This window comes from Xenopus laevis, chromosome 1S, assembly GCF_017654675.1.
Source record: "Xenopus laevis strain J_2021 chromosome 1S, Xenopus_laevis_v10.1, whole genome shotgun sequence".
Lineage (NCBI taxonomy): Eukaryota > Metazoa > Chordata > Amphibia > Anura > Pipidae > Xenopus > Xenopus laevis.
In genome coordinates, this window is record NC_054372.1 from 154,796,472 (window position 1) to 154,868,560 (window position 72,089).

Here is a 72,089-nt window from a genome sequence, read left to right on the forward strand (position 1 = left end):
AAGAAAGCTTCACACCATTCATCACAATAATCTCTGTTTTATTAGGGTACAGGTATAGGATCCCTTATCCGGAAACCCGATATCCAGAATGCTCCGAATTATGGCATGGCTGTCTCCCATAGACTCCATTTTATCCAAATAATCCAAATTTTTAAAAATGATTTCCTTTTTCTCTGTAATAATAAAACAGTAGCTTGTACTTGATCCCAACTAAGATAGAATTAATCTTTATTGGAAGCAAAACCAGCCTATTGGGTTTATTTAATGTTTAAATGAATTTATAGTAGACGTAAGGCATGAAGACCCAAATTCCGGAAAACCCCAGGTCCCTAGCATTCTGGATAAAAGGTCCCATACCTGTACTATGATAAGTACTATGATGAGTATTATCGTATGAGATGAAGAAAATAAATAAATCATGTTTAGAGTAAATACTTAATTTTTGTAACAACATTTTTTAAAACATTTCTATAAAAGCAAAATGTAAACACTACTTATAAATAGCATAAGTTTCCCTTTCCATGGGTCTATTACATCTCATATGCTGTAGATGTACCATTGCATGCAATTCTAATAACACTGCTGCAGAATGCATGGAATCACAGCTGTACGTGACTGCAGCTTTCACTCTAATTGAATGATCACAATGCAGCATAGTATAACTGATAAAAGTATAACTAATAAAACCGTCCTAATCTCCCTCTCTTGCTGATTAGAAGCTAGAGGTAGAAACGTGATCATTCATTTTTTTTATAAAGTGTGGCTGTCAAAAAGGTTCCATCCCACCAGAGTTACAGTTCAGTCATCCAAGGGATTTCTTATGTTGGAAGTGTAACCGGCCCAGGCTATTGACTCTAAGGTTCAGGCATGGGAGGGGACAGAGGGGTTGACAATTCTTGCTGCGCTTGCATCCTCACTTACTTCATCAATACTGCATGCAGCTGTAGGGAGCTGGCTGTGTTCCCTACTGCAAACCGAGGACAAGCATTTTCTCTGATACCAGCTCCACTTAGCCTTTTCTAAATACTCCTAACCCCTCTTTCCTACTGTTTCAAATACTCCAAGTGGAATACAATGTTAAGAATTTTCAGGTCATTCACTATTAGTCTTTGTGAGCAGTCTGCAGGATCCAGGCACTTCTCCCGGTAACATATTTGCTCTTTTCCAAGGTAAGCTGCTTCATAAAAGAAAAAAATATCCTGTCATTTCATAACTGTTGTCGACTTGCCAATTAAGAGAGAGAGTATCGCACGCGGACATATACAGGCAAGGTAGTCTATTTATTGACCTGTACTTGTCTTAATGCAGGCTTTGAGCGTGACAAAGTACAGGTGTTTGCAATATCCCAAATGGTACAGTGCTGGCTATAGTATTGTATGTAGTTTAGTGTCCATGTGATATATATATATATATATATATATATATATATATATATATATATATATATATATATATATATATATATATATATGTACTACAATTTTATACATAGATTAGCAACTCTTTGCTTCTGTCTTGATGCATTTACTCCAGTCCTGTGAATCAGTGCATGATTTATAATATATCATAAAGCTATCCTTCTCTTCCTTGTAAAATCAAAATCCAGTTTGGATTGCTAGCCTGTAATACTAGAATGTAGATAAAAACATCCCACATTTAGCTGCAGATTATGGAAAAATAGGTTGGTTTGGTTGTGATAAGAAACTCTTGATTTGCATGAACTGCTAGTTGTGTGGTCATAAATGTAAAAATGAGTATATTAACTTTTTATGGATATGTATATCAGTGCCTTGAGTTGTATCTAATTCTAGCACAGACATGAATCTGCCAGCAATACTGCATGTATTATATTATGTCCTGCAAAAGTTTTGGGGTTCTTCTTTGTGTCCAATGGGCCATCCTATGTGCAGTATTTTAGAGCTGTGTAAATTCCGCAAAAGGCAATTAACTGCACATATCTTAAGGCAAGAGTTAAGGCATGAGGTGCCCAAATGGTAAGTTGCAGATCCCAGCAGTCACAGAGTCCTATAAGATCATCCTTCTGAGAATTTTCTGGTTTAAAATAAAATGGCTGAGGAAATACAAAAATATTTTCTAATTTAGCAACAAGCAATGTTACACTTTTCATGGTATTCTAACACTATTTAGATCCTGCTGCTAGAAGGTCACAGCTTAGACTGGCAGTAAACTTGCCTGTGAAACGGCATATGTGCTTAAACTTCTCCACAGTGTGAAACAAAATACCTGAAGATACCTTTGTACTGGTTCTAGTGTGAATTGCCAGCGGCAAAACATTTGAACTGGGTAAATACAGGAAATTCTGTGTTTTCCAGCAGTTACATAATTAATATGTTTTACCACCAGTGTTTTGCATTGGATGTTTTGTCACATGAGCTGGAGCAGGCAACAAAATGCCCCATGTGCCATAACCCTAGTGAACACTGCCGAAAGGGCAAGTCTGAGTTTTCAGTTAATATATGCAGCACATCTGGTAGGAGTGGGTTTAGAGAATTGCAGGATGCATCTCTAACCTAGTCCTGCAACCATGTTATTTGTTTCCTATTTATTTCAATAGCTCTATGAGAGAGAACAATGTGGTTTTCAGTTTTTTTCAAGTTTAAAATCTTTCTTAAATCACAGTGGAAGCCCTAAACAGTCCTTTCTTTAAAAAAAAAAAAAAAAAGTCTGTGGTGCAGTCTTTTTGAAGACTCTGCTAAGGGCTAAAATCAGGACTAACCAGTTGTAAACAAGCTGAGCAAGACTCAATGATCAAGAAAATCCTGCTGCTTCTAGTAAGGTCTTATCCCCAAATTCAATCTTCTGGTTGATCTTTGACCCTGTTGTTATGACCCAGACTTTTTCTGAAACACAAATCTTTTCTGAAGAGGGTGATTCTTCTTGTAACTGTTCAGATTGAAAGAACCAGAAACAAACCAGGTCATGGTATATCTAGTATAGGTAAATCTAAAAACAACTGGACTTGCTGAGTAATCATTGAAGACATTTCACTACTCATCCGAGCAGCTTCTTCAATTCAACTGATGGTGTGTGAAGTTCTCGGCATATAAATTCTTCCACTAATCCAATCACAATGGCACATTGTAACTCTTCAAAGAGGTGACATCTGAAGAAATTCACAGAGGTGTTGATTCTGTGTAGCTACTGTGATAGAATTATCCAATGTTCGTAGAAACAGTGTGAACGCACTCACTAGCCCTTCTCTGTTAGATTACCTGGTGCACAGTCCTCTAGGAAGACGGCCCCCCCGAAATCCAACGGAAAGAAACAAAAGGAGGAACCGGCACACAGGAGCATGAGCAAACGGGGTTAACCTTAACCTTACGTGTTTATTAACATCAAATGTTGCTCAACGTTTCAGGGACACGCCATGATGTTAATAAACACATATTTGTATGCCATATCTGTATGTATATATTGAAGCCATGGATGCCCATGAAACCTAAAAATAGTAACGCTAAATACGTTGTTTCCATGGCAACCGTAGAACTAAACAATGTTAATAGGCAGTACTAGAGAGTACCATTTATCCTTCTAATTGTGTCCGAGATTTCTCTCTTCATAAAAAAGTTTTTATGTTATGGTTTAAGGAAAACAAAAAGAATTAAAAATCCCCCAAACTTTATGCTAATTTCGTGTTACACTAAAGCGGCGGGTTGCCATGGAGACGCGTGCGTTCCATGAGAGGGGAGAGGTGCGCATGCGCATCCATGGCCAGGACCCGTCCACAAAAGGCGCACTTGCGCAGTAGAAAGTTGTAAGACTTGAGGAAGTCGCATAGACGAAACGCGTCGGCTGAGCAGTGACGTCATCAGGGGGAGACTAGGAGCGCGTGTCCCACTAACAACGCCAGGCAATTAAACATCCAGAGTGGAACGCAGGACCGGAGAACCCCAAGACGAACTGTGTTATGCTTATTTTAAGCGCACATATGTGAGTGCAATCTGTATTTTTATCTTTTTATTATATTAAAGAAGTTTTTACACGATTTTAGCATATCTTTTTAGAGGTCTAAAGATAACCAGGATTGGGACAAAGAATCACATTACATGCTAGTGGCAAAACTAGACGTTTGTAAGTACCCATTACCCCACACAGGAGGTGGCCACGTATATTAGTAAAAAGGCACGGATAAAGGGCATTTAAATCCCTTGGTGGAATATATCAGATCACACCATATAGCAGCTGAACAAAGAGGTGCAAACCTTATTTGAAAATACTACACTATATTTTATTTTTTGTTTTTGGTGTCTATCCCTAAGCTTACAGCGCTGGTATATTCTTTGTACGAAGGAAAGGTTTTTTACATTGTGGTTGGTCTGAGGGAGAACAGATCCTTTACCGGCAAAGGGAGTGAACTGCAGAACCTTTGGATTCTATTTATTTCTCACATAAAGGATTATCCAATGTGTCATTGTAAGGTACCTGTAGCTGCAGCTTGTCCTCGTTCTGAGTATTTCCGGCGTCTGCCGCCCGCGTTCATTCGGACGCGCACGCGTCGCGATGGATGCGGGCGCGTTGACGCTGCGTCGTTACGTTTTGGCGCCAAACTTGTCCCTGTACCTGACCGACCCTCTGCCTGATTATCGATACGACTATCTTCTGCCTGCCTCTGACCTCGGCCTGTCCCTGACTATGTATTACTTGCTGCCTGCCTACTGACCCTCTGCCTGATATTCGACCACGCTTTCTGCAACTTGCACTCGTCTCATCGTGTCAAGTCCTGCGAGTTGTACACTAACAGCAGTTCTAACTGCTCTTCCTACTTGAGTCTCCAAAAGAGCCTGACAGTCATGCAACTCGTAGAAACAGGTGTTACTTGTGAGAGTTGCATGAATGGATGTGTGAAGGGTGTCATTAGAACTGCACCACAGGGCGGAATGTGTGGAAAATGATACAGAGTCCAAAGACAAAGAGCAAAAACACCTCAGAGGAGCTTTGAAAGCGTAGTAGGCGAAACATAGTCATCCCATATGTAGTTGGAGTGTCTGAGAAACTCAGGAGGATTTTCAACAAACACCACATCCCTGTGTTTTTCAAACCTAGCAACACACTGAGACAAAAACTGGTACACCCAAAGGATCCAACACCAAAAGAAAAACAAAAGCAATGTGGTATACGGAGTCCAGTGTAGCGAGGAGTGCACAGATCTATACATTGGGGAGACAAAACAACTGCTCACCAAGCGAATGGCTCAGCATAGGAGGGCGAACTCTACAGAGCAAAACTCAGCTGTCTTTCTACACCTAAAAGACAAGGGACACTCTTTTGAAGACAGCAAGGTCCAAATCTTGGATAAAGAAGACCACTGGTTTGAACAAGGCGTGAAAGAGACGATTCATGTCAAGGTGGAGAAACCATCCCTGAACAGAGGCGGGGGCCTTCGACACCACCTGTCTGCTACATACAATGCTGTTCTAAAATCTGTACCCTGGCGGATTCAGAACACTTCACACATCCATTCATGCAACTCTCACAAGTAACACCTCTTTCTAGGAGTTGCATGACACATTGGATAATCCTATCACAGTAACTACACAGAATCAACACCTCTGTGAGTTTCTTCAGATGTCACCTCTTTGAAGAGTTAGAATGTGCCATTGTGATTGGATTAGTGAAAGAGTTTATATGCCGAGAATTTCCCATACCAGTCAGTTGAACTGAAGAAGCTGCTCGGATGAGTAGTGAAACGTACCTTAGACTGAGGGATTACTCCCGAAATGCGTTAGGTTTCTACAGCAGTAACTCCAATAAACCCTATCCCAGAAGTGCCGTCTGCCTGTTGAGTTTTGTAATTTCCAGATTGCACTCTTTTTGCAATGTTCATGGCTGTTTAATAACACCATTAGTGCTAATTGGCAATACAAAAATAAAGATCTGAAGTGTAGGTAAGATTTGAATTGGGCAGCAGCCCAAAGCAATTGCTTGTATAAAATGCAAATGAGTTTGGGAACCTGAAGCTCATACTTTTGATTCAATGCAATTTTATTGAGTTTTCCATGTTTTCTTGTCACAATGTTTAATCTTATAAACAAACCTTCTTGGTATATAAAACAGTAAAATAGATAAATTGCATGGAAGGATGATTAAATTCTGATGTTGTTAAAAGTCTGAATAAAAAAGTACTCTTAACTCAGACCTGCTGAAAACATGTAAAAGAACATATAAAAGTCAATGGCAGATGAACCTTTAACAACTGGAAGATTTTGTGTGTTGCGCTCCAGAAAAATTGTAGCTTTCCGGAGATTTTACGAAAATATCATATTTTTGGGGTGCAAAATCTGAATGGATTTGGGTTTTTTAAGATTTTATTGTGACTTTTTCCACACAAGAAAAAATTGTGAAAATGAATTGTTAAATAGGGGGGAAAGTCAGTGCGGGTTTGGTCAGACTAGTTTTCACAGAATGGTGAGAACTTTTCGGATTTTGTTAAATAACTTCCTAAGTAATAACACAAGTAAAAGGGAAAACACAAACAGAAATTAAAGCATACATACAAGTAAATAATTTCTTCTCTAAAATACTTTTTTTAACAACATTTAACTTGGTGATCCCAAGGTTATGAAATTGTTATGATAAGTGTTATCATTAGAGCTTCACTATAGGGTCAGTAAATGTCTGGGGAGAATACCCTAAAAACTATATTCCACCCATGGATGCCAAATTTGCTGAAAGATAAGATGTTTATCCCTTCAGATACTGGTTAGTTTATCATTATAGAAGATCCAGTCCATTTTGGTTTTCACTAACTCAAAGTTAGTAAAAGGTGATTTTGCAAGCAAATAATATACATCGTGTCTCTAATATACATCATGTTTAGTGCAGAACTCACATCTTGTTTCAGATCTGTTACCCAAATTCATGCCTGATATAAACCATTCAGTGCTCTGACAGCAGTATATCCTTAATTACTTCTATTCCTTCTAACATTACCTCCTCTCTTGGGTAACTGTATAGTCTTACTCTAAGGAGCTTTCGCTTCACTTTTGACATTAGACAATTTAGTTATATAATTTGTGGGTCTTATATTTACATAAACACTTGTGAAGCTGGTACATATGAGGTTTCACTTCTCTTTTTCACTGGATGTAACTAAGGGCAGAGACACACACTCAGATTTCGGGAGATTAGTCGCCGAGTGACAAATCTCCTCTTCTTCAGGTACGACTAATCTCCCTGAACTGCCTTCCCGCCGGCTAGTATGTAAATCAGCGGCGGGATGGCGCTCGTTGCGCTTTGGAAAACGAAGTGCTCCGAGTGCCATCCAGCTGGCGATTTACAATTTTTATGCGCTTGCCAATTTTGAAGCGCAAAATTTTTTTTGACATAGTGGATTTTTTGTTGCCGAATTGTCGCCGCATGCGTGAAATTCGAAAATTCGGCGCAAATTATAAATTTATTTGCTAATCACTAGTCTTCATGTGTAAACCTTTCATTTACATTAGGGAATGTGCTGCTCCTCAATACAGCCACGCTCAGCATAAATATTGAAATTGCATAGTATTTCTGACCCAATATCTAATTATAGCAATGCCATACATCACTGAGCGGAATGGTTTAACATTCAAAATATGCTCACTTAAAGGTCTTCCATTTATTAGTATTTTTACTCATCATGAATACAAATCTACTGCATGCTGCAATACACAAGATGCCAACAGACTTTTTTTTCATTCACTTACCTACTACTTCCTGGTGGTCATGGCTTTGAAAATAGCAAAGCAAGTCACAGGTAAGCTGAGTATACATTATTATACAATATGTGTTATTATACATTATAATATGTTATACTTTTTTGGCTTTATTGCAGCCCCATTTAGCACAAGGCATATCACGACACCCACTGCTTGCATTGGTAAAAATGTACAATTTTAATGATATTGGTATTCTAGCCTCATGGTGAGTCAGAAAAATCTCACACTGTGATACACCACTGCTTACATTGGTAAAAAAGTAAATGTTAAATATATATTAATGGTACAGAAAAATCTGAGACTGTGATACCCTACCTTTTGCATTGGTAAAAAAAAAGTACATTTTAATGCACATCGGTGTATTTCCACTGAACTGCATAAAAAAACTGCATGTTTATTATTTATTCTTCTTCGATGTTTGATGTTTAATCATTGGGTCAGTACTTTAGTTTTATCAGCTTAATCTAATCTTTACTTAGCTATTGAACTATTAGGGGCTGCGTAGCTATGGAGAATCAAAGAGGATTAATATGCAAAAACAATGTACTTTTTAAAATGGATATTGATACATATGGTCAGTTATATAAAATACTCCTGAACATGCAGTAATAAAGAAAGGATTACATTTTAATTGTTAAAACTTGCAAGCCAACAGCCAAGTATCTTAATACTCTGATTCACTAGTTCATAGTACATAAATCATCAGGAAAGGGGACGATGCGCAACCTACTTTAACAATGCATGTTGATTTCCTAGTTTCTTGCCATTGTATTTCTGGAGACTGAGAATGTTCTCCCTTGCCCATCATTTCTAACATTCCCGTTTCCTTCATTTGTTGCTACACAATTTTAGGCTATTGTTAAACAATGCTCAGTAGCAGCTTATCTACACTGGTGTGGTTTATCTAATTTTGTTACAAGCAAACAATGGTAAGGAGAGAGAGAAATATCAGTAGGCCACATCTATGGTGATTTAATTGTCTTAGTAGATTTTTTTGTCTGCTGTAAAAACCTTGAAACTGTCCAGAAAATAACGGTTCTGAAGTGTAACACAGGGTGATGAAAGGTTTAACTACGAAATGTCTTTCCAGTATCTTTTTTATTTTATATATGTTTTTGTAAACTGTTTTTATATTACATATTTGCTTAAAAGATAACTAGAAGAGTACTGTAAGGGCAGAGACACACATGGAGATTTGGGGATATTTAGTCGCCCGGACGACTTCGGAAAAAAACAAAGTGCTCCGAGTGCCATCCCACCAGTGATTTAAATTCTAGCCGGCAGGGAGGCAGTTCGGGGAGATTAGCCGCCTGAAGAAGAGGTGATTTGTCGATGGGCGAATAATCTCCCCGAATCTCCACGTGTCTCTGCCCTTATAGTACTCTTCTAGTTATCTTTTAAGCAAATATGCAATAAAACAACACTTTACAAAAACATATATAAAATGAAAAAGATACTGGAAAGACATCACACTGTGTTACACTTTAGAACCATGGTGATGTCACCAAACAAGCGGATCTCTCCCCGATATGACCACATTGAAGTGGGCGATATCGGGCTGATCCAATCGTGGGCCCTAGGGCCCAACAATCATCATAATGCATGCGGTCGATCGCATCACGGGGCCGCATACACGCACAGATGTGGCCGCGATTCGCCAGGATTTTTTAACCTATCTGATAGAGATCTGCCTGACTTTCGGCCAGATATCGATCGGGAAAGCCCGTCGGATGGTCCCACACATGGGCCAATAAGCTGCCGACTCGGTTTTCCGGAGCTTTTATCATGTATGGGGGGCCTTAAAAGACTATCTTGAAAATTCACTGCAGAACTGGATCAGACTCTTTACTATCCAAACACTGTTTAAAATGTTTTGATTTCCAAAATATACCCAGTCACATTTGGGAGTTCAGTTAGCCCCACACTGCATACACCTCTTGTCACCTATCCAATTAAAATATCTTATTCATAAAATTTGCCCGGTCGTGAAGCAGTCTAGATTACAGAAGTGAAAACATTACTGCTAACAATCTGTGCAAAAGGATAAATCAAATCTTGTACACAGTGCTAACAATCAAATTCACAGTTTGTATACAAGGTACCTAACTTACTGTACATAACCACTATTAGGTATGGCTGCAACATACAAGCAATAAAGTTGGTTGTTTCCGTTAAGTACTTGGTAGGAATTGAAGGTCCTATTTTCTCTTGATATATCCTTTCTAAATATGATAGAAATCATATAATAAGTCGTAGTACCTATTTTATAAATGTGTTTTTTCTTTTTGTAAACTCAAGGCAGATTATTTATCAAAGTCCGAATTTATATCATGTTCCGCCAAAAACTCATATTACATCCGCACGTGCTTTTTACGCTTATTTATTATTAGATTTTCCCAAAAATGTGGTTTGCAGGAAAAAATCAGAATTTCACGATTTTGCTTGGATTTTTCAATTTTCCACCCAAAAAGATTTTGTATGCTTTTTTCCTGAAAACTCCGAAATCTTCGGGGTATTGCACGAAACACAGAACACATCAAAAAATCATTGGGACTTCTCCCATTGACTTACTGTATATGCAACCTCGACAGGTCCCGAGATGCCGTTTTTTCTGATTCTGACTTTTCCATCCTCAGGGGTATGATAAATTCAGAAAAATTCGTGATTTTTATAAAAGTCCGATTTTATGCTAAAAAAAATCACAAATTTTTCAGGATTTTTGCATTCGGAGTTTAATAAATAACCCCCTAGGTGTTGGACCAGCGCTCCTGTACTTAACAACATGGGCTCCTTCATAAATTACTGGTGAAAGTAAGCAAATAATTTAATATTTGCTGGGCAAGCTACTTACAGTAAGTAGTTTGCAGCCAATGTTCAAACACTGGGCCAGATTCAGTTCAGTGAGAAAATGTTTTCCAGCTGAATTGAACCTCGCCCATTGTGTGTACGCTCTTAAGTGAGTTATGAACCAGTAAACGCAAATAATTGTGGAAAGTAAAAACATTGTTACACATACAAAAAGTACAATTTGCTTGGCCCTAAGCTGAAAATGAAAAAGCGGAAAATTGTAGGTTGCATTTGGCTGCTCAATGTATGGCAATGGTACATCTGAAAATCACAATCACATCTATAACTGACCCAATCTGTATATGGAATAATTTGTTATGTAATTGTCATCTCTTTGATAGGCACAGACGACTGCTTCAAAACTCACGGCCATTTCAATGCAGCAGCTACCTGAATTATTATAATGTTGTTTTGATTTATGCTTCTATGCACTGCTAGATCTTGGGCAATATAATTCTAATCATCTATCAATTGGTTGCTTGCCAGCACTTATTGTGGGTTCTGTCTATATAGGGAATAAAGAAAGCTTGCGCAATGACAACAGTGACTCTTTCACTCACGTTGATGTCTCAGATTTCCTGCAATCAATATGATCTTTTATAATCTCTGCTCAATTAAAATATGGCTTAGCATCCCCCATGAGATCCATGTGTGGGGGATCTTTGGTTTTTCTGGATTTCCTAGTTTCATGCGTTTAACTCAACATGGGAGGATGCTTCTCCAAGCCCAAACCAGGTGAGTTACTGTAATCACTAGAGCCACAAATGCCACGTCTCACTGCTGTACATAAAGAATGAGGTCAGACATGGAAACTCTGGGTTGACTGCTGGAAGGAATTTTAATTCCAAACTCTCGCAGAGAGGATTAAAAAGTGCGATAAATTACAATTAATCCTGGAAAAATTATGCTTTTCTTTCTTGTACAGTATATTCTGCTGCAAAGAACACAGAAGCTCCTATAATAATAAGCTTTGACAGATATTTTCTGTACTAGGCAAGGCCATGCAATAATTTAAAATCTTATCACTCTTGGGTGCACTTGACTAGGAGGTATTTCTAGATCCGCTTTGTTTTGGCAGCTGAGTCAAAGCAATGAGTGTACTGAAATCATTTTAATTGGGCTAATTCTTAAGAACTTTTTGCTACTTGGCAGTTCAAAGACTTATAGAAAAAGCTGATTTTGTAAAGACTCTCAATTGATTTTCCACAGGCAAAGCCTTCAGGGCTCATATTTAAAACCCTCAAAATATTATGTTTCCAGTTTTAATATTGTATTAAAGTGCTTAACCATTTTAATTGGGATTAAGGCTCATTCATGTGTTTAGCTCTAGAGGGATCCCCAACCTTTTGAAGTCGTGAGCAACATTCAGAAGTAAAAGGATTTGGAAAGCAACACTAGCGTGAAAAATGTTCTTGGGGTGCCAAATAAGTGCTGTGATTGGCCATTTGGTAGCACCCATATGGATTGTCAACCTACATTGAGACTCTGTTTGGCAGTACACATGGTTTTTATACAACCTATACTTGCCTCCAAGCCTAGAATTCAAAAATAAGCACCTGCTTTGAAGCCACTGGGAGCAACATCCAAGGAGTTGGAGAGCAACATGTTGCTCACGAGCTACTGGTTGGGGATCACTGCATCTAGCTCAATCAGATTAAAATGGTATTCATTCCTAAGGGTGATAAAAGTAAAAACATAAATGTATTTAATAAGCAGAACATTTGTTATTTTTCTGCAGCAATTAAATAGTAGTACAAAATGACCAAATCTTAGAGAAAACCCAAAAGGATATTATGGCTGGTTTCAATAGAGATGACTCTAGTTCAAGGCAGTTCTAGGGGAGTCTGAAAAAAATATAGTGATCTAGAGTTGAGGCTCGTTGTTTGGTTCTCATGGGGTGATTCATACAGGTGCTTACTTACCTTTGCTTTCTTTCTAACATTCTTTGAAATCTCCTCTATGATTCTGGATCATATTATTTCCCAAACAATTCTTAACTGTGTTCTGCACATTATTTAATTCTCCTTTTTGCCTGTACTACAAACTTAGCAGTATGTTCCCCAGGGGAGTTTGCCAATCCAGTTATCTTAAAGTACAGAACCCAAGTACCAGAGGCTTGAACGCAAATGGAAAGATAGCTGTTCTGCGTATTTTATGAAGAGGGAGAGGGCAATGAAGAGGATGAGGAGAGTAATGAGAGAATACAGACAGAAATTGTGAGGAAAAGAGTGCGCAGGGATGTAGAAGAGACAATACAGAATTATAAATGGAGAAAATATAAAGAATATAACAGAAGATAAAGAGGGAAGGTTAGTGCATAGAAAGTCTGTAATGTCTAGACATGGGTACAATATTTAGCACTAGTCTCTTCTTATATTGTTTTTTATAGACAGTCATTTGGCAATCTGAATCCATTTAACTTCCCCATACCACTTGTCATTAAAGGAACAGTAACACCAAAAAATAAAGTCTTTTGAAGTAATTGCTTCAGAAACTCTACAATAGTTTAAATAAACAAGCTGCTGTGTATCTATGGGCGCAAGCTGAAAAAGGAGAGAATGCACAGTGCTTGAATGGCTGCCCCCATGGCTACATAGAAGCTTGTTTATATAAACGATAGATGTGTTTCTGAAGCAAACACACCAGTTTTACTAGTGCAGGGAAATAGTGCATAATATTGTCATTCCTTTAAGACACTTTCAGTTTTTGGTGTTACTGTTCCTTTAATGGTGCGGTGACTTTACCCCTCTAGCAGCATCTGCATCCAAGGCAAATGTTGTACTGACATTCTCCTGTTTCTAGTTCCCATTGTTAACAATAACAAAAACTCTGGAGCCCATCTCTTGACATAGTCACTATCCTCTCCTCTAAAACAATAGTTCCAATATACTGTTATTTATATTTGCCAAAATGGGGTTAAATAATAAAACTCGGTTTAAGGGTAATCACCCTTAGAAGTTACATTATTATTTAGATTAGTATAAATGTATATGCAGCTCAGATATCAAGATGTACAGTATGAAAATGGCATTATCTATCCAATCTAGAACAGATATTTATAAATATATATGATTATGCGTAATTGACACTATGCATCTCAGTTGCAGAATCCTTTGAGCTAATATATTTTTGCTGTTTCTTAAACACTTTAATTAATTTAAAATTATGATGTTATTTTAGTATTATTTTTTACACCCCTTTATAAATATGCCCCTGCTTTCTTGATGGCTACCATTGTGTTCTACCTTGTGTGTTGAACTTGTGCATTTAGCTATTTACTATTCAGCAATGCTTAGACCAAGTCATGAACCATGTACTTTTTTGCAGTTGAGGTAAAAGTTGAGGTTGTTCTGCCTGAGAAGGAAAGAGAAAAAGAAGAGATGTCTCCAAATGGCAAAGCCAGCCCTCTTGCCTACAAGGCCAATGGAACAACTAGGTTATATCACCACGAGGAGAGGCCAATAGTCCTTAATCCCTACACAAATCCAAAGGATGTCGTGGAAGCCTCAGTGTGTCATGTGAAGGACCTAGAAAATGGACAGTATGTACATAGATAGATAACGTAGAATATAGAGGGTGGGATCTGTGAAGAACTTATGCAATTTGAGAGATGTGGGGAATTCTCAAGGTTTGTTACTTAGCATGCTCCTACTATTACTCGAATAGTTACTATTACCTAAATACTTACTTAAGGAAAGGTCACTTTTGTACTTGCTGTTAACAATGATTCCAGGTAAAGGTGTTCTACCATGTTAACCAGTCAAAAAGTTGTACTATAAAACTTTTGATATGAAACATGACAAATGTCAATGTAAATGTGATACTTTTATTGGGAGTTCTGTAATGATAATCACATCACTATTTCAGAATATTTCAGTTTGTTTTTTTAAAGGTGGTTTCAGAGCTATCTAACAAGCTTTGAGAAAGGAACTGATATCTTCTAAAACGCTTGCTGTGATTATCATCTTAGTTAACCAATAAAGGTATCACATTTTGGGTAGTGCCTCAAACTCTGGGTGAGTCACATTGTAGATGGCTCGAAAGCATTTTGTCGGGGGATTAGTCGCCCGAAGAAGAGGAGATTTTTCGCTGGGCGACTAATAATGCCAGAGTGCTACATGTGCCACCACCCATATTCCACTTTTATTATGTTTCATATCAAGGGGTTAGTTATTGAAGTACACATCTAAAAAAACTATAAAAATTTGAGTTTTTTTTAGCTAGAAAATATAAGTTTTTAGTGGAAAAAAAACACTAAATTTTTAGTTTTTTATACCCCAAGGATGGAAAAAGTCAGAATCCGAAAATACTCCATTGCAGACCTGCTGAGGTTGTAAATAATCCAAAAAACTGTATGATTTGGATTTTTGTTTCATTTTAATTTTATTGAGTTTTTAACCAATCTAATGAAATCAAGCCATTGTAATAATAAATACGGTCCAATTGTGGATTTTAGTTTGGGCGGACTTTTTTTTATTTAAATACTCGGATTTTGATAAATTAGGCCCCAAATGTTTTAGCCTAGAACTAAACAATAGTCCTGGCATGAAATGGCACACTTGGACCTCAGTAATAAGAAAGTCAATGATTTTGCTTTATCAGCAACAATATTTGTATTCTGCGTTATTTTGTGTTTTTATATGTTAAAATGTGTTTTATTTCACTGTGCATTGAAGAACACTGGGAATATTGAATCTTTCTTTGTGTTTTTCCCAACAGAATGCGAGAGGTTGATCTAGGATGTGGCAAAGCTTTGCTGGTTAAACAGAATGGAGAATACTATGCAATGGGACACAAGTGCCCTCACTATGGAGCACCACTAGTGAAAGGTATGGCCTTTGTAGGACCTTCATGCTAATCACAAATCCAATGAGCAACTGGAAATGCATGTTTAAAATGTTACCATAGCCTTCCTCTAATGATAATGGAAAAGCAAATTATACAGTATGAATAACAAGAGAAGCAATCTGATTCAATACAAGTTTTAACCCTTGCAAGAGGTTTGCTTTCCTGAATCATGTCCATTCTCAGTATGATCATCCTCTCATTCAGCTCTAGCTACAGACAAATCACTTTCCATATAATGCACATGTCAGCAAGGCATGGTATAAATGTATATGTGCTTGTCTGGCTACTTATTTATGCACAATTCAGAGAGGTTAGTGTAGGGTAATATACAAATTCTAATATTCTACTCAATTGACACATCTGTTCTCCAAACGCAGTAAACCCACAATTGAATTAGCTTTTGTGCACACAGGTGTGCTCTCTAAAGGTCGAGTGCGATGCCCATGGCATGGTGCATGCTTTAATATCGCAACGGGTGACATCGAGGATTTCCCGGGATTGGATGGTCTTCCGAAATTTCAGGTACTCATCTGACTCGTGCAAAAAACTTCAGCAAACAGCAGGTTGATTTATGAAACTGTAGCTTTCATTATCTATGATGATGAACAATAGGCCTGTGCCAGATTACAGGTATAGGATCCCTTATCCAGAAAGCTCCGAATTACGGAATGGCTGTCTCCCATAGAATTTTTAAAAATGATTTCCTTTTTCTCTGTAATAATAAACCAGTAGCTTGTACTTGATCCCACCTAAGATATAATTAATCCTTATTGGAGTAAAACCAGCCTGTTGGGTTTATTTAATGTTTAAATGAATTTATAGTAGACTTAAGGCATGAAGACCCAAATTACGGAAAGATCCGTTATCTGGAAAACCCCAGGTCCCGAGCATTCTGGATAACAGGTCCCATACCTGTATTAGGATTACTGAAAGCAAAGAAGTGATACAGTATGCTAACTAATGACGTTATGAAAAGGTCAACAAACTCAATAGTATTTCCCTTTGGTGTTTACCTAATGGAAGTATTAATGTATGGATATATTTTTATGGCTTCTCACTTGTTATCTCAGACATTACCTATATCGGCCTCCAACAACCTATTTGCTTTTCCCAAATCTCTCTTACAATAAACAGACAAAACGCAAGAGCCCATTTACAAATGCAAGTGCAAACCACTAAAATGGTCATAAAACTGAGTGTGCAATTCACAAAGGTATTTATGCTTATACAAGCTCCTAGCAACACAACCATTTACATAGGAGAGACATCATGCTTAGGTGCCGGGTATATTTGCTCCTTCTGCACAGAAAGACTGTGTGGCTGGAAACCAGTCGGATTTCTTGAACATTGTAAGCAGGGCTGTCTAAGGTAGTGAACTTAACCAAACCATTTAGCTTTATAATGAAGAGAAGAAAAATGTACAATGGAAAATAGATTATTTTAAGGAATTCTAAAATTCTCTTTATGGCATGACTTTACATCACCTTTATGATACCTAAGATAAAACTTTAAGATAAACCTTGTTTATTATCAATGCTCATCAATCATTTACTTCTGTCAGATAGAAGTAACTGTATATTAATTGCACTGAGAACATTTACCTATGCATATACACATATATGGGGTGCTGTCATTTGAATTTTGCAAACCTAATAATATCCCATCCTCAATATTAAAGGGTAAATCAACCCCCAAAAATTTGCCAAATAAAAGGAAACATAATTCTAAGCAACTTTGCAGTGTACATTTGTTTAAAACTTCAGGGCTTTTAAAGTTATATGTAAAAACAATTGCTACTGAAAACAGCCCCTGCTTAACTCCTGGTTGTTACTTTTTAAGTAATATTGCAAACGTCCAGCAAAGACAGGTCTGTTATTCAGCTGCCTTGTCTTATATTGTATCAACAGTTTGAGCCTCCAGGTCAGAGAACAGAAAGGGACAGACAAACACTGGTTTAAAATAGAAAATAATAATAGAAAATAGAATAGAAAATTTGTAATAAATGTATTTTGGAAAGTTGCTTAGAATTCTCTTATTAGCAAAAACTTTTTTTTTTGGTTAACATTTCTTTAGTGTTCCCTTAGTGGTCATTAATAGATAGTGTTGCTTCTGTCATTGAATGAGGAGGATTTACTCACAAGTGCAAGGAGGTTGTAAGCAAGTACCTTTTATGAATGGATGATTTGCACCTTCACTTGCTTGAAAATGAGCCTTGCATTTCCTCATCTCTAACAAAACGGTTTTCTTTCTAATGTAGGTCAAAATTGAGAAAGAGAGAGTGTATATTCGGGCAAGTAAACAGGTAAGCGGACAATTTATTAGCTTCATCTGGAATTTCTTTTCTGTCATTGCACACAAGGCATTGGAATAAGCCTCCCTGATAGATAATTACTACAGGTATGGGACCTGTTATCCAGAATGCTTGGGACCTGGGGCTTTTCAGATAACACATCTTTCTGTAATTTGGATCCCCATACCTTAAAGGGATACTGTCATGGGAAGAAAAACGTTTTTCATAATGAATCAGTTAATAGTGCTGCTCCAGCAGAATTCTGCACTGAAATCCATTTCTCAAAAGAGCAAACAGGTTTTTTTATATTCAATTTTGAAATCTGACATGGGGCTAGACATATTGTCAATTTCCCAGCTGCCCCAAGTCATGTGACTTGTGCTCTGATAAACTTCAATCACTCTTTACTGCTGTACTGCAAATTGGAGTAATATCACCCCCTCCCCCCCCCAGCAGCCAAATAAAAGAACAATGGGAAGGTAACCAGATAGCAGCTCCCTAACACAAGATAACAGCTGCCTGGTAGATCTAAGAACAACACTAAATAGTACAAACCCATGTCTCACTGAGACACATTCAGTTACATTGAGAAGGAAAAACAGCAGCCTGCCAGAAAGCATTTCTCTCCTAAAGTGCAGGCACAAGTCACATGACCAGGGGCAGCTGGGAAATTGACAAAATGTCTAGCCCCATGTCAGATTTCAAAATTGAATATAAAAAAAATCTGTTTGCTCTTTTGAGAAATGGATTTCAGTGCAGAATTCTGCTGAAGCAGCACTATTAACTGATTCATTTGGAAAAAAACATGTTTTCCGATGACAGTATCCCTTTAAGTTTACTAGAAAATCATTTAAACATAAAATAAACCCAATAGGCTGGTTCTGCTTCCAATAATGGTTAATTATATCTTGGTTGGGATCAAGTACAAGCTACTGTTTTATAATTACAGGGAAAACATTTTTAAAAATGTAAATTATCTGTATAAAATGGAGTCTATGGGAGATGGCCTTTCTGTAATTCGGAGCTTTCGGGATAACAGGTTTTCAGACAATTGATCCCATATCTGTACGAGTTGCAAAAAATGAAAAGCTAGAGAGAGGTAGCCCTACTTTTACTCCTTAATGAATAAATATAGCAAGCTCTAAATGTTATTATGGCAGCAAATTAAAGTGGCAGCAATGCCATCATTATTCACCTGTTTTTCTACCTAAATTAATTTATTGCTGCGTCTCTTCTGGAAATAATGTCGATAATTTAGATGTAATATGTAAATGATGGTGCAAGTGCCAGATTATTTTGAATAATGATGTAATTAATTGGTTGCCTAAATGTAGACAAAAAAACCTCATGTTTATTCTGCAATCCAGTTTGTATTAATACAAGTATGGGAACTGTTATCCAGAATGTTCAGGACCTGTGGTTTTCCAGCTAAGGCGTCTTTCTGTAATTTGGATCTCCGTACCTTAAGTCTAATAAAATTCATTGAAATATTAAATAAAGCTAATTGGACTGTTTTGCCTCCAATAACAATGAATTGTATATTATTTGGAATCTAGTATAAGGTAGTGTTTCATTATTACAGAGAAAAAGGAAATCATTTTTAAAAATTAAAGTTATTTGATTATAGCGGCGTCTATGGGAGATGGACTTTGCTAAATTCAGAGGTTTCTGGATAATGGGTTTCCAGATAACGGATCCCATTCCTGTATATTGTATACTTTTAAGGGCATTATTCTGGTATTAAATGGTGATAAGATTTTTTATAGTCGTGTCTGTTTTCAGGCTCTTCAGTCACAGAGGAGGACAAAGATTATGGCTAAATGTATAGCGCTCAGCAACTACAGTACAGCAATTACCAACATTCTGATCATTGGTGCAGGTAATGATTCCATGTGGGTCTCTTCAGTCTGAGGGGCAGATTTATTATGTGGTGTAAAAATTCACCACATATCGCTAAACATTGAATTGTAGAAAATGACATAATTATCTTTCGTGCAAATTCTGCCAGAACTTACTTACAAAGGTCTGAAGTAGTGTAAAATAACCAGAGTAAATCTGGTGTTCGCATGGTGTAAAATAAAACACACCTAGATATATTCACTATTTATTTTACACTGCTATTAACACTGTTTTTAGGCTAATTTAGCATAATAAATAGGTCCCTGAGAGACACTGATAGTTTTATGTATAAAATAAACAGCTTACAACACATTGGTATGAACAGAAGAGCAGTGTCAGGTGTGCTACATTGTGCTGTAGAATCATTTCACCCTTCTGCAGGCCCTGCTGGATTAGTGTGCGCTGAAACGCTCAGGCAGGAGGGATTCTCGGACAGAATTGTTATGTGCACGTCAGAGAAAAACTTACCGTATGACCGTTCCAAATTAAGCAAGGTATGTGCCATTCTCAGGCCCGGATTTGAGGAAAGGCCACCTAGGCCCGGGCCTAGGGCGGCAGGATTTTAGGGGGGTGGCATGCTGCCCAACCAAACCCATATTGGTTCAAAAACACTGGGGATACGCTGGAGATACAATCATTTTTTAAATCCCCCATGCACGAATCCCCATTGATCATGAAAATTTGCACGAATAAAAGTGGGGAAAAGGGCGACGAACGGCAGTGGGCCTAGGGGCACCCACTATGTAAATCCGGCCCTGGCCATTCTCTATACACTTTAGGAATAAATCTTACATGAGTGTACGCTGCTTGCAATTCTATTTTTTGGACAGGTGCAGAACTTCTGAAAACAAAGAAAATAATATTCCATATAATGGAACAGAGCTTAAAAGAATAATTTGTTGCTCCTGGAAGTGTGGGCCTTGACTTGTTTGGCTAAAATAAAATTAATATTATGATTATAAAAGAAAAGAAGAGAAGTCTCTTCCTTTGTGTGACTGTGGCTCTTTTCATCTGGACCCAATCAGTAATCGATGTGGGGCAGCAGTAAAATATTCCATCTGTTAAGCCTCTAAGGGCACATTTAGGAATACATGACACTGATAAAGAGGAGTAAGGGTAGGACTACACAGACGTTTTCGGCACGATCCGGCACGCTGCGACAAAAACGCCAGCAACAAATTGCATGCGACAGAAATAAGGTAAGAGATAGAAATGTCGGATGAAGTCGCAGCGTTGATCCGACGCGACATGACAGGCGGATGCAGACACAGCGTGCAGCATCTGCATTCGACAGTCGTGCCACATCGGATCAATGCTGCAACGTCATCTGAAAATGCATTCACTTACCTTATTTCCGTTGCATGCGATTTGTCGCAGCACGTTGGATTGCGCCGAAAACGTCTGTGTAGTCCTACCCTTAAGCACAATTTTCACTGGCACAAGGGGACCCTGTAATCAATGCCAATTAATTATTGGACTCCAGAGCACATTACATCCTCTAGCACTCCTGCTTTAAATTATGTACAAGGGAGGGACATGTGAGACGGACTAGCACCTAAGTGCTGCATTTTTGTATTCACTGAATTCTGTGCAGCTTTATGGAGGTGCCGGCATGCACAACTTCTGGGGCTGGAATTCATGGTGTGGCTTTGCACCTTTCTCCCATTTAATAAATAGGCCCTAGAGTTCTGTTCTTTATTGGCATAGATCTATTAAAGAGGTAAAGATTTACTTATGGTGGTAAATCATTTGGGGTAAAAATGTACTTGTTTTGTAGCATACATATCTGCTTAAAGGGAGTTCAAAACAAACATGACTAAAATATAAAATACCAACTGAGATTATTATCCTGATGTTTACAGAACAGCTCTCAATTAGGATCTAGGGGTTAGGCTTGTTAGTACAGGTATGCGGTCTGTAATCCAAAATGCTCAGGACCTGGGGTTTTCCGGATAATGGATCTTTCCGTAATTTGGATCTTTGAACTTTAAGTCTACTAGAAAATAATGTAAATATTAAATAATCCCTATAGGATGGTCCTGCTTCCAATAATTGATTATATCTTAGTTGGGATCAAGTACAATGTACTGTTTTATTATAACAGAGAAAAAGGAAATATTTTTTTTTAAATTATTGAGATAAAATTGAGTCTAATGGAAACAACCTTTCCAAAATTTGGAGATTTTTGGACAATGGGTTTCTGGATAACTGTTCTCATATCTGTATATTTAAATATGTAAAACCATTTGTAGCTTTGTTATATAATTTAACAATTGCTGTAACAATAGCCTTTGTTGCACTTTATATTCTAATAAATTCTATGCTGCTATTGTCATGACTTATTTTAATAATAGCATCAATTATATTTTTAGTCAATGGATTCTCAAGCAGAGCAGATTTTCCTCCGGTCCAAAGAATTTTTCCACACGTATGACATTGAAGTGCTGACAGAAACCCAGGTAACCCACAATAACATGTAATAATTTGCCATCAGTTAATTTGTCCATTTAGTGGTTTTCCGCAGTTCTACCAATGCTTAATATGTTTGCAAATGCATTAGATGTCGTAGATTTAAATTGGGATTAGTGATGGGCGACACCGGCAATTATTCAGACGCCGACGCCAATTAAAGGCGCCCATTGACTTTAATGCTCGTCAAATTGTTGCCGGTGTCAGAATTGTCGTCGGCATCAAAAAAATTGACGCCAGCTGCAAAATTTGTGTTTTGCGAATTTTTCACCATTTCGTGGGAAATTCGCATATTTTTCAGCAAAGCGAAACAGGAAAAATTTTCCCATCACTAATTGGGATCCTTAATTAATGAATTGACAAAAGAATTTGAAGCTGCACAGTCCTGTGTTAATTAAATATTTAACAAGTGTATATTCGTCGGGTGATTAACAAAAAGCTTTTCTCACCCTGTAAGGGCTCTTACACACGGCCGTTCCGACCTGCGCTCCCCTGCGTTCCGTTTTTTGGCGTTCAGCCGCAGGGGAGCGCAGGAATAGACGCAAGTCATTATTTGAAATGGGGCTGTACTCACTCAGGCGCGTGTAGGCGCCGAACGCAGGAAAAATGCAGCATGTTGCGTCTGAACCTGTGTTCGGCGCCTACACGCGCCTGAGTGAGTACAGCCCCATTTCAAATAATGACTTGCGTCTATTCCTGCGCTCCCCTGCGGCTGAACGCCAAAAAACGGAACGCAGGGGAGCGCAGGTCGGAACGGCCGTGTGTAAGAGCCCTAACGAAAGTGACCTGGGTGTAAAAACCCCAAGTCCAACACTTCAACGTGAAACGCAATGTGAAACCGCTACTGAAAATGGGAAAAACACTCACCCGACGTCTCAAGTGGTCCGGGTGCATCGCCCTGAACCCGTAGCAAAGGGTGTGTTATTTCAGGTATGAAGCAGATCGGCAAGAACTCCGGAAGCCTCTTGTTGTTGGTAAAATTCAACTTTTATTTGAACACATTAAAACCATTAATGGTTTTAATGTGTTGAAATAAAAGTTGAATTTTACCAACAACAAGAGGCTTCCGGACTGCTTGCCGAGCTGCTTCATACCTTAATTGATGAAAGCTAACACTGTAATGCACAAAGAATATATATTGAAATGTTTGTAGGCATGTGTTTGTAGTCAGTAGGAACAGTGGGAACTTTTCTTCAGGGAGACAATCATTTACTTGAGATTTTTATCATCTGTGGCAAACTGGCAACTTGCACATGTAACTTTGGGGGGGCATTAGTCAATGGTGGGCAGGCAGTATAGGACAAAGGAGCAAAAAGACAGGGACAAACAGCTTCTTCAAGGAAAACATAGGTTTATTTTCCCAGTTTTAAACAAACAAGCAATTATGCACAGAAACAGGGGTGACCATTGTTACCAAACAAACAAACCATAAATATAAAATAAAACCTTGTCCACTGGGCACTAACTTCAAACTTTGAAGTAGTCCCTGACTAGACTGGGCCCCTTGTGGACGACCAGCAAACAAAGTGATATTGGCACACCCCTGAGGACTTTTCTTTTCCAGGGTAATATTCAGCCTCCCCACTTCCTCACTCTCTTTACAGTACTCTCTGTGAGAGTCACAGGCTCCCTCTGCTTCATGCAGTATCAGGCGGCACCGCCAGCTCCTCTGGGAGTTCCTCACACAGCCAGGTCTCCTACCTGCTGTGCCCTGTTGAGAGACCTAAACCATAGGAACCCAGCCTTTTTTTACATTTGCAGGTAGCTCCTCTCTCAGTTGCCACTTAATTACACTACCTGAGCTAAGCATTCCCTTGCAACACATACAATGCAGTTTAAATACACTCTTTTATGCGCCTTTTCCTCTAAAACAGTGGTGTTTCCCAAACACCCTGTCACACATCACACCACAAAACATTTGCTGGTCTGGTTAAAATTCAGGAAAATAAAACGACCGCTGTCATAGTTACAAGATTAATGATTTTCCAATAGTGCAGTTCATGTCTTTAGCCTTTAGCTGCCATTATGAAGATCAGAAATCTAGCAGCAGCATGTGTTAATATAGTGAATAGAGTACCCCCTCTTATAAATTATAAGGATATTATAAGTTACCGAGGAGTTTCATGACCATATAAAAACACGAGGCCGAAGGTCATGGAACTCCGAGGTAACTTCTAATATCCTCATATTTTGCAACTGGGGGTACTTTATTTATTATAATACACAAGTTTCAGTGAGTCATGTGATAGAAACGACATTAGAACTCACCGTTTATAAGGATATAATTTACAGGATATTCATGGCTTTTGTGTATTATATCCATATACAGTATGCTTTACAATCTGTAAATTAAACATCTTGGGATTTCATTTATTAGTCTTCCTTACTCCATATTCACGTTCACCTTTGGAGCTGGATCCCTCGTTTGACACAATAGCAACATAGGAGGCATTACATTAAAGTCTAACTAAACCCTAAGAATGAAAATAGTTAAAAATGAAATTTTTATAAACTGAACTTATTGTTGCAGCCTAAAGTTTCAGCTTTTCAATAGCAGCAATGATCCAAGACTTCAAACTTGTCACAGGGGGTCACCATCTTGGAAAGTGTCTGTGACACTCACATGCTCAGTGGGCTCTGAGCAGCTGTTGAGAAGCTAAGCTTAGGGGTCGTCACTAATTATCAAGCAGAAAATGAGATTTGCCTGTATTATAAATGGATGCTACAAATTGATTATTAAATTCTGATGCTAGTTGCAATGGCTTCTGTGCTGCCATGTAGTAATTATCTTTATTAATTACTAATCAGCCTTATATTGTGACATTTATATTCTATGTGTACTGTATATTGTAAGTCAGTCCCTAAACTCAGTAAGTGACAGCAGCACGGAGCATGTGCAGTAAATCAGCAGAAAAGAAGATGGGGAGCTACTGGGGCATCTTTGGATACAGATCTTTACTGCTAACTGACTGTGGTTGCCTTGGGCTGGTACAGATGCCCAAAACATATGTACAACATTTTTAGCTACTTCTTCATTAGTTCTCCTTTAATGCCCTTTTTTTATGCAAGACAGAACTGTATTTGCTTTAGTAGCCACAGAATGACACTGCTCAGAATTAGACAACTTGTTATCCACAAAAACCCCTAGATCCTTCTCAGTAAAGGAAACAACCAACACACTGCCATTTAGGGGCAGAATTATCAACTGTCGAAGTGAAAATTCAAATTTTGAAATTCTAATTTTCTAGTTTTTTTGGTGAAATTAGACTAGGTAATAGTTAAATTTCGATTCGAGTTTTTAAAAAAATTCGAATTCTATTTTCGAAATTTATAATCCACTGGCCCTTTAAGAATTCAAATTCAACTAATTGCCACCTTATACCTGCCGAATTGCTGTTTTAGCCTATGGGGGACATCCTGGGATCAATTTGGAGTTGTTTACTGCCTTCCTGAAAATCTAGTTTTTTTCAGAGAAAAAACTTGAATCTAATTTGAGTTTTAAAAATTCTAATTTGTTAATAAACTGCAGTTGGTCGAATTTCAAGTTTTAAATAACTCCCATGAAATTCAAACCTTGATAAATCTGCCCCATAGGGGGGTTATTTATAAAAGTCCCATTTTATCTCAACATTTTCTGATACAAACTTTGATTAAATCTTCTCGGGTTTTTTACGCTTATTTATTATTATATTTTCCCGAAAATTTGCTAAGCAGGAAAAATATCTGATTTTCACTATTTTTTTCGGATTTTTGACCCGAAAACTCCATTCTTATGCTTTTTTTCCCCGAAAACTCCAAAAACTTCGGGGTATTGCAAGAAACCCAGAGCACATCAAAAAATTGTTGGGACTTCTCCCATTGACTTATATGCAACTTTGACAGGTCTGAGATTTTCTAAATCAGACTTTTCCATCCTCTGAGTTTAACAGATTTCGAAAAATTATTGATTTTTTAAAAGTCTGATTTTATATATATATATATATATATATTTAAAAATCTGTATTTTTGCATTTGGATTTTTAGTAAATAACCCCCTTAGTGTATAACTTGCATTTATATTATTTTTGCCAAAGTGCATAAACTTGCATTTATCAACATTGAATCTCATTTGACAGTTTGCTGCCCAGTTTTCCAATTTAATCAATTCACTCTGAAAAGTGGCAGAATCCTGCATGGAACCTATAGTTTGAACTACACAGTTTTGTATCATTAGCAAAAATAGTAATAGTACTTTCATTGCCCACCTACAAGTCATTAATAAGTTGAAAAGCAAAGAACCTAATACAGAGCCCTGTGGTACTGTACAAACAACAATGGTCCAATTAGAGAATGTTTCATTTACCACCACTCTTTGTAGTCTATCTTTTAGCCAGTTCTCTATCCAGGTACAAATACTATGTTCCAGGCCCACATTCCTTAATTTAACCATTAACCTTCTGTGTGGCACTGTATAGAATGCTTTAGCACATCACATCCACTGCCATCCCAGAATCAAGGTCTCTGCTTACCTTCTCGTAAAAAGATTTATTACACATAAAACCATGCTGGCACATATACATTTACTTACTCATAGGGTTGTGCTCTGCTATTTGTTGATATCAAGGCATCATGTCCCACTAAAATTTTGGAATTGTCTTTATTGCTATAACTGCTAGCTACAGTATAACATGTTTTCCTGAACTGTGGAGGGTAATATTGTTTGTTTAACTTTTATTGAAGGAATCAAAAGTCACCTTCTGCAGGAATCTTTTTTTAGGTTGTCAGTGTCGATACGAAGAACAAAATAGTGGTGTTTAAAGATGGTTTCCGAATGGAATACAACAAGCTTTTGATTGCCACTGGGAGCACGTAAGTTTACACTTTCAGAAAAATACAATTAATAATCATCAAAGCTCTTTACGCTTTTAATATACATCCACACAAAAGAAAACAATGGAAAAGAGAGTGAAATAACTAAATAACTCTTGTGACTGTTTAAGATCACAAGGAATTGGCATTGGGAATGAGCCTTGGTCTTTAGCTCCACTTATGGGGGTATGTTATAAAAGAAATATACCTACTGCAATCTTAATATGCAAAGGTTTTGCAAAGAAGCAATAGTATATAGTTACCCATACACCACTGGAAAAAATATTGCATATTTTATGGTTTGCACCACTGAGCAGTGTTTATAATACAAATTACTGAAAAAGTTATTTATGCTCCAAAAGATTTGTCAATAGCACTTTTAGCTAGGCCACAGTTATTCACAATGAGCGGTTGAAATATAATAACTGGCTACTGAAGAATATTAAACTTTGAGAGGCAAATGTTTTGTATTAATGCAAATTTGTATTTCTGTTTATAGCTTTTATTACTGTGGTGTTTATACAAATGGCCTGCAGGTGTCACTGTGCACATGAGTTATACTGTGTATACATAGTACTATCAATTCTATGTTCTGATAGAGTTGGAAGTTACTGTTGTGTAATGGCTGCATGAGTCTGCTAATAAAGCACTGTTATACTCTACTACTCCTCGGCTACCATAAAATAACAATTACATTTACTGTATCTACTTACCTCAACTCTGCCTACTCCACACTACCATAGCACCATTCCTTTATTAGTGTAACTTGCACATATTAAATTAAGGAGCACTCTGCCTTTGGGTTGCTTTCTAGTTCTTTGACCTCACAATTATTATTATTAACATGTATTTTAAGAGTGCCAACATATTTTCACAATCATTTCTCATTCCTTTTGTGTATTTGTGATAATATAGTTTAAGGCAGAAGTTGGAAATTTCTACTTTCAAGCTTACTAATGATAAAGCTACATTTTTAAATCTGAACCATGTTTCAGTCTTTCCTTCCTTATCTGCTCTCTCGCTATCAGAATGTAATAGCCCAGGGATTTTTTGACCTATGGGTTGAGGCCTAAAATGGGCCCCTTGATCCCCTGTAATCAAGTGAAACTTCTGTATATAACATGTCAGTAGAAATGTCATTAAATATTCAATTTATTTTGCAGGCCAAAAACACTAAAATGTAAAGGCAAAGAACTGGATAATGTATTTACTATCCGGACACCAGAAGATGCCAATAAAGTGGTGAGGTTGGCAAGCAGCAAGAATGCAGTGATTGTGGGAGCATCGTTTTTAGGTGAGATTAACTCCACAGACCTAGCCAGCTTTCTTAACTGATATTTGTTTGTTATATAGCTTATAAATGAACTGCACTAATAAGACAAAGGAAAAAGTTGGCTGCTTGATTCTTAAAGGAGAACTCAACCTCCCCCTACCATACCCCCCCAAGCTTCAAGGCATTGCCCCCTCTCCCTCCCCTGCATTGTGCTTTAATGAAAAAAAAAACCCTTTAAAAAATTCTCACCCTTAAATGCAGAGAAGCTCAGGGGAGCTCCCTGTTGCCATCTTGCTGATCCTCTTGTAGTCTTTGGGTCTCTTCACTGCCACTAAGCCTGTTGTAGATAACAGATCCCATTTCTGTACTACTTGTGAAAACTACAGTGCAAGGTTATCCCTTTCACCTAAATGTTTTTTTAGGCTTTGTGTTTTACAGGAAATATACTTGTATATATCAATATTAATAAATTACACTTATCCTCAGGTATGGAAGTCGCAGCCTATCTGTGTGAAAAAGCCCATTCTGTCTCAGTGGTTGAACTGGAAAATATACCCTTCAAGAAATTTTTAGGTGAAAAAGTTGGTCTCGCAATCATGAAGGTAATTCATTGTTTTAACAAGAAGAATAATATACAGCGGCGTAACAACTTCAGCCTGCAAAAAATCTTTGGAGGAGCCTGGCGCTGACTGAAGAGAGCAGCTTCCGCTGGCTCCCCCCCCCGGCAAAAAATCGTTGAAGGGGCTGGGAGGAAAGGGAGCAGCTTCCGCAGGCTCTACCCCCAACCCGGCGAAAAATCATTAATAGGGCTGGGGGCGAATGCAGGGAGGAGCTTCTTTATTTTGCTTCCTTGGACATTTTTAATAATAAGTGGCCACTTCAAGTATTTGCAACATCTCTAATAAAGACATATATTCGACCTATTTGTACCCGCCCTATTCAAATTGACCTCAGTGCAAAATTACTAACGAAGTGTCGCTAGGTAGAAGTGAACGTTAGCGAAAGTTCGCTATGAAATGCTCTTGCTGGGGAATTAATGCTAGTGAAACTTGGCCAGCATTAGTCTGAAGAGACGCAACTCTGCATTTTAGTGAATTAGCTTAGTGGTAGTGAAGTGTGGCGAAGCCTTCGCAGGTGAAAAGTCACCCTTTAGTGAATTTGCCCCTTTCATTTAGCAGTTATTACATAGAGGTGCAGATTTACTAAGCTCAAGTGAATTTTCGAAGTTAAAAAAGTTTAAATTCCAAAGTAATTTTTTTGGTACTTCGACCATCGAACAGGCTACTACGACTTTCGACTTCGATTCGAACGATTCGAAGTTAAAATCGTTCGACTATTCGACCAGTCAAAGTACTGTCTCTTTAAAAAAACTTTGAAAAAACTGCAGGATCAACCCTTAAAATCCATAGTTCCACTGCCACAGAAGAACTAAAAAATTATGCAAAAGATTTCAACCCAATTAATCACATTAAGGTACAGTTTAATGTTATTTTAGAAAGGGAGCAGTGTTTAAGGTTTATTGTGCTATGTTACATCATTACCTGTTACATTTCTTTAGCTAAACGGACTTGCAGATCTGGACTAACTTAAATAGATTTGCTGACACAACTATGCAATATCTTCATAATTTGAATACAGCAGGACAGATTTTCTAACTAAGAGCTCAATTGCACAAGTGCATTTGCACATAGCAACCAATAAAAGTACGTTTTGATTAAATTTAAACCAATTAATACATGGAAGAATCGATCTGATTGGATGGATGGTAACCACACTGGTCCAATTTAACTCTCATGCTACTAATTCATCTTTAGTGTTCTTTTACAGAGTAGGCCATCCTCATAACAGCAGAAAAGTTATTTTTAAATCAAAATACTACCAATTAGGTATTACTAATATCTATAAATTGATTGTTTTTTTATAACAATTCTAGTGACAGTTATATGAGGTAGAGTAGGTAATGAGTCTTTTGACTGATACTGCAGATTGCTATTATCAGTATCTACTGGATAGCTTAACCTGTTTTTAATGTTACCTAGTAAATAGTTACTTCCTTCCTGATATATTGCCAGTATGTATAAAAATAATTCACTTGTGGCAATATATCTTCCATATAGATCAGAATATAAAAGTACAATTTCCATAAACAATAAGAAAATAAATATTGATCAAGGGCAATAATGGCTTCCTAGAGTTATATTAGCCTATACTGATGCCAAATACAGTTGATCATTAATCTTCCTTTAGTTTAGTTGAGCATGCACTGTGCAAAATAATCAGTATTTCCACTGAAACCATTTAGAACTGCTCTGCTTCTTTATACAGCAGTAACCAAGAAGAATCAGATGGCACACACATAGCAAAATGTGCTTAAACTTTGTGATTTATTCAGATCTCTGCACAACGTTTCAGGGGAACAATCCCCTTTATCACAGGATGGCTAGCGATATATTTTTTTAATTTGAGTTCATGGCTAGCGATATATTTGTTTTAATTTGAGTTATGGAACCTTAGACAAAGAATGTTGTTTATATTCATATGCCTTAAGCACAGACTGCATCTGTGTTCTTCGTAGTGTTCAATGTATTTACAGTGTAAATTTCCATTTTACCACAAAGTCATCACTGTCCTCAGAACTATTATTTGGGTTCATGGAATTTAAATAAGTGGAAGCTATAGAGACTAGTTTATAGAGAGAAATAGAGTAGCACTGAACTGATGTAGTACTAGGTTCCTGGATTCAGCCTGTTGTGTTCCCATCTGGCTCTGTGCATTCTTTCCATGATCCAAAAGATTTTATTAAGCAAATTTGCTCTTGATTATTATAAACATTTATATACAGTGCCAGAATATTCTGCAATGCAGTTCAATAGATATGTGTATGTAGTATCTGTGTGCAGGTACAAAATGATTACATTGTGTGATCAAAATGTATTTGTGGTTCCAATATAACCCTGAAAGAAAACACATTTAATCCTTCTGCCCTCAAATTAAGAAAAGCAAATTACTACTTTGACTGTGATTGCTCAGTATTCTATAACTATGATACTATTGACAGTTTAATGATTGTATCTTCTGTTGGGAACAATGCATAAAAGTAAAAATTCCTTTGTGGTTCAACATATATTTATAGCAACTGGCATTATTTATTATAGGTTGAGACATCGCAAAGGGGCACATTTACTTAGCTCGAGTGAAGGATTAGAATGAAAAATACTTTGAATTTCGAAGTATTTTTTTGGCTACTTCGACCATAGAATTGGCTACTTCGATTATTCGACCATTCGATAATAGAAGTACTGTCTCTTTAAAAAAAACGTTGACTAGCTACTTCGCCAGCTAAAACCTACCAATGTTAGCCTATGGGACCTATAGGCTTTCTAAGTAATTTGTGATCTAAGGAAAATCGCTAGATCGATGGATTAAAATCCTTCGAAACGTTCCTTCGATCGAACGAAATACGGTAAATCATTCGACTTCGATATTCGAAGATGAAGGATTTTACTTCGATGGTGGAATATCGAGGGTTAATTAACCCTCGATATTCCACCAATAGTAAATGTGCCCCTTTGTGTAATAAATGGTGCAAAGTTGACCCCATTAAAATGACTAGTTGCACCTAAATTGACACATGATGTACAGCACTCTTGGACACAAGGAAGCACATTCTTGAGCTTATGTTATATAGAGTTCCTGTTGTAAGCATTACCTATAGGAAATGGCAGGTAAAACCCCAAAAAACCCTAGTCACTACCCATCTACTCTAATATTTGTGCCCCAAGCATAGTGTTAAGATTTTTTGGGCTGGTTGTAGGTAAATTAAAAAACAATTTATTTTAAATTTCTTTGAACTTTGTATTTGCTTATTACATGAGCCCTATTAGCATGATTTTGCAGCATTTTGTTTTATCTTGAAGCGGCCAGTTACTGTGACTCTGTAGTTCACATAGAAGCCCGAAGAAAGACAAGTGCTGTATGCATTTTTTAATTTATTCCAGATGTTTGAAAACAACAGAGTGAAATTTTATATGCAAACAGAAGTCTCTGAACTCCGAGAACAAGAAGGAAAGGTAATATTTCTTGGTGTGGTTTGTATGTTATATCCACCTAAACACAATAAAGTAACCTAGGCATTTCAAAAAGAGATTCTACTTTACTTTGCATGTTAATCTTTCTGTTCTTTTTTTGTCTTTATTCAGCTCAAGGAAGTGGTGCTAAAAAGTGGCAAGGTCCTTAGAGCTGATGTGTGTGTAATTGGAATAGGTAAATTAATGTTGTTATTTAAATTTAGGAAAACGTCAACTAATTGCCATGCTCTGCAATTAATAGTATTCTATGGGCTGCATTGAACAAAGCATTGTTGCACCTTAAAGCAGAAGCAACCCCTTAATAAAAAACCCCCACCCCCCTACCCTATGTAGACCCCCCTCCTACCCCCCCAGCCTAGCTGCTACCACGGGAAAAAATGCCCCTCATTCTTTACTTACCCCTCCATGCAGATTCTGTCCAGTGGAGTTCACGGGCTCCATCTTCAGCCACTTTGGTAATCTTCAGAATGAGACTGGCGCTTCAGCAAATTTCATGAGCTTCGGCGCATGTGCAGTTGTCACGAGTCAGAGAATTGCTCCAACTACGAATGCGCCGCTTCGCCGGTCTCATTCCGAAGCCTGCAGGCTGTGTCCCAACTAGACGATGGTCAAGGAGGTTATAATGTGGCACCATGGAAGGGCCAATAAATTACCAACCCAGTCAGAAGGGGCCATATTGAGGGGAGATGATAATCTCTACCTGTCAGATGAAAGATATATAAATCATAGATTAGTGTCTGTTTTGATGGCCAAGAAAAGAAAATTACCAGTTCAAAATTATTGTAAATAGTGATGAGCTAAATTTTTCACCGAGTTTAGCTGCAAAAATGACACCCATAGACTTCAATGAGTGAAAAAAATTGTTGCGCGTCAAAAGAAATTTGACGCCCATAGACTTTAATGCGTTTTGGCTAATTTTTGCCTTTTCTTGAATTTTTGGCAAATCGAAACAGGTCAGAATCGATCATCACTAATTGTAAAATGTACAAATGTAAATATTAAAAGCAAGACAACCATAAAATACTGTGTGGCTTGTGTAATAAAGGTGCCGGATTTGTTAAAACATCTATAGGAATCAACCAGCAAGTAGCATTCATCTGTTTAAGGGCTCTTACAGACGAGCGTTTTTACCTGCGCTCCCCTGCGTTCCGTTTTTCTGCGTTCAGCCGCAGGGGAGCGCAGGAATAGACGCATTACATTTTTTCCAATGGGGCTGTACTCACACAGGCGCATGTAGGTGCCGAACGCAGGAAAAATGCAGCATGTTGCGTCTCAACCCGCGTTCGGCGCCTACACGCGCCTGTGTGAGTACAGCCCCATTGGAAAAATGTAATGCGTCTATTCCTGCGCTCCCCTGCGGCTGAACGCAGAAAGACGGAACGCAGGGGAGCGCAGGTAAAAACGTTCGTCTGTAAGAGCCCTAAGAGCAAACATTATCTTGGCTGCAATGAGTTACTGCACTTGGAAAAACTTTGTGCCTTTTATGGATGGTTTATCAGTTAGCTAATTTCCTAGGGATAGTTAGAGACACATGAGACATATTAAGGTGGATACCTATTCCATGATTAAAAAAAAAATTATGCTTCTCTGTTTTAGGAGCATGTCCAACAACTGGTTTTTTGAAACAGACTGGTGTTGCCCTAGATTCCAGAGGATATATTCCAGTTAATAAGGTAATTTTACTGTTTATATTACTGCTCTACAGAATAGAAGAAAAAAGCAAAACAAAATGTAGATCATTAAAAGGCTTTTCTGCAGTACTGTTTCGGCATAGTTATATCACTTCTTCAACAGGTTTCCTTTAGATAATATTTAGATAATATTTTATAATATTAGATAATATTTAGATAATATTTTTAAACACATTTTTCAATATTGGGTGCATATGAACAGTTCAACCATGATCTATGAGTTTTATATTATGTCATATTGTTAAATGGGATTTCCACCCATTTATCAAAGGTCGAATTTTGAATTCATGTGAATTTTTTTTTACGCTAATAAATTCTAATTCACTCGAAATTCGATTGGTTAAGTTATTTAAGAAAAAATTTGAACGTCTAAAACTCAAACTAATTTTACCGATTCGATTAGAATGAACTCGAATCGAGTTTTTTCTCAGAAAAAAACTTGAATGTCAGGAAGGCTATTAACATCTTCAAATGGTCACTAGACCTCTCCCATTGACTTCTACATGAACTCGGGAGGTTTTAGGTGGCGAATAGTCGAAATTTAATTATTCCCAGGGTAAAGGTTTGATAAATCGCAAATTTTCAATTCAAATTGATTATTCATGGATTATTCACAATTCGAATTTGTGAGTTTTGACCAAAAAACGTTCCTATTTGACCCTCGATAGATCTGCCCCTTAGTAAAGTGTCTAAATATCCTAAAGGTTTCTAAATATCCTACCACCATGCAATTATTATTTTTTTAACATGCTGCCTATGTAAAGAAAATTGCTGTTGTGCTTTTGCATGGAGCGTTGACAACACAAATGTGGCTTCTTCTTTCCTTCAGATGATGCAAACCAATGTTCCTGGAGTCTTTGCTGCAGGAGATGTTATTACCTTCCCACTGGCATTTCGGAATAACAAAAAGGTGAACGTGCCTCACTGGCAGATGGCCCACATGCAAGGTAGTTTTGGGTAAATTAATAATTTTGCTTTAAAAATTAAGCTAAATAGTGGACAAAGTAAAAGAAAATATAAAAATATTCACTTATAAATGTAATGTTTTTTACACTGCTTTTAAAGTAAATCATTTTACACAGCATGATAAATAGGACTACAAGGGCGAAATTTACTAAAGGACAAATTTTTGCCTCGGAAGGCTCTGCCACACTTCGCACAACTATGGGGCAGATTTACTAAGCTCAAGTGAAGAATTCCAATGAAAAAAAATTTGAATTTCAAAGTATTTTTTGGGTACTTCGACCATCGAATAGGTCAAATTCGACCATCGAATAGGTCAAATTCGATCGAATCGAATGATTCGAACGATTCGAAGTAAAAATCGTTTGACCATTTGATAATAGAAGTACTGTCTCTTTAAAAGAAACTTCTATTGAACTTCTATTTTTATTCGATCGTTCGATCAAAGCTTCGATATTCGAAGGATTTTTACTTCGAGGGTCGAATTAGAGGGTTTTTTAACCCTCGAAATTCGACCCTTGATAAATCTGCCCCAATGTCAGATGTTAATTCGCAGTGCATATGCTTATTCATCAAAATGCAAAGTTACGTCCCGGCAGAAGAATGCTGGCGAATCGTCGCCAGAGAAAATTCGTCAGCACGAGCATTTCATAGTCAACTTCCGCTAGTGTTAATTTCTGCCTAGTGAAACCTCATTAACACATTTACGTTCAGGTTAATTTGAATAGGACGGGCACATATAGTTTGTTTATATGTCTTTATTAGAGATGTTGGTGAAATTGCTTGAATTGGCCACATGTCTAAGGAAGCAAAATAAAGACAAAAGAGATCCTCTATTGTCCTAGTCATGAGCCCACCCTTAAGCAAATGTGGCATGACCCTCAAATGTTTTTTTAAAAAAAAATTTAACAGTTACAACTTTTAAACATAATCCCACTTTAAAATATTAAAAAGCGCTAGCATTTTGTCTTTTTTTATGACTTTTTGGCATACAGGATATGATGTCACTGACATAAGATTGTGGAGGATGTAGCTTCATCTTAACAGTTCACCAGGTGTAACCTGGCAAAGCAGACTCTGGTCTGTACAAAACTACAAATATAATGTTGGATAATGCTGAGACAACGTGTCCCCATACCTCTCTAAAGGTGGCTATACAATGGCTGATTGGGTGTACTCTTCCACTGATAGATCCATGGGCTAATGGAGTGCACATGAGGGGCAATACACTGTATTTGCCTATACACTATGCACTGGTAGATTGTATTCACACCTGCCCAGTCTCCAAACCAACTGATACAAGTACTTGTGTACCTTTCCCTTTAAAAACATGCACCTACCCATAAAAAGACACCTCTGAACTTTGAGATCATGTGTGAGTATATGGCTTTAGTGCTTTTTTTTATCTTCATGTCTGATTAGTCTGTCCCTAAAGATAACAAGTTATATAAATGGATAGTGCAGCGAAATTTTTCAGTACTACGCCACAGTCTGGTATCAAGGGAAAGGGATGCTTATCTTATTAGAGAATCTTTCATTTACCTGCTATTTAAACAGATTTGAAACAGATTATGAAACTGATAAAAGCTGAATGAATTGCATATTCATCACTTTGTTTAATGTAATTTCATACTGAATTGTACTTGAACAGGAATTCATATCCTTTTTTAATTGATGCGTTTTGTTGCTAAAAAAAACGCATTAATTATATATATTTAGCAGTTATTAACTATATGTATTTAAAAATATCAATGATAGATCATATAATATCTTATTTATCATATAAATGTAGATCAAATCTTTCTACAGAGCACTTGGTATGTAAATGTAGTGAACAGGAATTCATATCTTTTTGGTGCCAAAAAAAACTATTAATTGTATTTAACAATTACTAACTATATGTTTGTAATAATATATATGATACATCATATAATATCTTATTTATAATATATATATATATATATATATATATATATATAAATATATATATATAGACAAATACAAGATTCCTCTGCACTCAACCCATTATCAATATATTTAAGACAGAGACATTTTGTGCATACTGCTACTAAAAAATGCCTTACCCTTTAAACAAAACAGGGATTGTTTGTCCATATATTGCAATATATTTAAGCTGGCCAACTACGTCAAAGTCATCCCATATCTGGCCAGTCCTATGCTCAATTTTCATCTGATTCATTAAGAATTCTATGGTTTAATTATACATTTTATAAAAGGGACGAATACGTTTAACTGCAACTTACTAGCTGCTTTCAAAGTAAAACTCCCAAACTTGGCTGCCCTTTTATTAGACACCAGTGGGATCACCTGACTATAGTTGGAGGGGGTGGGAGCTACAACATGGAGCTGGTCACTGCTCCTGTAGAACTATAACAAACAGGGGAAAGTTGTGCTCACCACTAGTTTTTAAAATCATTAGGCGGGGGTGCAATGAGGGTAAGGCATTTTTCAGTAGCAGTATGCACAAAATGTCGCTGTCTTAAATATATTGATAATGGGTTGAGTGCAGAGGAATCTTGTATTTGTCTATATGTTTTTTGTGGTCACACCCTCATTGCACCCCCGCCTAATGATTTTAAAAACTAGTGGTGAGCACAACTTTCCCCTGTTTGTTATATATATATATATATATATATATATATATATATATATATATATATATATATATATATATATATATATATATATATATATATATATATATATATATATATATATATACAGTATATATATACATAAAATCAAATCTTTCTACAGAGCACTTGGTAAGTAAATGTAGATAATGTATTAGTACTTCAAAAACAAAGAGAAAAAGTACCCCACTCACAATCTTACTTAAGCTGTTACTTATATAAATTATTTCAATACCTGTTAGTTTGAAAATTGCATGTATTGCAGTGCAAACCCTGTGATTGTCGTTAGACCAATCCCATGAATTGTTATTAACTAAAGTGCCGTGCTACGAATTCATTATATAATAAATAAGAATTAAAGGATAGAAATTAATTATAGATAAAGTGCAGTGCAATGGAATTGATTCAATTAAATTACAATTAAAAACCAATGGATGAATCCACCCACAATAAATCCATAAAAATTGTGGCAATATTGTATGATAAGTGATTACGGTAACTGCGTCCAAAATTGGACAACAATTAATTAATAATTTATATAAGTAACAGCTAAAGTAAGATTGTGAGCGGGGTACTTTTTCTCTTTGTTTTTGCTGCATTAATAAGTACTGACTTAGGTCAGACCTCTGCTACAATCGTGGGATAAAATATTGTGACATAAGTAAAGGGATCGTCCGAGTGTTTTTAATGTATTAGTACTTGTAAAAAATGAGCTATGGTCTGGTGTATCAGATGGACTTCAGCTGATCTGCTCCCAGCATGCCAGGCCCTGATTTATATTAATTTTCACCATTGTATACGAGTGCTGTACTGCTGTATTCCTAGGTGAATAAAATATATACAGGTATGCTGATAATTTAGTGCACAAAAAATGTTAAATTATATAACAAAGCTACAGATGTTTTAAAATATTTTAATATACAGATATGGGATCGGTTAGCCGGAAACCCATTATCCAGAAAGCTCTGAATTACGGAGATGCCATCTTCCTTAGACTGTATTATAATCAAATAATCCAAATTTTTAAACATTTTCTTTGCAATAATAAAACAGTACCTTGTACTTGAGTCAAACTAAGATATAATTAATCCTTATTGGAAGCAAAATCAGTTTATTTAATCTTTACATGACTTTCTAGTAGACGTAAGGTATGAAGATCCAAATTATGAAAAGATCCATTATCTGGAAAACCCCAGGTCCCGACCATTCTGAATAACAGGTCCCATACCTGTACTATATCTACACTGTGGGACAGAATGGTTTGAATTCAAACTGGGTCAGACACCATTCTGTGCAAGTGGTGTTAGAGCTCAAGGGCTGTATTGAGCATTAATACCCCACCGCATCATTAATACCCAAGAATAAGCAAACATTGAGTTAAAATTCATGCAATGCATGTTAATAGGGATATTAAGTATTTGGAAAAACTGTTTTCTGCACTGGAAACATTTTTCCACTGCACAAAATTGTTTGCTAAATCTGACACCAAGGGGGTTATTTATTAAAGTCCCTATTTTTTTCTGGTCAGACTTTTAAAGGGGGAAAAACAATTTTGGTTTTCGGACGATAATCGAAAAAAGTGGAGTTTTTGGACGTCTCTTCCTGCACCAGATTTTATCGAGTTAAGTTATTGATAAATGAGATAAAAATGTGGCTGGGAGTTTGCTCGAAGTGGTTTTACTAAAAAAATAAGACATTTTCAGATTTTAGTAAATAACCACCCAAATGTGCCCCATTCTTTTTCTAAAGCAAAGGAGAGGAAACACTCACAACATAATTTCTGTTTCATTTAATAACTCGGCACATGATTCAATTTTCTATATTATGATTAGTTTTAGAAGCACAAAAAAAAAAATCGAAAAAATCGAAAAAATATTCACATTTTTGTCTTCAAAACTTAAAGGTTAACTATTAAAAGCATTATTCATTTAATTCTATTCTCATTGTTCTCATTAATGTTCTTAAAACATTTTCCTTCTCTGTCACAGGCCGAATAGCAGCACTAAACATGTTGGCCCAAGGCACTGAAATCAATACAGTTCCATATCTGTGGACAGCAATGTTTGGGAAAAGTTTACGATATGCAGGTAAATAATTGAAATACAGGGGGATTTGTTTCCACATACTTGGGTACTTGCCAGTTTCAGATTTAGCTGCTGCTGCCTCATTCATCATAAATAAAGAGACACAGAAGAAGCAGAAGTTAAGTAGTCACGGTCAAATCCTTGGACACATAATCTAAAATAGATTAAGGACATGGGATCACAGAAAGTATAGCAAGTATAGAATATTTCGCTATCACCCAAATAGTAAATAGGTTCGGAAGGGTTCTCTATCCACCCACATTTATTTACTACTTGTTACCTACTCTAGTCACTCTACAGTTAAAGGAAAAGTAACACCAAAAATGAAAGTGTTGAAAGGAGTGACAATACAAGGTAATGTTGCCCTGCACTGGTACAACTGGTGTATCTGCTTTAGAAACACTACAGCCATTCAAGCACAGGGAACACAGTAGATAACAGTTCTGAAGAATCCCATTGTATACTACAGAGCTTATATTATCAACTGTGTATCCTGTGCCTTTTCTCCTTTTTTCAGTTTGAATGGCTACACAGCAGCTTGTTTATATAAACTATAGTAGTGTTTCTGAAGCAAACACACCAGTTGTACCAGTTCAGTGTAATACTACATAAAGCACTTTCTTTTTTGTGGTTACTGTTCCTTTAAGGAACCAATTTCATGAAAAAATAAAGGATATTATATTCTTCTCTGTCTGCACTGTAGGTTCTCTCTTCCATATACTAGGATAAAATCATCTCATGGGCCTCATTTATTATTCCTTGGCCAAATATTCAGGGTGCTCATATTTTGACTTTGGAGATTTTCCACAATTTCTTGTGCTTGCCATTGAGTTCCTTTGTAATGTTTATTCACTAATCCTCTTCCCAACCACCAAAACTGTAGAGCTATGGAAAGAGAAAATGATCTAATGGTTTTAGTATATCAAACTATATACTGCAGGTTATTTATCAACGGTCATATTATTTATGCAATTCTGAATGTGAATAATTTAAATTTTTTTAAAATAAGTTTAAAAAACACAAATGTTCGATACTGATAAAGCAAAAAGAAATTGGATGCAAGGTCATGTAGAAGTCAATGGGAGCTGTCCTAGATAAAATTTCAACTATTCTTTTAATTCAAGTTTTTTTTTTGAGGTTTTAAACTCAATAAAAAATGACAAGTAAAATACAAATTCAAGGTATTTGAGGTTTTAACACCAGGTTAGTTATGAAAGTTTTTTTTTAATTTGAATTCATTAATAAAAAAGTAACATTTGTGTTTTTTTAAAACTATGAGTGTATTTGAAGTAAAAAAGCTCTAAAATAACGCAAAATTTTGATAAAAAAAGGCACTTTTCAGATTGTAATCCTTTTTTTAAAACAAAGGCCTTTGTGTTTTAACAAAGTGTTAGTGATTGAACATATAGGAGGCTAGTGCCAGACAATGTGGACCTCGGCATGTGGAGAAATGCAGGCCGAGAATTCCCTCCTCTGCTGATCAATGACCTTGCACCCAGAATCATTGCCTCTGCTCAGGTGCAGGCAGACATGGCGGATTTTGGCAAGAAATGTAAAATCTTTTCACGTCAGTCTACATCCAAGCAGAGGCACATCTATCAGCAGAGGAGCATAGCAGAATAGTGGATTATTGCCCTGCATTTCTCCATATGCTGAGATCCACATCATCTGGCACTAGCCCAACACTAAAATACAAAGGGCCGAATTTCCATACTTGGCACCCATAGGCCGCCAGGTCTTAGTACCTGCTACTTTCACGCACCCCTGCAGATGGGCCTCTTATCAATAAACATTTAGCACTTTCTTTTTTGTCAAAATTTGTGTTGGAATGGTGTAATTTCCAGCATGGCAAGTCGTTTGTTTCTGATCTGCTTCTTGCAAGTAAGTTTTGGAGCCCTCAAATTACCTGCAGGTCAGACAGCTGATAGTTCTGCTGTTCCATTCTGTCAATACATAATTTTGGGAGCAAGTCATTAGAGCAGGGTGCTTTGGTGTGTCTCGAAAAATGAGAAGGAACATCAGTTCGCCATGTGTCTCGAAAAATGAGAAGGAACATCAGTGCGCTATCAGTGCGGCTCCCCAGTGTCAACCAGAATGCGGCTGGACGGCATGCTGCCCTATAAAATTTGCTGCCCTAGGCCCGGGCCTTTGTGGCCTCGCCACAAATCTGTGCCTGAAAATACAAAGTCATCAAGTAAGAAAAGGCCTCCTTATCCACACACCGATGTACTGTACAGTTGTATATTGTGCCTTAACAGAAACTTTCCTACTATACAATTGCAGGCTATTCTGCTTTGCTACCAACAATTTTAGGCAATTAATGACTCCTTACTGCATCCTTGCATACATTATGCAAACCAGACATGAATCTCAGACACATGTAGTCCATTCTGTACATAAACATTGTTATCAGTGTGGCTAGAGCAACAAATGCCCATATATATTTACATGGTATACATGTACAGCAGCCCTGGCCCAAGGCATAGTGATTTACTGGTCTTCTTTGTTCTGTCTTAAATCAGGACATGGTGAAGGTTTTGATGATGTCATCATTCAAGGAGACATTGATGAATTAAAATTTGTGGCATTTTATACAAGGTAAGGCATTATAAAAATAAACACGCAAAGTTTGAAAAATGACTCTCCTGCATCGTTCTGCTACTTTTAAAAAGATACATTGCTTATTGTTATGGGAACGTTTTAGTAATACTCCATAATATTATTATTAATCAAGCAACATCACATTACAGGGGTCAGTTTCCTTAGTGCTAGAGCACTAACTGGGTACAAGCATGTGCCCCTTAGTATTCAAGTAACAAGCACTTCACCTTGGGGAATTTTGTACCCAGTGCCAGATCTAACACATTCAGTACTATATTCTTAAATTCAGCTGCAGATCTCTTGCTCTGAATCGGATTGTGCAAAGCGCAAAAAAAGGCCACATAACACACTAAATGAGAGCTCAAAAATGATACCTTACAGGTTATTTCTTGATACTTCCCTGTTGTGATTTCTACATTGTTGTTAATTAAATTGTAATGAAATATCCTTTACATTTTTCACTGCACCTGGAGCATCGGCACACATGAAATTTAGTTTACAAATACGCAAATCTCCAATATAAACAGTATTATATTGCTAAAATGTATGACTTCATGGTAAAGATCCTCAGTCACTTGAAAATAAAAGAGCTGTGCATTATTTTGCTATTCAGGAGATCCAAACGAAGGTTCTATTCCTATAGTAGGATGACATCCTGCATAGATCGTTGGAGGTAATATTTATGAGCACATATTAATAGCTCAAGGTCAAAGGGTATTCTTTCTCTGGATTCCTTCTGCCCTGAACATTAGCATTGCCTACAATGCACATCTTCGTATTACACTAAATGGAGATCCATTATTTTGGATTTAGGTTCTTTTGCTTTCTTTTCTAACACAGGACATTGGCACGCTGTTAATTATGCTGTGTTTGGCATAAAAACGCATTTAATCAATAGTAGACTACATTTCGTTATAAAATAATATAATGCATAGAATAGATTATTTTATATAATACAGAATAGAATTTTAAGTATGTTATTTATTACTGAGATGGCAATGCTACTGTTCAGTCGTCTAATTACAATGGAAGTGGGCTTTGAAATACATATTTCTTCTATTCTTCTGTATTCTCCTGGTGTTTATTAAAAACTCTTAAAACTAATAAAGGGACCCAATATGTTCTGGTTCATGATTGTACCCAATAAATAATTTACATTTCCAGTTTTGTATAGCACATTATACAGAAGGTCACAGCATGGAATTACCATGTTAAAATGTTGCCCAATGCTAAGTAGTGTACCTTGATACAAATGTACAGAACAGTATAAGAAACTGATGTAAAACAGATCCAGAAGAAGAAGACTTTGCAAATTGCAATCTATGGCAAAATCTAAAGCAAAATGCAAAAAACAAGTGATCCCTGTACTGTATCATCTGAGTGTGGCCATTGCATGAAATAGATTGTGTAGTTTATCACTGAACATGGAGAAACACTGCCATTGAACGTCTTCATGTTGAACATTCTGTTTAAACGGTGCGCTCATGCATGCACACACATGTTTTGTGTTAGTATAACGATTGAGGTTTTTTTCCGTTATATGGAAATGTCCAGGTATTATATATTTTTATGTTGTCAAACTTTAACTTGGGTCTCAGTTGAGATAGCAGTTAAGTGGCAAACCTATCAATGGACATAGGGTTTTTGTCATGTTGACTTTGTAGAAGAGAGGATTTTCATTAGGTGATGGGGTAGTTGAAAATGCAATTACATGTTTGCAAAAAGGCCTGTTTTATGCTGACAGTTGTTTGTCCTACTTTATAAGTCTTGATAGTTCCATGTCAGGCTAATAGCAGAGGGGATAGAAACAACCATGGTAAGTTCCTTTTGTTATTTTAAAAGTGTAAGATCGAATGTCGTGGCTGTTTAATCTGTTATGAGCGTGGAATAGGGAACCATCGTTGCTGCTGAAATCATTTTAAAGAATCCAGATTTATGAAGTACATACTACATGGCCAAGCCACCCAGTCAAAAACTTTCTGTGTGTCTAAAGCAGAGTCATTAATAGAGCAAAGTCATCAATAATTACCTAAGAAATAATTCATTGCACAAAAGCAATACATCTATGCAAAACTGGAAAGTAACAACTGTTCATTCAAAAACTATACCTTCAAATATAGTTTATTTTTTCCTAAAATCCTGTTTATTGTCATCCTACCTGGAGTTTGGTACATCAGTCTACTTGCATGTTACTCAAAATACAAATTAAGAGTGACTGTGTTATTTATGTTATTTATAAATCTAACTTGTCATTAATTACCTCTTGTTTTTATTTGATATTTTATTTTCTAGGTGAAATAAAAACATTGATTTCTGTGTCAGTGTTTTTTATTTAAAATTATTTTTATAAATGAGATTAAATATGGTAATTAGAATGCTGCTGTATTGCTATATCTGTTATCACTTTGTTTATATGACTAATGCTTCACTGGGATTGCAGATGGCATTAAATATCAGCACATCCTTAAATAAATGTGAGCTTTTTTTTAAAAGAACTCTTCAATTCACCTATGACTTATATGAACTACAATGGTTAAAGTATATTCAAATTAATTGTTGGTATCATCTGATGTTGAAGCTCCTAGACATTCTGTCAAATATGTTTGGCTCTTCAAATTTTATTTATAAATATATTTTATATACTTGTGTGTTGATATGCTTACTCACAGTTATGGGCTAGAATGACTATCACAGTTCATTTCTATATTTACACAAGGAAGGCCCAATTTGAATAGTGCCACTCAGGAACCTCAATTGCTTTAAAAACCTTGCTGTTCCTGGTAAGTTTTCTTTATAGCTGTAGCAGAACCTTTTTGCCTTTAGATTGTTTAGCTTATATTACTGTGTGTGTTCCATTTTATTAGAAGTAATATAATGTGCATGCCAAGAGATGGTCCACTAAAATAGATGTATGGCTATAAAAAGCGCAATACAAATATAAATGTGCAAAGAAACCATAAACAGTGAATATATTATATATATATATATATATATATATATATATATATATATATATATATATATATATATATATATATAGTAATTGGATAAGGACCCGCACTCCAATGTTTCGTGAAAAAAATGGTTTTTATTTCAACTTGTGCACAAGTTGAAATAAAAACCCTTTTTTTCACGAAACATTGGAGTGCGGGTCCTTATCCAATTACTGTATGCTAAAGCTTTGACCCAGCACCCACAGTAACTCCAAGACTGGATCAGAGTGCGAGCGTTTGTCTATATATATATATATATATATATATATATATATATATATATATATATATATATATATATATATATATATATATATATACTGTGTATATATATATATATATATATATATATATATATATATATATATATATTTCATTACACTCCGTTAAGTGTAATAAATGATAATATTTTTTTAAGTCCCGTGAGTGTGGTATTTTCAACAAATTGATTGTTCTACTGAGTTATAATACTTGCACCCGGGCAATTAATTACTTTTTTCGTGAGTGCCGGTATGACTCTGCTTCAGTTTGGTTTTTGAGGTACAACCATCATTTTATGTACTGTGCACAAAGAGGTATAGATTGTGGCACATTACTTCCATGAATTGGGCTTTTGCGGCTGTAGTGTATTTTTATTATTTTTTAGGTGGTTCAAATAAAGCCATGTTTTATTCTGACTTTCCACGATATGCCAACCAACGGCAGAGCGATATCAGGTTAATCCAAACGTTCAGCCCTAGGGCCAAATAATTGAATTGCAACAAAGAGAATTGTCACCGTAGGGATGAGGACCACATCAACTAGCCAATGTGATCTTCAGTCACTGGTAAAATCAAACCTAACCAATCGTTATCTTGGCCAGACATCTATCGCAAAGACTCGTCAGAAGCCCCATACACTGGCAGATAAAACCAAGAATTGGTTGAAAGGACTGATATCGGCAGCTTTAATCTGCCAGTGTATGGCCATCTAAAATCTCATTGGAATTATCCACCTTGGTGTCTGCTCAAGACAAGCAAAAAATAAGAACAATGAAAGTAAACAGATTTTCCCACTACTTTACTCAACCTACTGCACTGACTTGCTATCTTTGTTTTAAAATGGTCCCTTTAGAAGAAGCTTAAGAGAGTACCTTAGATTGGATGCTACTTTGTAGAGGAGGATTAGCAAAAAAAACCCAAAATTGTTTATATAAAATAAAACTCTCACTTTCATTTTCTACAGAAATGACGAGGTCATTGCAGTTGCAAGTATGAACTATGATCCTATAGTGTCCAAAGTGGCTGAAATAATGGCATCTGGAAAAATGATTAGAAAACGGGATGTTGAGTAAGTACTGTATTGATGAAAATGTCTGCTCACTACTCTTACTTTGAATAGTATAAAACGAGAGCATAGTTCATAGATGCTTTCTCTTTCTCTCTTCTTAGAAGTCTGGTACTTAAAGGGGTTGTTCACCTTTGAATAACTTTTAGTATGATGTAGAGGGTGATATTCTGATATAATTTGCAATTGGTTTTCATTTTTTATTATTTGTGGATTTTGAGTTATTTGGCTTAATATTTGGCAGCCCTCCAGTTTGTAAACATACATTAATTTGAATAAGATACTGGAATATGAATAGGAGAGGCTTGAATAGAAGTATTAGTAATAAAAAACAATATATTTGTAGATTAACAGTGCATTTATATTTCGATTGGGTCAACTATCCCCTTTTGAAAACTGCAAAGAGTTATAAGAAAGGCAAATAATTAAAAAATAAATAATGAAGACCAATTGAAAGGTTGCTTAGATTTGGGTATTCTATAACATACTAAAAGTTACTTTAAAGGTAAACCACCCCTTTACGTGACGTATGAAAAGGGAAGTATTAGTACATTTAGCCACACCCACTTTAAAGATCCCAATAATAAAAAAAGTAACAGAAATGTGGCTGTGGCTTTGGTGCTTGAAGCTTAAGCCTTCCACACAAAGATTATAAAGAGTAGTGGTAAAATAAAAATGGGATATGGAGAGCATATGGCTCTCAGTAAAAATAAACCTCTTCTTGGACCATCTCTGCGAACCCTCCAGATAATTTTTCATGTTCTAAAGGCGTCCAAAAACTAGGAACTGTATATAACCTTAGAAGTTAGAACTTTGTGATCATTTATGGAAAAGTGCGCCCCTTAGTGCTCTTTCAGGATGACTCTTGCTCCCTTCTGCACACTGCAATCTGTCAATGAACAAAATGCAGAAAAAAACATCAGTGACAAGCGCAGTGTCAGGACACCCCGAAGGGGGCTGCGCATTGTGCCACTCCTATCTTGCACCTCAGAATGAAGCTCAAGGTAGCGGAGGACGCCTACATGCCTTCCCTGCCTGCCCCTTTTGAATTTGGCACAGACTAATGGAACCCACACTAGATTCCACTCAGGCTTGTGGATATTTGCACAATGCCCAACACAGTGGGGAAAGTGCAAAAAGGCCCTTCAATCTACTATATTCTATAAAAGACGTATGATTGCATTTTGTAAAAGTATATTCCCTCACTCTATGACAGTACTGTACAATGCTTTCTTTATCCATACCACAACATGTATGTCCAAATCTTAAGAAAACACTCAAAACTATAATAAATGTTGAATTTTTTTTATCCTCTATGCTTCCAAGGAATTTTGTCTGCCATGGCAAGTATGTTCAGATTAAATAAACATGCATTTATTTTGTGATTTGCAAATAAAAATACAGATATGATATCCATGATCCAGAAAGCTGTAAATAATGGCAAGGTCATCTCCCATATAGTCCATTTGAAGCAGATAAGTCTAAATGATTTAATCTTTCTCTGTAATAATAAAACAGTACATTACACTTGATAGTAACTAAGCTGCATGAATCCATATTGGTGGCAAAACAATCCTACTGGGTTTATTTAATGTTATTTATTTTGTAAGCAGAATTAAGAAAATCCAAATTAAAGAAAGACCCCATATCCAGATAACCCAAGGTCCCACACATTCTGGATAATAGATCACATACCTGTATTTTACTTCAAAATTATGTAGAAGATAATGGCAGATGGTGCTTGGAACATGTTTTTTACCTTCAGGATTCTCTATAGTTTTGGGCTGTTTGCACTGGTTTTTGTTCGATAACCTGATAAATGAGTTTTTGGGGCGACATTTCGATAAAGTCGAGTTTTCGGGGCAACAATTGGATTCAAATTGAAGCACAATTTTGTCTCAACTAATTTTTATTGGTAAATTAATGGGATTTGGGGTTGGTTTAATTTTTTATTTAATAAAGTGAAAAAAGGTCAAGTTTTAGTAAATAACCCCCATATTGATACTAAGATTTGTAATAGGTGACAACCCTAGATTTTCTAACTGTTTCTCCATTGGGGCTGCAGTCATATACAATATTTATTGAAAAAAGCAATGCTAGTCCAGAGAGACTTGGCATTGGTATACTTATTTACTTTACTAAAAAGTTAAAAGTTTAGTTAAAAGTTAGACATGTTCATGCAAAGAAATACTCTACGTTATCATGCATTGATACATTATACCAGCACAAGAAGCACAAAGCATAAAATGTAATGGACACAACATATAATAAACTGCAATTTTTAACACAGATCTAGATTTCAGAATATATGATTCAACCCTGATGTCAATTGCTTGGGGGGAAAACGATTAATTTAATATGATACTGACACAAGGAGAACTAATGTATGCATTGGCTTACCACAGTAACATTACCTCTATATTGTGCTATTAGTTTTGATAAAAACATATAGAAAAAAGCTCGCCATAGAGTGACTCTCCCCTTTCATCTGCAGAACTCCTTTTTTTTATTGTCTTCATAGTTTATACTGAGGGCCCTTGCGTTCATCTATGTCTACCCATGCTAAAAGGGGCAAAATAACACCATTTTCATTCAAATTGGACATGTTGGCAGGGGCATTGGTGGATTCAGAATGGGTCATGAGGCGTAGAGCACTATCCACGGCAGCTGGTATAATTCAGATAATTTTTTAAAATCTTTTGAGAGCTCTCAACTTTGCCCAACCATGCTAACCTGAGGGCAACCCAAATATGTTATTTTTACCACAAAACCTAGGGTTCATTTTAGATTAGGAATCAAATTAAGTCATTACTTAAAGTGACACTGACACCTGCAAAGTATCCTTTCTCTGTGCATTTATACTGTGTGGCGTCGGCGTATTCAGAGCATTTAACCACATAACTGAATTCTCTTGGTCTGACAATAATAAAACAGACTGCCATTTACCATTAAAGAACTCTGCAAGCAGATTTAACACAACATACTGTATGGGGCAGATTTATCAAGGGTCGAAGTGAATTCGAGGGAATTTTCTATGTAAAAAAATTTGAAATTCGAAGTAATTTTTTGGATACTTCGACCATCGAATAGGCTACTACGACTTCGATTCGAAGTAAAAATACTTTGGCTATTCGATAATCCAAGTACTGTCTCTTTAAAGAACTTCGACTTCAATACTTCGCCAAATTAAACCTGTCGAAGTGCTATGTTAGCCTATGGGGACCTTCTAGAGCATTTTTCTAAGTTTTTTGAAGTCGAAGAAAAATCGTTCGATTCGAAGGATTTCATCGTTCGATCGAACGATTTTACTTCAAGCACAAAAGGCCAAATTCGATGTAAAAAAAAACTTCGACTTTGATATTTGAAGTCGAAGTATTCCAATTCGATGGTCGAAATTCGACCCTTGATAAATCTGCCCCTAAATGTATTGCATATATTCCCCATAAAAAAGTACAATTAATAAAGCACTTTTTTGTGTTTCTTTGAGGACTGGAGATATATCTTGGCTGACGGGAAAGGGATCTTAGCACAGAAGACTGGTCACAGTGAAACTAAAGCAACTGCATCAAGCGCATGTAGAACTGCCAGTACAAAACACTTTACTTACAAAAAAATGTGCCAACACACTGTTGATTGTGTGCTGTGACATAGATGCTTTTGCATTTCTCATCTAGCTATCTATGGAATCTACAATAAGCCATGGCCTTCTGCTGAGACTTCAGTGATCACAAAGGAAGTACCAAGCAGATAATGAAACCAAGAAAAATATCAGTAAAAGACTTTACAAAGTTTATTGCATAAGCTTCAAGTGTTACTGGTAAATGAACTGAAACGAATCATCTGAAAAACTTACAGAAAGAAGAATCAGAGTTTATTTTCTTTTTCTAAAGAACTGAACATTTTATACACGGCCTGCAGCAAACTCACTGTACATCCTGCAGACCTATCAGGGGTATTATAACTACTAAAATGTCTAAGATTAAATCATTTACCAGACCTATGTATGCTGCTCCTAATCATTTTGGTAGTTTTCTGAACTTGAAATAAAAATTTAATGCAAAATACATAATATATTTCAGAGGAAATAAAAGAGACAAAGTATTTATCTTCTAGTTGGATTTATTTATATTGTGTCAGAAATATGAGTTAAGTGGGAGGCTTCTTCAGGGGCAATATTCCAGTTTAACCAGCAGGTGGTGGGGAGGGGAATTTGCCTTCAGGAGCCTGTGTTATTTTTACTTACCTATTTGGTCTAGAAATATCAAGCAGGCAGGACTGAAGTTGTGGCCAGACCAGGTCAGAGGCTCAATCCTTAGAACTAGTGAGTGGATAGTAGTGGTGTGTGAGATCACTCTAGGGGACAGATTTACTAAAGGGCGAAGTGGCCGTTGCTAGCGAAAATTCGCCAGAAAATCCAATCCGCAGGGAGATTGCCAATTTACTAACAGGCATAGATGACAATTCACTAGCGAAAGAGTACATCGCTAACAAAGTTTTGCGCCCTTTCGCCAGGCAAATTTTCGCTCAGGTGAACCATCGTAACTCCGCAAATTCACTAAAGTGCGAATTATCTATAACATTACCCCTTTCGCCAGAGTTTTCTTCGCCAGTTTAGACCTGGCGAACTGATGAGATGAAGCTACATCCTCCTCAGTGACATCATATCCTGTATGTCAAAAAGTTATAAAAATAATAAAAAACGCTGGTGTTTTTACATGTTTTAAAGTGGGATTGTATTAAAAATTTGTAACTTAAAAATGTTTGAACCTTTATAATACTAAGTGGCCACTTCAAGCAATTTCCCCAACATCACTAATAAAGTCATATTTACGACCTATATGTACCCACCGTATCCAAATTGACCTAAACGTAAGCGTACTAAAAAAGTTTTGCTAGACAGAAATTAACGTTAACGAAGTTCGCTATGAAATGCTCTTGCTGACAAATTTATGCAAGCGAAACGTCACCAGCATTCGGCTGCCGAGATGCAACTTCGTATTTTAGTGAATTAGTGTAGTAGTAGTGAATTAGCGTCCTGACCAAGTGCGAAAAAGTGTGAAGGCTTCGCAGGCGACATCTCGCCCTTTACTGAATTTGCCCCTAGGAGTGGGGGATATAGAGGTTAGTCAGCAAGGACAGCCTGTTGTCCTGATGAGGATTGAGTATTTTGGGGTAGAGCCTTGGGCGATTGTGTACCAGTTAGGGAATTGGAGCACACAGGTATAGGTCAGAGGGAACATATGGGCTGTAGAGAGACAGCTGGGAGAAGCTTATGTACTGTATGTGGACATAACAGAGAAGGGGAAGTATATAAATAAAAGGAGAAAGTACCCCTTTAACAGCTAAGAGCAATTTGCTAGTGTTCATCTACATTACAGTGACACTGGAGGCTTCTTGTGAGGAATGCTGTGTGAGTGTTGTAGAGAACCTTTTGAGAACTGTAAGTTGTGTACCTAATATCCTTGAGTTGGCAACTAGAGTCCAGTCTTTAACCTACCCCTGCAAGAAGGTATAAAATAAGTCTGGCTTGAGTTATCACATCACTGTGTACCATGCCTACATCTTGTAATAAAGGCTGTGCATATGCTCTTGCCTGTAATGGGTGTCTGCCAGTCACGGGTCACCCCATTACACACCTAGCAGCAGAAGTGTGCAGCCAAGTCAACAAACAATAGAGTTTTTGATTGTTGTCATTCTCTTTAAAACGAAGAACACGATAGTTATCCAAATGGCATTGCCCTGAGGGCTATTTGTTACATACTTAACTAATTGCTTAATGCAGTTAGGAATATAGGTATTTACATTTTGTTGCCTGCGATGGCCGCAATTCTGGGAAAAAACCCAGCATAGTGGGAAAAAAAACATGCCAACATTTGCTCACTGTGTCTAGGTAAGTGAATGCATTCTCAGGTCAATCAAAAATATGGAAATTGCTCATATAACTGCACTTAAGACTACTGTGATGTTTGTAAGTAAGCAACTCAATATATGCCTGGCCAGTTTTCCAGTGACATGAAGATAAATAAGCAAACAAAAGGTATGTACAAAGTTCTGGTATATTTGCATTTGGAATTTCCATTATGTAGTTCTAGTTGCCATTGAAAAAATAAGACATATTCAGCCATCCAATGATCTGTATTATTTAGCAACAGCTGAAGGGTCACTTGCATATTATTCCCATCAGTGCCGGATTTCAATGACCGGCACCCCTAGGCCGCACGGTTCGACCAGGCGGCCACGCGGTCCTAGAGCCCACCTCACCTCCCCTTCCCAGCGCGCCGGCGAAAAAACGCCGGCGCAGCTGCTGTCATTTAATGGGGACGCACACGTCCCCATAATGCGACTGGGCGGCATGCCGCCCCTATTTTTTTGCCGCCCTAGGCCAGGGCCTATGCGGCCTTGCCACAAATCCGGGCCTGATTCCCATACTGGCATTCAGTCTCAAATCATTTATACTTGTTAAAATAATTGAAAGCAAAAATGTCTGGTTCCTGTAATCAGCCTGGACATTCAAGTATAACAAATACAGTTGCATAAACATTTCTAGGCTGGGAGTAATGTTGTTATAATGGTTGTCTATGGGAAATTCTTGCCCAGGGAGTGAAAAGGGCATTCACTCTTTTTAGATCAATTAAAAATATTTGTTAATTAAATATAGTTGTCAATTAAAAATGTGTTCCTCCAGTTAACAAAAAGGAATTAGATATTTTCAAAATGTTAGTGATAGATGTATTTTTTACTCAGTGAAGTCCATTTTCGGCTGTCTGGCATTCTGTGGTATTTTGGTGACCCCTTGTGGTCCCTGAGGAAGACTTCTAGCATAGAAACGGAAGCATTAACAAAAGCACATTCAAAAAATTCATGCAGCAGTTCGTGTGTCTATAATGATATATTAATTACACCGTAGCATAATTATTTTAGTTACTCTGCTAATCTTGATGATACCTTCTAAAGAGGATAACCAATACATTTGCATATGCCTCCTGAACCCTAGTAAGTGGGAGACAAAGATGTTTAGAGAAATGTCATATGTATAATACATGTTCCTGGGTCTCACTTATTAAGTGAAGGGCTTGTTTTTTTAGTTGGAAGACCAGGTCCACTTAATGAACAAAAGTGTTTGCTGTAGTCAGTAGGACCCCATTTTGTCTAATGACAAATAGGTGTTTGACTGGGTAATGACATAGACACCTCTTTGACTTTGCAGTTTTAGTCGAGAGACCCATCTTTTAGCAACACCTCCATTACTAATATGGTAAATGAACATTCATGAATACTAAAGGAAACCTGAAATGCCATTAGATCCTTTGGCATATCTAGCCATTGCCATTTTCCAATCAGTTAAATGATATCCATCTGGTTGTGTATTAATATATTTTTTTCGTTCTTGAGTGTGAATAAGGGTTTTATTAATAGTGCATGTTTGTTTTATGTAAATACTTGACAAGTGTGTTTCATTTTCAGGCACCAAGTGTTGTAGGATGTTCCATAAAAAAGAAGCCAGAACTTTACAAGTTCATGATGGAGATCTGGGCACTTTAGTATCCTTTGTTCCAAAAGGCTGGCAGAATCTGTGAAAATATGAAGTTGGGCATCTAGGGACGTTTATACAGTAAATAGGACATGTATATATTTATAGAGAGAGTATGAAATGCAGTAAATATAACTGGATTAATAGACAGCTAAATGTTTTTGGTTCCTATAGCTAATTATTCGGTTTTTCACATTTTACAGGTTAAAGGCAGAATTTATCATTTTTATGGCAAAAATAGGTTGCAACAGCAGCAGCATAACAGATGCTAAATACCACCATTCTTATTTTTTTTGCTTTGCATTTGAACATGTCTGTGCAAAATTAGTGTTTATATTTACATATATAGATATATCCTTTTCATTTCAGTTTGTAAGATCTGTGGCCAAAATAAAGAAATCTAATAACAGCCTACATAGTTTGAATTAGGATGCATAAACTGCAGCAAGAAACATGGTAGATACTCGACCTTTACAGGTGTAGTAACCCACAGCAACCAATAAGATGTTAACTTTTAAACAGGTGACCAATAACTGTTTCCTCCTGGCCATCTGAATAAAATAATAAAATGTGGGCCTTGAAAACCTTGCCACAATATACCTCTCAAATGGCCCAAAAGTCAACCTTACAAAAAGAATGCTCACTCAACTGTAAATACTGCACAAATGCAGTAAGATTAAATAAATGTAAACTATGAGGAATATTTATATTTTAAATGACTCTGGGACTGATCACAATCTCCCAGTATCTTCATTTTTATGGGATTTTCTGAGATCTATTTATCTAATGATGAACTCGACATACACGCATTGATAAATATGCTCATAAAATCCTACAGAAATGAAAGAAAACATGAATTGATACATGCATTTCTCTTAAAGGAGAAGGAAAGGTTAAAACTAAGTAAGCCTTATCAGAAAGGTCCATCTAAATATACCAGTAAACCCCCAAAGTAATGCTGCTCTGAGTGCCCTGTGAAAAGAAACACTGCATTTCTTTCCTTCTATTGTTTACACATGGGCTTCTGTATCAGACTTCCTGCCTCCAGCTTAAACATCATTGTCCTGGGCAAGAGCATGCTCAGTTTGCTCCTCTTCCCCCCCCTCCCTTCTCTACTGTAATCTGAGCCCAGAGCAGGGAGAGACTCAGGCAGGAAGTGATGTCACACAACAGTAATACTGCAGCTCCTATCCTAAACAAACAGAGAGTTTCTAGAGCTTTTTACTCAGGTATGGTAAAGCATTCTACAGAATAAATATAGCATTCTAGCTTGCACTATTGCAGCTAATCTATTGGCAATAAAATGCCTCCGTAGCTTTCCTTCTCCTTTAACGCTAAATGTATAGCCATAACCTTAAATACGAATCCACAGAAGAAAAGGAACCTCAAATAATATTCTACAATTTTAAAAATGAAGTTCTGAAGGTTGGTATTCAAGAAGAATATAATAAATAGTTTGAACAACGAATTGAAAAAAAATGACATGCCAGTTGTTTACATGTAAAATGTTTCTCTGATGCTCACATAGAAGATACTTGATTGTCTTTTCTATCTACTCATCTGAGTCCAGCCATCTTTTTAATTAAGAATAAGGCAAAACCCATTCTATTGTGTTCAAATGAGCTTTTGATAATACATATACATATACATGACGAACCCCTTAAACCCCCATAAAAAAAAACTCACAGTATTTTTAAAGCTCATGGCCTATATGGTGTTATTTTTTCACGAATGGAAAAAACATTTAAAGGACCAGTAACATCAAAAAATTTAATTATTTTAAAGTAATAAAAATATAATGCAGTGTTGCCCTGCACTAGTAAAACTGCTGTGTTGGCTTCAGAAACACTACTATTGTTTATATAAATAAGCTGCTGTGTAGCCAAGGGGGCAGCTATTCAAAAGAGAAAAGGATCAAGTTACACAGCAGATAACAGATAAGCTCTGTAGAACATAATGCTATCTGTTATCCATTATTTATCCTGTGCCATATAGCCTTTTTTCAATTTCCACCATTGCTACTCAGCAGCTTGTTTATATGAACTATAGTAGTGTTTCTGAAGCAAACACACCAGTTTTACCAGTGCAGGGCAACACTACATGATATTTTCACTACTTTAAAACACTTTCAGTTTTTGGTGTTACTGTTCCTTTAAACCCAACTAACTGGCGCAGGCAGATTTTGGCCTGAAACTGTGAACTAAATAATCCAGACATGCGAATTTTAAGGCAAAATACATTTCCAAAACTATGCACTTTGCACTGTAAACTGTGTTTACAAATCAGCTTCAAATCATTAATCTCTAATGCAAATTAATGTGGGAAAGAGCTTGGCATAATTTGTACTTTTTATGGATTGGCAACCTTAGATATTATTAAAAAATGCAGCTTTGTAGATAGATGGTTCTTCTAAGGAGCAAATACTGTATATTAAAAATTAAAAGAAGTTCTCTAATTTTTTGAAATTGATTTATTTGAATTTTTTTACATTTTCAGTCAGTAATATCAATAATATTGTAACGAAAAAATCTGGCAACAAAACTGGTAAGTAAGTTAATGGGAATTGCATTTTCAACATTTAGGCAATCTTGTTTTTTTTTACTTCTTCCAAACAAAGTTTTAAAACGAAATATTGTGATACTTTTTGCAAACAAGATGCTTTTGTTACAAAGCAATTGAGTTTTTCCATTCAAGTTTTCCATAAATATGCTAGTGGTCAGGAAATAAAAACTGAATTACGTTTTTATTGCATTTTTTGGCATAATTGAGTTCTGAAACAACTGCCATTCAAAAATCTATAAATCAGCCCCCACTTCTCTAGCTATGCTTTACTCTCTATATAACCCTTATCAGTGAGGTATATTTTCTTTTGAAAAAATATAAATCTAAATTCTGCTATTTTGTAGGTGATAAAAATAGGGGGCAGGACAGCAGATGAAATTAGCAATATCTTGGATGAAGCCAGATTCTACAAGAAATCACAGAAAGGAGAGGAGGTGCCTAAGGAATTCCAGCACCTGCCACTAAAAGCACCTCGGGATGAGTTGTGAACATGTAAAACCTGTGTAACCCTAAACTGGCACAAACGCTAAAGGATTCACTCAGATAAAAATAATCATTGTGGGAAGAAGAACCTTGCTGTCATCTTCATTTTTATAAAAACATTTGTAGATCAACTTAATTTCAGTTTTATCTCTTATTGTGGGGAAATCTGACAAAACAAATAAATATATAACAAATAAAAAAATAAATTTTCAGGCATCAAGTGTTGTAGGATATTCCATAAAATTGTGCCAGAAAAATTTCTAGCCCAAGCAACCATTATATAGTATTGATTATATTTTGTTTTTTCAGAGGGTGTCAGGGAAGTCTGAGAAGGGAGGGACACAGGGAGTGGTAACAGAAATGGTGGAGAGATACTGTACAAGCTGGAAACAACCTGTATCTCAGATGGGGGGGCTTAAATATCACCACTATCTTCAGATTCTGTACCACCAGATTCAATGTAGTGGTAAAAAGTGAGCCAAAGGCATGTGTGTGTGTTCCGAGATAGAACAAAAGTCATGCCTATTTTCGTCTATAACAAATGTCAAGATGTGATGCAAAAAAAATCAATTCTCCCAGACCACAATCTATTTCTATTTCATATACCTGTATGTTTTTAAATTGTGGGTTTAACTGGAGTACATATATAAAACAGATGCAAATATCTGCATTTTGTGCCTATCTATGCTTTTGCCTTTTAATATAAAGCAAAGGTATGAATAATATAAAGGGAAGGTATCAATAAGAAAGAGAAATAAGTTAATATAACAGAACACTCTTATTACAATGTTAATGTATAGAGGCAGTTTTGCACCACTTAAGAGTTTGGCTCCACAGCAGACCCCAAGCTGTATTTAAAACTATCTTTATTAATCACAAATTTATTTTTGTAAAACCCAATATACATGAAAAGAAAGTTGGAATTAAAAGAAGAAAAAATCATTCCTATAATTGCTGATCTGGAAATTAGCAACAACTTCAAATTCAACTAGGATGGAGCCAAGAACATATACAGTTGTGTTTAGAATAATAGCAGTCCAACATCACTAACCTGATCAATCACTGTTTTTGGACAAAATTATATTTCTACATGGCAAATAATTTACTATTTGTTGTAGTAGAGTAATTGAAAATCAACAGACCCAACAGTCATGACATGCATGTTGCTGATTCTGTGTAACTGAATCCTTAATTGATGCTTGTTCAAAATAATAAAAGCTTGTTCCATATAATAGCAGTGTGGAGTTCAATTAGTGAGGTCATTAATTCTGTAAAAAAAAAAAAAACATGTGCCAATTAAGGCCTTTATTTAAAGAAGAAAGGCAGCAAATGTTGTGCATGTTGTTTATAGTACATTTCTCTCTGAAAATCTGATTAAAATTGGGTGTTTCCAGACATTGTTCAGAAGAGAAGCGTAGTTTGATTAAAAAGTTGATTGAAGAGGGGAAAATGTATAAAGAAGTGCAGAAAATCATAGGCTGCACAGCTAAAATGATCTCATACACTGAAAGATGTGGTAGAAAACGGAAAACTACCAAATGGATAGAAGAATAGCCAAAATGGCAAAGACTCCATCAGCAAATGATCAGCTTCAGGAAGATCAAAGAAGGCCTAAAGTTACCTGTGAGTACTGTTACAATTAGAAGATGCCTATGTGAAACCAAGTAAAAAAATACATGTGCTGAAGATGTTAAAGTTTGCCATAGAACACAATGACTGGACCAAAGAGAAACGGCGCAACATTTTGTGGATTGGTGATGTTCTTTTTGGGTCTAGGGGCTGCAGACAGTTTGTCAGACCTCCAAACACTGAATTCAAGCCACAGTACACTGTGAAGAATGGTGGCGCAAGCATCATCATATGGTGTTGGGCCTATTTATCACATACCAGGGATCACGGATCAGTTTCAATACATCAAAATATTTGAAGAGGTCATGTTGCCTTATGCCGAAGAAGAAATGCTCTTGAAACATGATAATGACCCCAAACACATCAGTCATGAGCAACATCTTGGTTCCAGACCAACAAAATTGACTTTATGGAGTGGCCAGCCCAATCCCTGTATCTAAATGCAATAGAAAACTTGTGGGGTGACAAGACCAAGAAATGCAGAAGAATTGTGGAATGTAACCAGTGCCACAAGTTGGTCAACTCCATGCAACACAGATGTGCAGCAGTTCTCAGAAACCGTGGTTATACAACTAAATATTAGTTCAGTGATTTAAAGGAAACTAAAAACTTGGACCATTTTTCAGTTAATACAGTGAATGTTTGGGTTTGTAAAGAAGAATGCAGACACTGCTATTTTTTTTCAACATCCATTTTCTTTGCTTTCTGTAAAGGAATAACAACAATTTTATACATTTTTCTTCACGTTTTGATTTGAAATAGAATGTGCAGTGTTTTCAATGCATTTGCATGTATGGAAATAAAAATGATAAGGATTTTGAGCTTTATTCACTTTTTTTACACACACTGCTATTGAACACAACTGTGCATGTAGTAGATGCCCCATTCTGCCCTAAACATGCTCCATTCTGAGTAACAATACTGATCTTTCACACACCTTTAACAAGGGAGAAACTTATATATGCACTAGCCAAGCAATTACTTTATTTTTTTTCTGAACATGTCAATATCCAAAACCCAGTCGCATATACCTGTATAGTGAAACTGTTTCTATACACTACCCACTGAGGCATAGGCCAAGGCATAAGGTAATATTTCCACAAAACAGATTGGTTACAACATCCAATGTTGACGTGATTCCACTGACAATAGTGTGGGCATTAGGGGCCAGACTGATGGCACATCTTTATATGCTGAAAAATAGACAAATGTCTAAGAATGAACAAATCTCATTGAAATCTTTTTATTAGCAGGCAAGGATGACCGTAATCCTAAATTATAATAATTTAACAATGAATATATGGTACTTGACACTTGGGACTTTAAAAAAGGCAAATTGAATAAATATTCACTGAATACAATATTCTTAAAGTGAACTTATAGGATGTGACATTTGCAAGAAAAAATTTTGTTACAAAAATGTCCATTTGAAATCTTCTTAATCTGTGTATGTTTCATTGTGTATAATGAATTCCTGTCGATCCTAAAAAGCGTGAATATTTTACAATATACTGTGAGGATTAAAATTGCATTATTTACAAACATACAAAGAAAGAGACTTAACTGGTACTGCCGTTTATTTCAGCCTACCTGCTAAAATGCTAATTGGTTGATTTGTTTGATCAATTATACTTTTCACTGGTAATCCCCAAGAATAATAAATTGCTTATACAAAATCTGTATATAATATTAATACAACCTGGCCAGGAAACTTTCTATCAACTTGGAATACATTGTTTACACTCCAAACAAATAAACTTTACCTTAAAAAAATAAACTTTCCCTTAAGAATGTAGATTCTAAAAACAGTAGAAACACACAAACTGATAAGAAAATAATGTTACAAACCATGGCATACTTTTTTGTCTTTTGGTTCCAGAATTGGTTGGATTTTTGATCCTGACCCTTTTAATATAGTTACCGCTCATCTTATTTCATCTAACTGATAACAGAAATGTTATTTTGCCTTTGGAATTTGCAATCCATACGACTGATCTGATTTTTTATTAATGCAGAGATAGTCACTTCATTCCTGGTTCTGAAAACCATGACAAGACTACTATAGCCCAACTACATTTCTTGTTTGAAACCAGCAGTCCTCCCATATTTTCCAATTACGGAGTGGTTTGCACTTGAAAAAACTGTGAATGCAAGACATAGAGGAGGAGATCCGGTAAACAGAAAAATATGGAGACGTGTAGATACGAAAAAGAAGCACAATGGAAAAAACAAAAAATGTCAAAAAAAGGATCACTGGGAATATAGTGACAAAAAGACAAAGGAACAGAGGAAGGTTGAAACGGAGAATGAGATTAGGGAGAGAGAAAAGAAAATTGAAGCATGATGTTTTCTGATGGGCTACAAGCACACCAGTGTAACGCTTTATAACCACAAAAGGCCATTATGTTTTGCAAGTAAACAAATCATGGGTGGTACAGCTATTGCTGTAGGAGGTGAGGATGCACTAGGGCTCAGCCCTATTTGGGATTGAAAGTGAAAGAAAAAAAAACAGCCAGTTTCAGTTTAGTAGTAATACAGTATAGAAAGGAGGCAAAATATACTTCTACAGGCAAGCCTAAGTCAGAGTTAAGAAAGAACCTGATGTCCAAATATTGTATCGTAAAGTATCTAGTAACAATATTTTTGGCCGCTGAGGGTAAAATATGTTCATATGTTTTTCCAATGAAAAACCAATATTACTGGCATTAAAGATAAACAAGGTTTAACAAAAAAGAACACATTTATTTTTTTATTAGGACACAAACTCTGTAACATAGAAATAAGGTCACAGATTTGGTATGAGAAGCCATGAGAAGTACCTAGGCACAATTTCTTTACTTTGAAATTGTCCTTTCACTTTTGGCACATGCAAAATTGTTGCAATAAAAAAATAAAGATGATTAAATCAACTTATTAAAAACATTTACAAAATGTATTATGATTGTGTTTGCTTCTCTGGTGCATCACAAAATGGTATATTATCTAAAAGAAGGTCTCTCCTAGCTTGCAGCACTGAAAAAGAAAAGTAAAAAATAGTTGAACAGATACAACCATACAAAGCCATACACAACTGAATACAATTCAACAACCTTGAGAAACAAAATCCTTAACTGGCCCCCTCTCACTTGAACTAAGGGCGCATAACTGAATTTTATGATACATGTATAAGATGATGCTCAAGCATGGTTTGGGACAGGAAGGCTTATCAGTACTAGCTTTAGCCATAATGTATATTCTGCCAATTGGAAAACAAATTTACAACTGTCAGAATAATGTTGGTAGATAATGAGCTGTTTCCTGCTTAGCCCAGAGACCCTGTTTCTTTTTTTCACCCTACTTGTCTCTGTCCAAACTGTTACGATCCCTCCTTCCCCTTGGGAAACATTTTACTTACTTCTGCCATAGCTGTAAGGTTGTCATTAAGAGGACACAAACTGGAAGTCTCTCTCTCACATATACTGTATACAGATATATCTAGATAGATACATATCCATATAGCAGGAAATCAGCACTCATGGGACTTGAAAACAAATTATTTATAAGTCAATTATTAGAAGTCACTGAACTCTTAATCAATCTTCAAAATTAGAGGTACATACTTTCCTATAATAATTAAATTTGGATTTCATGGTCAGTTTTGCAGCCTTCTGTCGTATGTTCAGTTGTGGCATTTTGAATACACTGTAGTAGATAATTTGAGTGACATCTTTCAGACATTTGCGTCATGAAGCTGGCTTGTGCAGGTAGCTGGATATTCAATTATAAAACCGCTTAACTGATGTATAAACAATGTACACCCACTCCAGATACTTTGTGCCCAGGTCAAACGTTATGTATAAATCTGCAGAGTGCCCTCTTCTGTCTTTAGACCTAACAGATAAAGTCTTATGGGGTATAGAAAAAAGAAGAGAATCTTTTTTGACAATTTCAATATATTCACACCATTTAGTGTTTTCTTAAAATTCAATTATTAGTGATTCACACATGATAAATATTAATAACCGTGAGTTGTAACACCCCACCTGAATTGTCAACAGTACTGCACTACTTTTTTCTCTTCTTCTTCTTTATTTTATTTTCTCTATACCCCATAAGACCATAACTGTTTAAAGGGATTGTCATGATTTTTATGGTGTAGTTGTTATTTCTAAATTGCACTGTTTACACTGCAAATAATTCATTTTACCATGTAAATTCCATTACTAACCCAACAAGTGTATTTTTTTAGCTGTAATATTGGTGTGTAGGCAGCCATCTCAGGTCATTTTGACTGGGCATGTGCTTTCAGAAAGAGCCAGCAGATCAGGATGGAACTGCTTTCAGGCAGGCTATTGTTTTTCCTGCTCAATGTAACTGAAGTATTCGCTGTGGGACATGGATCTTTACTATTGAGCGCTGTTCTTATATCTACCAGGGAGCTGCTATCTGGTTACCTTCCCATTGTTCTGCTGATGGGCTGCTGATGTCACTCTAACTTGCAGTGCAGCAGTAAAGAGGGACTGAAGTTTATGAGAGCACAAGTCACAGATTTTAAAATTAAATATATAAAAAAAATCTGTTTGCTTTTTTGAAAAACAGATTTCAGCTGCACTATTTTTTGAATAAACATGTTTGAAAAAAAAACATGTTTTACCATGACAATATCCCTTTAAAGACAGAAGAGGGAGCTCCAGAATTTTACTAGTGACTTGAGCTGGATATTTATTTCCGTTGTATAATTCAGTATATATAATGTAGCTACTGTCTCACATGCCTTCTCTGCCTGAGCCTAAAGCAACTTTCTGCTCCGAGGGCTACTAGAACATAGAATGAATGCAATATGTATGGTTGAAAGCACATTTCTACATCCACAAACATGGTGCAGAGATACAGGTGGAATCACGCATAAGGGTTCATTTACAAATTCAAGTGCAATTCCAGGAATCCCTTGAAGAATGGAGTATGGAGAAGCGTATTCACAGCAGTTTTGCACTTTGTAAATGAGCCCTATACTTTCTCCTGGCAGTCAGATGCTTTTCATCTACTCTCTTCCCCATATACCTATAAAAGTGATGTTCTGCTGCCTATTCAGTAAGGGTCCCCTAATATGGATCAGTAATATCAAATTCAGAATATGCACTTCCACACAAACCAATTGTAGCCATTCAAACATATACACAGAATCATGTTACTTTTTTAGAATGATTTTGTTCCAACTGGTGAACACTGGGGCTAGATATAAAGTTCAAATTACAGATGTAAATTAATCTATTATAGGATGATGCAAAAATCAGAAGACTGATTTGAGTTTTTTGTACATAGCCCCATTTAATTAAACTGACCCATTATATGACTATGAAGATGTTCCAAAGTATATCTAGTATATAGTAATATATACTAGTAACTCTAGAGCAACTGGACTTACTGAGTAATCATTGAAGACGATTTACTACTCATCAGAGCACACAACTCTGTTTCAGGTGTCACCTCTTGAGTTATAATGTGCCATTGAGATTGGATTAGTGGAAGATTTTATATGCGGAGGACTTCCCATACTAGTCAGTTCGACCGAAGAAGCTGCTGGGATAAGTAGTGAAATGTCTTCAATGATTACTCAGCAGGTCCAGTTGCTCTAGAATTACTTATACTAAATGACCCATTATATGCTTCATGAGCCTTTAACCTGTTGAGATTACGCTCTCTTCCAAGATTACGCTCTCTTCCGAGATTCCGCTCTCTTCCGGATAACAATATTCCGTAGTCGATAATCTAAGCACGAATCAGCCTCTGGAATTCCTGTTCTGCACACATTTCTGGCACTGTAGTATACAATGAAGTTATGAATGAGACAATGCAATAAAGATGACATACCTAATGTATTTGAATCTTTATGAATACCCTGAACAACAGATGTTCTGAGAAGAATTTCAACATCAGTTCCAAATTTCAGCAACTGTCAAGAAAAATACAAATAAATAATAAACAGATACTGTATAACAATATACTTCAAAAGAAAACAAACCTAAAAAGTAAACATAGCTATATTTATTATACATACAGCTTGCACTGACCTTATGGTACAGTGACAATTAGCTACTTCTTACAGGAAAGAAAATTCTGGAACAATAATATTATGTGATATATTAAATACTTTACAAATAAGAAGAAAAAAATACATGCTATTTTGGCTATATTAAGCCATGATAGGTTATGCCTACCTATTTACAGTAGAGAAAGGGTGAAACTTGACTCCAACACACAAGGGTGGGTTTTCGCTATGTAGAAAGTAAGACGGAAAGGTGTAGTTAAACTACAACTCATATTGGCTACTGTGCTTAAAAAGAAAATAGGGATGCCAGGAGGCTATGCTCCTCTACATTCAGTAGAGGTACAAGTTGATCTAGGGCAGCACAGCTTTACTGGGCCTTGGTGTACCCAGGCTCCCTGGAGCACATCAAGTCAGCAACCAAAGGTAATCCACCCCTAACCAGACACTATGTTTAAGTGTGGCAGGAAGTGGTCCTAGGCCTGTAGGCCAATAACAGAAGTATGTAAATTAAAATAGATACATGTGCATCTGGTCAGCAACTAGGGAGATAAGGAAGTGTAGGGATTTAAATCCATAGGGAGGGTACTAAACCAATGGGCCCCTAAATTGAGAAAAAAAATTAAAAACATATATATATATATATATGTTATATTAAATATATATAATAATTTTTTTTTACAGGGACTGTTCAAAGTTGGTCTATAGTACAAAAGTGAACATAACCTTTCATTGTAATTAATATAATTTTATTATATAAATTTCTCTGCAGGTATTACAAAGCAGTGGGATCTTACCTCTGATATTTTTGTAGAAGAACATTCAATTTTGTTTTTCTTGAACTCTTCATTGATGCTTTGTCTGGCAGCTAGGGCATCAGGAACGGAAAATTAATTCCAAACTGTAGAAAGTGCCTACACCTTTGCTTAACAGCGCTGGCTAGAAAAAAATATCTTCATAGATATTTTCGTTACAAAAAAATACAATAAAAGAACCGAAAACAATGAATATCACATATATGTTACAACCTGCACCCCATAAATAATGTCTGCCAAATATAACCCATACTGGAGATGTGTGACGCCAGGCGTTTGCCTTAGGCACCCTCAGGGATCTCCATGCTTGTTGGGTTTGCCCAACAAGGATTGGAATAACTTGCAGTTGGCATAAGCTGAGTCAAGACTTTCAGCATACGCGTAAGTGCCCAATCGGGCACAAAACGCATCAGGCTAATGATCATGTCCTAATAAAATAGATTTAACTTTCACAACTACTGTTTAATCGTATTTAGTAAGAGGCTCATATAACTCCTTATAAGACAAACACTATAAATGGGGGTTTTTATGTGACGCTCTCGCATACAGCCATTTTGTTATTTCATTAACTCAGCCTTACATCATTACTATACTTAGGAACAATATTCACACTATAATTGCCATTGCTTTGCTTTAGTAACATAAACAAAAATCATTTTTCTTCACTGGTAACATAGGATCTTATATTTGGAATGTTTCGTACCTTAAAGTAACCTTGTGTTTTCCGATAATGGGATCCCCATATTACTTGAAAACCATATTACTTAAAGGGGTGGTTCACCTTTCAGTTAATTTTAGTATGTTATAGAAAGACCAATTCTTAGCAACTTTTGATACAAGCTTAGTATCAAAATTATGTTTTAAAAATTAGAAATATGTCCCTAAAACGGACTCTATAGCAGATTGTCTTCCCCTAATTGTGAGCTGTCTGGTTATATTGGGTTTCCAGATAAGAGATGCCATACCTGTATCTGTTAATAATTCAAGATACGCACCTTCCAGAGCACGATGGTCATTCTGAAATACACTCTGCCTTGTGCGATGCAATGTTTTGAAAAGTTTTAACACCTTAAAGTAAAAAAAAAAAAGTATTAGACAGGACTGCATAAATAATAAAATACATCAAATGATATCCAATGTTTATAATAGGGAAGAAAGTTAATAATTAGGGATGCACCGAATCCACTATTTGAGATTCAGCCGAATCCCCAGTGAAATATTGCAAATTAGGTGCAGGAAAGGAAAAAGTGGAAAAAATTCTTCTTTTGGGACGAATAGTCACGTGATTTCCCTACCTGCCCCTAATTTGCATATGCAAATCAGGATTCGGTTCACTTCCAAGCACAAGGATTTGGCCGAATCCTGGATTCAGTGCATCCCTACTAATAACATAGCAATTCTACTGAAACGATGGCAAACCCCAGACTAGGATTACCACCTGTTCGGATTTCACCAGGACAGCCTGGTTTTTGACCGCCACATCATCAGTCCCGCCCCTGACATCATCAGCCCCGATACCAAGGTCTCGTCCCTCGTCACCGGCCCATCCTCCCGACATCACCCTTTACACCAAACGAAAAGATGGCAACCCCAGACATAGCCCTTAGCAATTTGCTATGACCTGTCAAGTGCTTTCTCCCTTATGTTGATTTACTATTGTAACATGTAAAAACAAATAATACCACAAGAACTTTTTGTTGGCAGAGTGAATAACTCGGCACAGGGGTCTGCAATTTAACAGACGGCATACCTCTAACTCTTCCTCTACGTACCCAGTGTTGGCTGGGCAATTGCAACTATGCTGCCCAACCAGCTGGACATGTATACGGAACGCATTTTAGGACATCCTGCTGCGAAATACCTGTCCTTCATGCGATGTCCTATGCCTTTGGAATGATGCATTGGTTGCTTTTACCGTCACTCATCGTTGAAATCTGCAGTCACACCTCCGTCCTCTACCCTCCCTTCTGAGCCATCAGTCATACGAACTCCGCCCTTCATCCTCCTCCCTCAGTCATCTGCCTTCCGCCCTCAGTCCTCTTCCTTCCGCCCTCGCTCACCACTTTAGAAACTTATGGATAAGACAGTTGGCTGAAAAGAGAGATCTGAGGGGGTAGGGCTGAGGAAAGAGGGTGGAGGGCTGAGTAGGGAGGGCGGAAGGAAGAGGACTAAAAGGAAGAGGACTGAGGGCGGAAGGCAGAGGACTGAGGATGGAGGGCTGAGGGCAGAAGGCGGAGTTCGTATGACTGACGACTGAGAAGGGAGGGTAGAGGAAGTGGTGTAACTAGATATTACTGGGCCCCACAGCAAATTATTTTTCAGGCCCCCAAAATGTTTAGAGGTTGACTTGTTTCTCCAGTATCTATTGAAATTGTATATGAATTAGGGCCTCATGGGGCCCCTATACCTCCTGGGCCCCCCTGCAGCCGCAGGGTCTGCTTCCTATATAGTTACGCCCCTGGGTAGAGGACGGAGGTGTGACTGCAGATTTGGACGATGAGTGACTGTATAAGCAACTGATGCGCCAATCCGAAGGCATAGTTAGGACATCGCATGAAGAACATGTATTTCGCTGCAGGATGTCCTAAAATGTATTCCGTACATGTATGCCACTTTGCCCGATCAATCCTGCAATCCACTGTCAGGACATTACACCCCATTTGTAATAAAAGGCACTAAGTTTGCCCAGTCAGTGTCAGTGCTATGACAGTGAGTGCAGTTCTGATTGTTTAGGCTATTGGCCCAAATGAAGAGACCAACAAGAAGACAGACAATGTATAGCCACTTCAACAGTACAGGCCAGTTTGCCTGCAGGGCCTTGCAGCCAGCATATACCCACCTTCACCCATGTATTTCCACCTAAAGTTGAATTGAAACCTTTCTGCTGAATAACATTTATTCAAAGGGAGCCCAAACTACCTAGCAATACCGGCCACTACTCACATCTACACGTTTTACTCACCTTCATCTTCATACAGCATATACATCCGACAGGGTCAGCACACCCCTCCCCTTGCTAGCCATTGGTCAGCACACCCCTCCCCTTGCTAGCCATTGGTCATGCACTGAACGGAACACACGCCCACTTCACGACGCATACACGTCTGGCGCAGCTATAGGTTTTTACGACTAGGTTAAAGGAATTCATTATTGCTTGTTACTTTTAGAAAACTAAACGCAATACGTCTACATAAGTTAACTAATTAGTAGAAACAAGTTACAATTTAAAAATCTATTTTACAGTCTACAGATAGCATTATATTATGTGCCTCGAAATACATTTTTTTCAAGTTTAAAATATATATAACGGCTCTGCAATTGTAATAAACAAATTCTAGCAGCACATTCTCTGAGTATTCCAAACTTTCTTCAATCCCCACTCCACCCTCGACTATTGTTCCCTACACAAAGATGTCAGCGGCTAGCCAACTGCGTCACGCAAGAAAAATAAAGCAGATCCGTCGCGACGGCTTCATGTGACGTAGTGCGCATGTGCACGTCTCACGTCAGGCTTTTCTACTGCAGGAGGCAGACATGGCTGATGAGATCAGCAAAGCCCAGACAGCTCGCCCCGGGGGAGATACCATCTTTGGGAAAATTATCCGCAAAGAAATACCGGCTAAGATCATCTATGAAGATGAGCAAGTATGCGGCAGAATCTCCTTGGTAGAGCATAGAGTGGGCAGAGCGTAGGACACGTGTATCCCTGCGCGCAGAGCCTACTTAGAAATAGCATGTACCAACCAGTATAAATTAGCCCTACACATGATTCTATAGCGGTTGTGGATAAGAATGCTCTTTTGAGAAGCACAGGAAAGTGACGAGTTTCACTTTTGGCAGATATATATCGTCCCAATTTCAGTAGTAGATGTAACTGTAATTAGTTGCTCTATACTGAAGGTCCCTTTTGTAATTATTGCTCTGCTACAGGAGCAGGAGGGCTTATAATTTACAAATCCAGTGCTACATTGGAACATATGGAATAATTTTATCTTAATTGTGGACACATTCAAGCTACTGTCACACATTGTGCCGGCGGAGAAAACCCCAATTTGGGCCCGTCTCTGCTCTATATCTGTGTGCATTGGCAGAACTCTAATCTGCCTGTCAGTGTTCACATGGAGCCGATTTCTGGCAGAAAGAACTAACAGTTGCGTCAACATCTTTCATCCACTATAGATGCAAATGAACGTAGATCATGTTTTTAATCCAGACTAGTTTTATGTCTCAAATACACGTGCTAATAAATGTATCACATTCAGCGAATTCAAAGGCAGTGAAACAGTTTCGGTTACTTTTTTTTTGCTGCGTTTTGGGGCCCATTTGTCATGCTGTGTAAAACATTGGAGACAAACAAAATCGGTGATGTTGTCCATAGCAATCAATCAGCAATTAGATTTCAGTTATCTGCAAGGTAGAATACAAAAGCAAAGAAAGCAACTTTTAGTATGACCTAGAGAGTGATATCGGTTTTCATTTATTTTTATTTGTGGTTTTTGAGTTATTTAGCTTTTTATTCAGCAGCTCTCCAGTTTGCAGTTTCAGGAATCTGGTTGATATGAATAAGAAGCTGCAATATGAATAGGAGAGGCCTGAATTTAAAGATGAGTAATAAAAAGTAGCAATAACAATAAATGTGTAGTCTTACCGAGCATTTGTTTTAGATGGGGTCAGTGACCCCCATTTGATAATAATAATAATAATAATTTAAAAATGAAAAAAATAAATAGGGAAGACCAAATGAAAAGTTTCATAGAATTGGCCATTCCAAAACATACTAAAAGTTTATTTAAAGGGATACTTTCATGAGAACACATGTTTTTTTTTCAAAATGCATCCATTAATAGCGCTGCTCTTACAGAATTCTGCACTGAAATCCATTTTTCAAAAGAACAAACAGATTTTTTGATATTTAATTTTGAAATCTGACATGAGGCTAGACATATTGTCAGTTTCCCAGCTGCCCCCAGTCATGTGACTTGTGCGTTGATAAACCTTAGTCACTCTTTATTGCTGTACTGCAAGTTGGAGTGATATCACCCCCCTCCATTCCCCCCCCCCAGCAGCCTAACAACACAACAATGGGAAGGCAACCAGATAACAGCTCACTAACACAAGATAACAGCTCCCTGGTAGATATAAGAACAGCAAGTCCCACTGAGACTGATTCAGTTACATTAAGTAGGAGAAATAACAGCGTGCCAGAAAGTAGTTCCATCCTAAAGTGCTTTCACAAGTCACATGACTGGGGCAACTGGGAAACTGACAATATGTCACATACATACATACATACACACTCTCTCTCTCTTGGGCTACAGGTTAAAGTAGATGGTATACATAGCACATTTTATTTGAATGCAAAAAGCATGGACCCTCCAGTATTGGTGTTTTTTCAGCCTAAAATGGGAAAAACAACACCTGTACTGGAAGTTTCTTATGGTTCACATTTAAGTAAATGACAGCTGGAGGAAGAGATGTGTAGTCCATTGTCTTTGTAAGTCTTTATAGCATCTTTAGGTGACATTAACTGAAACTCCACTTGTGATACATCTATTTACTTATTTGTCTTATTTGTATTTTCCTTTCAGTGTATCGCATTTCATGATGTAGCTCCACAAGCCCCAGTACATTTTCTGGTGGTGCCGAAAAAATTCATCACCCAGTTGTCTAAGGCAGATGCCAGTGACAAGGAAGTAAGTGATATTTGTTCGCTGTGTGACATTTTAAAGAACAAATAACACCATTAAGTGATCATATTTAATTTTGTGTTACATCTTGTGGTCCAGCTTTTACAAATAAAATATTTCTTGCCAGCAACAGTTCTGTGATTCATGGCACATCAATAAACAAGAACATCAATAAATAGGCACGTATTATCATGATAAGCATTTGGGTTGTGTTGCATAAAAGGGGTGTGCTTAAGGTTCCCTGGGTTTATTGTCTTTAAAGCAACCTTATTGGCTCTAGTGTATGTATGTATATTTTTATTTGTATATCACTTCTTGAAAGCGAAACACTGTACAGTAGAACAATACATTAGTTTAAAATAATAAATACAAATAAATGCAAAGTACAGTTACAATAAAGAACAGTTCCAAGGAGACAAGAGGATGAAAGTCCACATGTGAGGGTAATTTACAGACGCAAACAAGGATATTTTGGGCTGTAGGTTACAATGTAGTAGCATTTTCTTGGTTTGCAGCTTGAGAGATAGAATGACGTATTATTCTGCCCTTACATGTACAAACATAGCAAAATCAGAGTATATAGGCTAAGTGGTTATATTACAAAATATCAGTATTTGTAACTGATTGGTATTGCTGGTTACCACTAAGAAAAGGGTATATGGTATCATTCTCTTTTTCCCACTTGAGCCATTGTTTCCATCTCTTAAAGGGATTCTGTCATGATTTTTTTATGATATTTTTATTTCTAAATTACACTGTAACAGCAAAAAA

General features: G+C 36.8%; 4 protein-coding genes across 7 annotated transcripts in view; 3 read left to right on the forward strand and 1 right to left on the reverse strand.

Annotated features, from left to right (window-relative positions):
* The first annotated feature begins 902 nt into the window (after nt 1-902).
* aifm3.S (apoptosis inducing factor, mitochondria associated 3 S homeolog) lies at nt 903-50,650 on the forward strand. Of its 3 annotated transcripts, none has more exons than XM_018244259.2 (21): nt 903-1,169; nt 11,073-11,294; nt 13,887-14,100; nt 15,279-15,388; nt 15,820-15,929; nt 17,665-17,709; nt 19,480-19,576; nt 19,978-20,090; nt 21,969-22,055; nt 26,822-26,913; nt 28,077-28,207; nt 28,673-28,788; nt 32,185-32,256; nt 32,386-32,449; nt 33,871-33,947; nt 34,795-34,912; nt 39,571-39,669; nt 42,189-42,264; nt 42,881-42,940; nt 46,485-46,589; nt 50,074-50,650. In XM_018244259.2, the coding sequence occupies exons 2-21, from the start codon at nt 11,264-11,266 to the stop codon at nt 50,111-50,113; spliced, it is 1,857 nt and encodes a 618-aa protein (XP_018099748.1). In that variant the 5' UTR covers nt 903-1,169; nt 11,073-11,263; the 3' UTR covers nt 50,114-50,650. The 3 variants fall into 3 exon arrangements, with proteins under 3 accessions (XP_018099748.1, XP_041436343.1, XP_018099749.1); XM_041580409.1 differs by lacking the exon at nt 42,881-42,940 and adding an exon at nt 47,913-47,933; XM_018244260.2 differs by lacking the exon at nt 42,881-42,940.
* Nucleotides 50,651-53,948: 3,298 nt separating this feature from the next.
* Nucleotides 53,949-57,606, forward strand: LOC108706444 (selenoprotein M). The gene is made up of 3 exons (XM_018242904.2): nt 53,949-54,127; nt 55,464-55,542; nt 57,024-57,606. The coding sequence occupies exons 1-3, from the start codon at nt 54,006-54,008 to the stop codon at nt 57,165-57,167; spliced, it is 345 nt and encodes a 114-aa protein (XP_018098393.1). The 5' UTR covers nt 53,949-54,005; the 3' UTR covers nt 57,168-57,606.
* Nucleotides 57,607-61,512: 3,906 nt separating this feature from the next.
* Nucleotides 61,513-69,019, reverse strand: LOC108707190 (complex III assembly factor LYRM7-like). Of its 2 annotated transcripts, none has more exons than XM_018244265.2 (5): nt 68,594-69,019; nt 66,627-66,699; nt 65,614-65,684; nt 64,642-64,723; nt 61,513-61,803 (listed from the first exon to the last, which is right to left on the reverse strand). In XM_018244265.2, exons 1-5 carry the CDS (start codon nt 68,603-68,605, stop codon nt 61,727-61,729), a joined length of 315 nt encoding a protein of 104 aa, XP_018099754.1. In that variant the 5' UTR covers nt 68,606-69,019; the 3' UTR covers nt 61,513-61,726. The 2 variants fall into 2 exon arrangements, with proteins under 2 accessions (XP_018099754.1, XP_018099755.1); XM_018244266.2 differs by lacking the exon at nt 61,513-61,803 and adding an exon at nt 63,355-64,589 and having other exon boundaries at nt 64,669-64,723.
* A 113-nt stretch (nt 69,020-69,132) lies between these two features.
* Nucleotides 69,133-72,089, forward strand: part of hint1.S (histidine triad nucleotide binding protein 1 S homeolog) — an 8,705-nt gene continuing 5,748 nt past the window's right edge. Inside the window, 2 exon segments of the mRNA NM_001093724.2 lie at nt 69,133-69,276; nt 71,220-71,324. Of these exon segments, the coding sequence (NP_001087193.1) occupies nt 69,166-69,276; nt 71,220-71,324 (216 nt within the window). The 5' untranslated portion in view covers nt 69,133-69,165.

What these genes read in the sequence shown, in the direction of transcription:
- aifm3.S (XM_018244259.2), top strand. Translation starts at nt 11,264, where the DNA reads ATGGGAGGATGCTTCTCCAAGCCCAAACCAG. An exon ending in TGTGTGTGTAATTGGAATAG is followed by an intron (nt 32,450 to 33,870) that starts GTAAATTAATGT and finishes TCTCTGTTTTAG; the next exon opens with GAGCATGTCCAACAACTGGT. An exon ending in GAAAAGTTTACGATATGCAG is followed by an intron (nt 39,670 to 42,188) that starts GTAAATAATTGA and finishes GTCTTAAATCAG; the next exon opens with GACATGGTGAAGGTTTTGAT.
- LOC108706444 (XM_018242904.2), top strand. Translation starts at nt 54,006, where the DNA reads ATGTTTGTTTTATGTAAATACTTGACAAGTGTGTTTCATTTTCAGGCA. An exon ending in ATGGAGATCTGGGCACTTTA is followed by an intron (nt 54,128 to 55,463) that starts GTATCCTTTGTT and finishes CTAAATGTATAG; the next exon opens with CCATAACCTTAAATACGAAT. An exon ending in TTAAAAATGAAGTTCTGAAG is followed by an intron (nt 55,543 to 57,023) that starts GTTGGTATTCAA and finishes GCTATTTTGTAG; the next exon opens with GTGATAAAAATAGGGGGCAG.
- LOC108707190 (XM_018244265.2), bottom strand. An exon ending in TGACCATCGTGCTCTGGAAG is followed by an intron (nt 65,685 to 66,626) that starts GTGCGTATCTTG and finishes CTGATGCCCTAG; the next exon opens with CTGCCAGACAAAGCATCAAT. An exon ending in TAAAGATTCAAATACATTAG is followed by an intron (nt 61,804 to 64,641) that starts GTATGTCATCTT and finishes TTTCTTTTTCAG; the next exon opens with TGCTGCAAGCTAGGAGAGAC.